Below are 60,948 nucleotides of genomic sequence, written 5' to 3' on the forward strand. Positions count from 1 at the left end.
GGGAGCATAAGAAGGCCAAAGGCCAGGCTTCGGCAATCAGGGAGTCCTGGCCGCGCGCCTCAGCAACAACCCACCACAGATCTCTGACTCCACCCTCCAGAGCGCATTCAGCTGCAGAAACTCGGCAACGGCCCTCCAGTATACCAAGATCACACATCGTCTCAGTAGCTCCGACTGCCTCAGTGTCCCAGAATCCTCTGCTTCCTGCAGCCTGTCCTCATCGGTCAGTTCCTGCTAGAGCTGCGCCCAATGGGCGAGGTTCCGATTTAACCATGATGTCACTACTGCTGTTTTACCACAGGTAACCGTGGGGATCAAATGGTGAAGGTAACAGCAAATTTACAAGGGGTTGAACATTTTTAGACTAAAGTGCATATGCATATTCATTATTTATCGATGTTAAATTGATTACCATTATTGGGAAAGACTATGTAATTCAACATCTTTGTTTTGTTGCTGACTTTTGGGGCACAAGAAGCCATCTGCCATATGACTTCATGAAAATCCACAATAAGTTTTAATTTTATTCAAATTGTGTTATTTGAAAAGCTGACGATGCATCTTGTATGATCACTTTACCTCAGAGGAGAACAACTCACATGCATAATGAAAATCTCAAATTTATACGACATCTATCTCCATATTAAGTAACTTCTGATCAGTACTTTAGGCCTGGTCGGGTCCTATCCATCTATTACTTTGTCACTCCTGTTCACCTTGCCTGTACCTGTTTCACCTGTGCATCTACTGTATTTGCAGTTCTTCCAGTCTTTTGGGCATAGATGGTAAAATTGAGCAGGCAATGGTAAGTCTTCCTGTTTTTGATTCGACCCGTTTGCCACCGGTTTGAATTTTACCTCAAAAGCTACACTTAACTGATTTGCTTTGCTGAATCCGGTACTACGTCTGTAGTCATAAACTATTACACTAACTGTGTGATGTTCAAGCAGCACCCTCTGTTGGTAGATGCAGATTGACACTTCATGTAACATTTGGGAAACAAAATGCTAACTTTTTTTATTGTTTACCTCTCTTTCAGTCTTCACTTGCCAATCCCCCTTTTTTTAATTATATATGTGTATATTTTTTACTTCTTTTCACCTTTCCCTAAATTTGCACATTTGTTTCTGCGTGTCTCCTCAGGATCTGGTAAAGAGTCATCTGATGCTGGTGGTGAGTGAAGAGGTGGAGCTTTTACGAGAACAGCTGAGAGAACTGCAGGAGAGGAACCAGCAGCTGGAGAGAGAAAACCACATCCTGAGAACGCTGACCCACAACATCTACTCGCCAACAGGACACAGAATCTCTCAGTAATATTCTCATGGACAATCTCAGTGTTCTCCTCTCGGACACACACAGTCTGAAATTAATTGGGCAGTAACAGTTTCCTTGTCTGAAGCAGAAAATGTCATGCAGTAAAAAACTGAAAACGTATTCAGGCGATGGAAGGCTAACAGGCTAGTCCACGTTTCAGCTGATATTAAACTGGTATGCTAGTGTAATGCAATGCTACAATATCAAATTTGAACGTTCTGCACTTTCACTGATACATTCATTGCTTAATGTGAAGATCAGCTGGAATTTGTAAATGAGGAAAGAACAGTAATCTCTAAAGGGCCTTAGCGTTGCCTGGACATACTATGTCTTATGTCATTGCGCAGCTTGTCCTCAAATCTAAATCCAAAAGTTCACTTTACTTTTGTCAGAATTAGATTAACACAATGTTCTGATAATTCATGGCACACATAATTTTTGTGTGTTGACACAAATACAGTGCAAAACTGCAACAAACTTTACAACAGGGTAATGCAATACAGGGTTAATAACCACTAATATTATGCTTCTTCCTACATTTACAACCATTTTAATTTTCAGCATGATTGTTATAACTGGCTCAAATTGATATGACTTCCTCTAATCTGACGTTCTCTTGGTCGTTCTGCAAACTCAGAGCAATGCAACATCTGTCCAGAGCAGATAAACGTCACAGAACCTGACTTAAAAAAGTCTGAACCGTCTCTTGACAAAAACGTATCCATTTCAAGGTGAATCGAAGACCAACCTACAGCTACCAAGTAACAAACTTTTTCTGCATTCTTTAGATTTGCTTTCCAATCGACTTGTTTATGAAATTCTGATTACTCACTGAAATCAAACAAACCTAAAATTGACAGAGAAACCAGAAACTCTGAAACGTAATATACTGTTTTTAATAATTGCATGTCAACTTTTTCGCTTACAACGCCCATGTAGTAACGCAGGGGGAAAGTTCACACACCTGAGTGAGTGCTTGCTGCTAAACCGACTGTGTTGTCATGGTAACATGTTTGACAGACTCACATTTTGACATCAGGACTTGTTGCTGCTGCTAGAATGACAATGATTATGATGAACAATAATATATAAATAAATTAATGAGGTATAATTATCCAGCTGGGTTGTGTTTGGGTTTTTTTTCTGTTGTTTTTTTCTTTTTTTGATAATCTTCTGTGATTTTGTAATTATCAGTAATTCAAGTAACAAGTTTTGCCTCTCTGTGACTTACCAAACACTAATTGGTGATCCCAAAATATTATCAAATGGCCTGGAGTTTACATAATGAAAACTATAGAGGATGTCATGCTTTTATATCAAGTTATTACACAAATTTAACTCAGAAAATGTTTCTTGAGCTTTGATTTTTGAATGATTCTGAGCTCCAGTGAAAACAAGCAAGAAGAGATTTGTCAGTGAAAGATCAAACTCAAAGTAATTAAAGTAGTGTGGGATTATCCAGATTGAATCTCATTCATCAACATTTGTGTCACGAACACTACTCAGTGTATTTAGAAATTGTCGCTTTTTAAAACTCATACACTTCTGATATTTAAATGAGATATTTTGATATTCTAACTCATTAAACAACACAGATATCTAGTTCTGCAGTTTTATTTTGAAGAAAAAAAAAACACACCTTCACATTTACCAGCCAATTTTTCACAGATTATTTCACATGGTAGCGGTCTTCAAAAAGTAGTTTTGACCTGTGGTGCTTTATGACATCACTAACAGCTGTGACATAACCACTGTCATTGCATGCTGGGATATGGCACTCATCATAATCATCAGGACAGAGCACAGAGAAAAGAGTCACTGTAATCTGTAATCCAGAAAGCGCCACCCCCGATCACAATGCAGAAACTCAAACAAAGCGAATCTGGAAAACGCAGATTAAGATTCAATCTGTGTGTGTCTCCTACTGGGGAAGGACATGTAGCCATGGCAACAGGAGTGATGTGGCAGTGAATATCTGACCAAACTTGCTCAGCTTTAAAAAGAAAAAAAAGAGAGAGTGCCTGTACATCTAGTTAAAGTTTGGTTCAGTGAAATATATATGTCTTCACTTTCTCCAGAACTCCTCAGAAGAACTTTAGGAACCACAAGACGAGTTCTTTATTTGTTTTTGTTTTTATTTTTTTCTATTGGTTACCATGTCACTCATTGTCTACATGAATGGTTATCAATATTTAGTTGTACCTATAACCGTGAAACAAGCTGCTCCTTTCATAAAGAATGAAGTATTTATAGGAACTTAAGGATTTGAACCAGAACAGAGAGGAAGATGTGGCATGTTCAGTCAACGGTGATTTGATGCATCATCAGTGGAACAATAAAACAGCTGTGCGTGGCTGGCTATTAATGGATTTAAGTTGGATGGAGTTAATTAAAAAAAATCTTGATGGCTCCATCAGTGTTTAGTTTTTGTGTGTTTTGTTTTATGTATAATCTGATCAAACTTAAAATTTTATGTTTAACAATGAATGGACATGTGATTATTAAAAAACACACTTTGTGATTTATTTAGGGACAAAACATGAAAATATTTTAATCAGGAACATGTCCGATTGACTAATCGGTCGACAGATTAAACCTTCTCTGAATTATTTCTCAATGAATACAAATTGGAACGCTGGTCTGATTTGGAAATTGTATTTCTTAATTCTTTATTATTATTAATTATTATTATTATTACTATTTTTTAAGACATCAACCTCTAGTTGTAAGCCACCGCTCCTCCTAATCTAAACACTGCTAGCGCTCTTCTATCTTTGTGAGGTTGCTGGCCCTTTAAGATAGGGAGAGGACAGGATGAGCCCATACCTCACACCCCCCAACCCTTCACCCACCCTCCTCCTCAAACACATTGTTCTGCGGCTGCCGGCGAGAAACCGGTTCCCTCCCGCTGCTGCTGGTCAACCAGCGGAGCCGCTGACAGACAGACAGATACACCGTTTGACGGACTGGTTGGCAGGTGAAGCGACGGGCTAACAGAAACGCGCCCACCCGCCGTGTCTCACCGGCGGCGCATCTCTTTGTGCGGGTCCAACAGTTCACGGAGGTGGAGACAAAGACAGAGGGCAGGCTGGCGAACCGACACGCGGACACGGAGACGCTATGAGCGAAGGCACGCGCCATGGGAGCGGAGGACGCGCGCTCAGGTGAATGATAGGCTTTCGCTCGAGCAGAACAAAGACAGCCCGGCTGTCATTTCTCCGCCGTCCGTGAGTCCGTCTCCATCCTCGCGGATGCTGCGCTGCTGTTGTCATGGTAACCATCTCACAGTCTGAGGTCACGATGAAGAAGTGGTAGGGGGAGATAGGGACGTGTGTTTTTTTTTGTATTCATTTATTTATTTAGCGGTTTATTCTCTCCGTCTGTGTTTCCTGTTTGATATTTACCTGTAAGCAAACACGTGACATCACCAAACTGTCAATCAATCATGTGGGATCAAATTCCGCAGGTAGGCTAATAGTCACGTCGCGTTTCTTCTTACGTCAGTAGGTTAGCTTTATTGTTGAATTATGGAGCTTTATCTAAAGAAAAAAAAGCGACGTTTGGTCTACAATTAATGTCAGTTGTCCAACCTTATTTATTTATATAATATAAAAACTTTTTGCATAGAATTTTTTAAAGTTACAACCTTATTCTAGCTGGTATTCTGGTTAATGTTTGACATTTGTTTCAAAAAGTGTCATTTTATATGAAACTTTAGTTTTATTTACCACCTTTCCATCAAAACATAAGGTTAGGAATAAGTTTCATTTTAATGTATTTTTTTTTATTATTTCATGGTGTTTTCTGCCATTCATGCTTTGCTTTAAGTAATTTTAGGAAAGACAATAAACACAGAGAGCTCAGATTTTATTTGCGTTATTGATGACATCTTGCTTGTTGGTTTTAAATATCAAATTGTAAACAAGGTTTCTATGCGAGAACCTGTTCTCTTTTAAATCAGCTGGTCAACAGGAAGAGCGTGTAGGAAGGAAGCAGACTTCCTCTCACATAGACACACACACACACACACCCACCCACCCACACCCCCACACACACACAGCTGCTTTTGTTTCGCCGTGTGTGTGTTTGAGTGTGTATTAGTCTCTAAGTGGGCGTGTGTGTGCATGTGTGTCCTACTTCCTTCCTTTGTTTGACGGCTTCATCCTAAAAAAACACAAAGAGTTGAGACAATAAGGCATGCTGATATGTTTTGAGAGGGTTGCATGTCGAGGACAAGCACAGAATAAAAGAGAAATTAAAAAAAAATACAAACATGAGGAATAAACAAAACTAAAACACCAGAAAGGGCCAACAAAAACAATCAGTAAAAATAAATTTACTGTTTGTTTCAGAAAACAGGACCTAAACATGCGCCTAAAGATGAAAAAAAAAATATTTATACTTTATGGTATAGTGTTTTATTTTTTTCCTTTATTTTAATTTTTCTTTCCATTGCAGATTGAAAGGTCCACTTTTTAATGGCCATTGAAACCTTCCATCATTTGTCCCCTTTGATTCTACAGATTATGCGAGAAATCTTTGACAGTCACATTTGAAATGTTCCAAACTCAGAGCAAATAGCAAAGGGAAGTTGAGTAATAAACTTGTGCGATGTTGAGCGGTTTCTCATAAACCAAGCAGGAAGTCTGACCTGGGTCTGACGGTTTACTAATGATCCTCTTTATCAGCTGTGGGTAATGACCCGCAGTGTTCATGATTCAAATAGAGCAGTCAAATTTACCCAAATCAGTGAAATTCTGTTTGTCAAAGAAAGATCTGAACTGCAGGCAGGTGAAAAAGAGTCTAGTTTTCTTAAAGTCATACAGATTAAGTGAGATCATGTGTTTATTTTTATTTAAAAAAAAAATGTTTGACCTCTATTAATGGTTGCATATCTTGTAGAACTTTTTTACATGTTCACTTTCTGTCAGTAAACTGGGTTTCTATTGTTAATTTATGCTTTATTGTGAAATTTGCACTTTTCTTCTCTGGATGGAGAATCCTGAGTGGGTGGAAGGATTACTCATTTTCCTGAGTGGAAACAGAGCCTTAGAAACACATTTTTCTTCTTCCTTTTACACACTTTGTCATGTTGGAAACACAAGCTTCAGCATATTTCACTGAGATTTTGCGTCACCGAGAGCATAATGCATAGTTTCAAATTGGAAAGAAAATAATGCAGGGATTTTCCTTTTTGTCTTTTTTGTTTTAACAAACGGAAATGTCGGTTGAAACACATTTTGCTGTTTCTGAATGAGCTTTTATCTAAATCTGTTTAACGTTACACCATAAAACTCTGAAGTAAAACCACTGTATGTCTGTCTGTGCCCTCTGTCCAGGTAGCCCAGTGCTGAGGTGTGGCAGCTGGTGATTGGTGGTTACCATGGTGCCCAGGCCATCGTCCGGGGAGCTATGGGGGCTCCATCTGATGCCCCCGCGGATTCTGGTGGACTGCTGCCTCCCCAATGGTGATATTCTGTTTACCTTTATGTTTTTATTACTTTTCCAGTGTGTGACATGTCTCTGTGCCTCAAACATAAAAATAAACTTGAATCATCTAATTATATATTTGTATCTGATCTGTAGTATTGTGTTTATTCAGCATCTGTTTCCTGCATGCGTCACTGATGTGTTACTGCACTATTTGCAGTGTGTTCCTCTTTTTTTTTTGTTTTATGCATTTTTGCTTTTATTCTTTTGGTTTTGCTTTGTTTACTTGTGGTTAATCTTTGTATTTGTTTATCAGGGATGATGGTGAGCCTGGAGTGTCTCAGAGAAACTCCTCTCATCAGCATAAAGCAGCAGCTCTTCATCGAGGCCAGGAAGTATCCTCTCTACCACCTGCTGCAGGTACGCCATCTTCTTCTCTCTCTGCACGCCCTCCGCTCTACCCGTGACGGACTAACGCTCTCGCTTCTGCTCTCTAATTGGTTAGGAGGAGTCGTGCTACATCTTTGTGGGCGTGACCCAGGAGGCTGAGCGGGAGGAGTTTTACGACGAGACGCGGAGGTTGTGTGACCTGCGACTGTTTCACCCCATCCTGAAGGTCATCGAGCCACTGGGGAACCGAGAGGAGAAGATCCTAAACCGAGAGATCGGTAGGACCGGCCGCTCCTTTTTCTGCGACATCATCACTCATCCTCCAAACTGACACCTTATGTGCCGTTCAGGCTTCGCCATTGGGATGCCGGTGTGTGAATTTGAGATGATGAAAGACCCAGAGGTTCAGGACTTCCGCCGCTCCATACTGAGCGTGTGCAGAGAGGCCATGGAGGAGAGAGAGGGGGGCGGGGCACACACCCAGGCGCTCTATGTTTACCCCCCCAACGTGGAGTCCAGTCCTCATCTGCCGCAACACATCTATAGCAAGCTGGACAAAGGTGCTGAACCGCTTCTTCTGCTGGGTTTGGGATCCAACTGGAACTTTGGCCTGGGTTCTGTAACGGTCTCACTTCCCTCTGAACTGATTTCTGCACCCATGTTTGTTTCTGCTCAACTGTCTGCTATCGTTTCTCTGACCTGAGCTGAGTGACGTATTTATGTCATTTTGCAGGGCGGCTCATTGTGACCATCTGGGTGATTATGTCTCCATCAAACTCCAAGCAGAAATACACTTTAAAGGTACATCCGGTGAATTATTTATTCATTTCTTGTGTGAAACTGTTTTTTTGTTGTTTAATTTTTTTTTTTTTACTAGAAATGCACCAAAAAAAAATCAGTTGCTAAAAATAATTGTCGATTATGGCAAGCTGAAAAAATTTGATATTTTTTCTGTTCAGTGAACGCACCGTAAGAGAGAACTAAAACTTTGCACCTACAGTCTGGAGTTCAACTGTTTCCAAGTGAAGAATAGTCAAATTTAATAGTTTTTTTAAATGGAAAGTGCATCACATGTCTCAACATGTCTTTGTTTCACAGATAGAGCCAGACTGACAAGAGATAATAGGAAGGTTAAATGTATTAAGGCAAAAAATTTCTTTTTTTTTAACATTTTTGAGCTTCAAACTGTACATTATGGAAATGTTGACAGCTTATTGTAAATTACATAGTTAAATATCTATATTCTCCTGGAATGCCACCTCAGTTTTAGTAATAATCTCTTGCTAATCTCTGACCATGCTAGATGCTATAACTAGCATTTAAATCTGAGATTTTAATAACATTGTGGTTTACAATTATTACTCTCACAGATGCAGAGTGATGTCTGCTTCTAATATAAAGACATTGTGATTACTCATGGCATAAAATAAAATGATGTTCTGAATGCTGATGTACCTTCTACAGTTATTTTAAAGAAATATTTATCAGCTAAAATTGCTATCATTTTAAAGATTTACCAAAAAACAAAGATTGTAAATCTACTGCAAAAATTCTCATAGTCAAGTTTTTTTTTTTATCAGTTTCTGAAATTATGCACCGGTTTCCTGAAATTTAAGTGATATATAATTCAGTTAAGACAGCTAAAAGGTTTACTTTAAATAAAAAAATAAATGCTTGATGTCTCAGAGGGTAATTTGATGCCATCTCACTTCCTTCTAGACGCCTCCTTGGTGGGGAAGTGGTGAAGCAGGGAAGTAATGTGGTCCGAACAATTGTCAATTCAAATTCTGGGCTAACCGGTGCAAGAAATGTTCACAGTAATAAACATTTGTTTGGTAGGATTGGATGCTCTGATATCATGTGTTATGGTCTGGCTCTAGAACCATAAAGCAAAGGGAAGCAACGCATGGGATAACTTAAAATGGGATTTATTTAACAAAAAATCATAACTGGTTGGAGAGGAGAGGGTGGCAGAGAGACAGAAAAGAATGGGCTAGTGAGTGAGAAAACACGGTGCATCTTAAGCTGGATGTGATGTAATTCTGGAGACACTGGCCAGCTGCCTCCACTTCCAATCAGCACCAATCAGAAGCTCTAGAATAGGGATGTTAAAGACCCAAAGGAAAGGCCTTGGGCCGTAACACATGGGATTCAAAGAAAACAATTTTATGATGTAGAAGCTGATGCAGTGTTTGATATACAACATTAATGGGAATGTATGTGTGACTGAAGTGAGATTACTACTCAGACGACATTTGTTGTGCGCTATATTTATGTCTGCAGATTTGAGTTGATTGAAGTTAAACAGAAAAAAATCTTTAAAGGTGTCAGAAAGGCTAAAGGCAGACTTTTCATTCAGTTACATTATTGTTATTCATGATTCTGTATCTTAAAACCAGCTAGGAGTCACAGAAAAATCATATCACATAATAATTGACCATGTACATGTAGTTATAATGGAGGGGGTAGGAAAGAGGTCAAAGGTCTCCAATAGAACTTGAACAAGTGTTATTCATTTATCTCTGGAGGACTCTTAATACTTTCTACAATACTTTCTACTTCATTTCATCTAGATTTTGTTGGACTTTGCGTGAATTTTAAACCTTAATGTTTGTTGCTCTGTAACATCTGAGCATCTTGACTTCATCACAGATTGTTTTAGAGCACCTTTAACCAAAAGTTTAGAAAGAAGAGAGTTAAACCGGATCGTTTTAGGACCTTCCATGTTACGTTTGTGTCCAGGTTAGCCACGACAGTTTACCCGAGCAGCTAATCGCCGAGTCCATCAGGAAGAAGAGCCGATCGATGCACCTGTCCCCTCAGCAGCTCCGCCTCTGCGTGCAGGAGTACCAGGGCCAGTACATCCTTAAGGTACACTGGACTGTCCCGCCTGTCTCTTGTCAGCTGTCTGTCAATCTACCAGCACACCTGTCTGACTCTCCATCCACCTGTCAGTCAGGGTCCAAGAGAACCAGGACCAGTACATTCTCAAGTCTGACCCGCCCATTTATTAACCTCTAGACATTTCTGTCTCACATCTCCAACTGTCTCACCTGTTTTGCGTCTCTTCTTCCAACTTGTCCCGCTGTCGACCGAGTCCGTGCTACTCACAGGTGTCTGTGTGTCCCTCAGGTGTGCGGCTGTGACGAGTACCTGTTGGAAAATTTCCCCCTCAGTCAGTATAAGGTAATCAGTTTAACATTTTCAGACTGTTTTTCTCTGGTTGTCCCGGTTTTCACCTGTCCTCCCTCGATGTCTGCAGTACATCCGTTCTTGCATCATCGTTGGACGTCTTCCTCACCTAATGCTCGTGTCCAAAGACAGCCTCTACTCTCAGCTTCCAGCCTCGGGTTTCGTCACTCCTTCCTACAGGTAGAAGTTATTTGTAATATATAACGGGAACAGATAGAGGTGTGCTGCAGGTGTGAGGTTGACGAGGTGTGCGTGTTCTAGTCGGAGGACGCCCCAGCCGTCTCCCTGTCCAGGAGGAGGTGACGGATCTCCTCCTCGCTCCCTCTGGGCCTTTAACACTCTGCTCAGGGTGCGACTGCTCTGCGCCACTTACGTCAACGTCAACATCCGGGATATTGACAAGGTGCCCATTCTCTGACGAGTGTCCGTTAACCTATCCTCTTTATCCGTCTTCTGTCTTTTTCTATCCTTCTACGCTCAAAGTCTATTTTTAGAAATCAAAATCAACATTTAGAACATGAACAAAGTTTGAGTCAGCGCCATTTCCTTGTTCTCTGTCTGTTGTTATCCTCCTTTCTCTCTGTGTCAAAATGTGGGGCATTAGTAAGATTTGTTTCAGTTGTGTTTTTCTGTCTAAAACTATTCTTTGCCTGTCTGCCCTCAGCTTCCTTTCAACCTATTCTCATCTCATCACTATATGTTCTCCTCAGTGTAAACCCACTGCTAGAAAATCATAGATCAATGCCGCTGAATATGCCTGATTTATGTCTGCAGATCTGCAGTGAAGCAGATCACACTAAACACAAGCTAGCACAAATTCGTGAAACAGATGCAAGTAATGAACTCACAGTTGTCCTCAATCCAAAGGCAGCAGGTGATCAAAGAGAGAGAGAAAAATGTCCTCTCTGCCACTTTCAGCTTCTAGCAGGATCAAGGCCTCAAAACTGGAAGAAAAAAGCTCACTGTAGCAAGGAAGGATCATATTTTAGATAGTATTTATACATCTCTAAGGGATGTGGAGGTTCTTAATGCACAGCGACAGAAAAGCACTGTTAAAAGACAGTGAAACAAATCCCAGTAATAAAGTAAAACCAACTAGTATTTTGGTTTCAGTTTCGGGATGAATTGTTGAGTCTGCGCGATGCTGGAAATACAGTCAAGTTCCTTCTCAGTAGCTAGCGCAAAGCACGCAGGAAATTATTTTCAGTTACCCTCAGTACATAAAATACTTATCTGTGCTCAAATCAAAAAGTGAGTTATATTAATTTAAATGATCTTATTTTCAGAGAAATTAGATGCATAAATATCAAACAGACATCCCTGGATGTCTGGATGAATAAGGGTTTTGCGCCACAAGCACACATTGGTATTTTCTCTGGTTTATTTCTTTCAAATTAATAAAAGTTAAATTTTTTTTTTCTAAATGCTTGAATAGTCCATGATTAAAAAGTAAACAACGTATTCTGGAACAAGGAGACACAATTTGCTCAGTGGTGCAGTTAAAGTAACAGATCTTCCTTTTGTTTGCGGTTTGAAACTAAATGAATTCACAGACTCTGGGTGGCACTCATTCATTCATTCATTCAGGATTATCTTTGCCATTTAGACCATTAACACACAGATGTCCTGTAAACCTTTGTGAATCACCTTGAACCTTTCCTTTCTGTGCCCACACTCTCTAAAAAAAAATAATCCTGTCCTCAGTTTTAAATCTGTCCTCCACTGTGTGTCCTTCCTCTGTCTCCTCAGGTTGTCTTTGTGTCTTTCCTCTCATGTTCTCGTCACATGTGATCACTCACAGTCAAGGTACTTTGAACATGTGAAGCTCAGTGTTGTGATTCTGCGCCTTCTTGTCTCCTAGCAGTAGTTGTGAGTCTATGTGTTACAGTAAGCAGTGTCTCTTTGGAGGTTAAACTTCTACGTGGAAACCTGTGAAGACACTGCCATTATTACACTGAACATAGGGGTGTATATATAACCCCACTATGATTAAAGAGTTCTTGAAACTGGTGTTGGAGGTTTGTTCTCACCTGACCTGTGTGTTTGTGCGTAGATCTATGTGAGGACGGGTATCTATCACGGAGGAGAGCCGCTGTGTGAAAACGTAAACACCCAGAGGGTTCCCTGTTCCAACCCCAGGTAACACACAACATCATGCTCCACCAAACCTGAAAAACACTCTGACCCTGCTACTAGCCATCTGACTCTGCATACCTGTGTCCAGGTGGAACGAGTGGCTGACCTACGACATTTACTTGGCGGATCTTCCTCGCTCGGCAAGACTTTGCCTGTCCATCTGCTCTGTGAAGGGAAGGAAAGGAGCCAAGGAGGTAGGAAAGGATAGAGGTGTGCACATGGTCAGAGGGTAATTATTTAGTCATTGATCTGACTGACCTTCCTCTATCCGTCTCCTCTTGTAGGAGCATTGCCCTCTGGCCTGGGGGAACGTCAGCCTGTTTGACTACATGGACATCCTGGTCTCTGGAAAGGTGGCTCTGAGTCTCTGGCCCGTCCCTCACGGCCTTGAGGACCTGCTGAACCCCATCGGAGTGGCCGGCTCAAACCCCAACAAGGTGACCGTGTTGGTCGGCCTTCAGGCCATTGAGCTGACTGATCAGTTAATAATCAGTGATTAAACAGTGACTGATGGCTGACCTGGTCAACGGTTCGGGCGCTGTGATCTGCAGGAGACGCCCTGTGTGGAGCTGGAGTTCTCACGATTCAACCAGACAGTCGTGTTTCCTGATGAGCAGCAGATTGAAGAACATGCTAACTGGACCATCAGCAGAGAGCTGGGCTACAACTACTGCCATGGACTGGTAACTCACAGACCGAGCTGTGTGGACAGAACTAAAATTGGATCTGTGTTTTACTAGATCACCAAAAGTCCGGTGCCATCTGTGTTTTTCTCCTTCATGTAAACCTGATTTTTTCCATCCCCTCATCTCTGTCTTAGAGTAGCCGCCTGGCCTGCGACAGCAGCGTTTCAGCCACTGATGCAGAGCAGCTTCGCTCTCTTTGCTCCAGAGATCCTCTATATGAGCTTTCAGAGCAGGAGAAAGACTTCCTCTGGAGACACAGGTGGGCGTTTTATGCCTAGATACAGACATTTATGTCTAGATACTGAGATAATAGAAATGCACTTTAGGAACTGTCACCATCATCACTAATTGTGTCCCTTCTTTTAAGCTCCGTTCTGATTATTAAAGCTTATTGTTGAGAAATTCATGAACGCCCGTAGGAAAGATTTGTGATCTTTAAGGCAACATATGTTGCAATAGACACAATTCTGCTTTGATGCTGAAATGGTTCAACTGAGGTTTGCCAAGACCATTAATAACATCTCATACCATCACCAAGCGTTGCTGCTGGGTTTGAACAGTCTGGATGTGACTTTTCATTGTTGGTCCAGGGTTAAGCAACCTTTCATTTCTTTTTAAACCAAAAAAAATAATAAATAAATCTGCAACTAATGCAAGAATAATCTGTTTCTAAATTGTGAAAAGCTTTGCACTGTAATGCCAAACAAAGAGTTTACAGTAATAAAGTGTCTATGTTGTTGTATCAGCTAATGTCTTGGCACCAAGGGAGAAATTGAGATAATAGATGTCCAGCGTTTTTTTCAAGGTGTTGAAATTTCTCCAGAATGGGAGATAACTAGACGGATTGGGGTCAAGCTCACAAAAGTGCAGGCTAGCTCTTCTGTGACCCGAGTGACGTTTCCCTCCCAAACCGTCTTCAAATCAAACAAATTTGGTGTCAAATGTTTGTCCAGCAGGAATTTTGTTTGTGCTGCTATCATTTTAAAGATATCAACAAATGTTTGCAGAGGTTATAAAATTATCTATTCATTATAGATTTATTATAGTTGTCAGATAACATCACTTGTTCTAGTAATTTACATAAATTAAAAGTGAAACAAAGTATCAGAAATTCATCTGTTTTTCCTTTTTTCATTGCAGCTTTTTTTTCTGATTTACTGCTTTATGTATATGTACGTGTGATATACCTGTTGCTGCTTCCGGGTCTGATTACTTTATTGTCTGTCTCTACCTGCCCATGTCTCCCTGTCTCTGTCTGTCTCTCTGCAGACATTATTGTTTAAACATCCCAGAGTCTCTGCCTAAGCTGCTTCTGTCAGTCAAATGGAACTCCAGAGACGAAGTGTCGCAGGTATAAACTCATTGTCACGATCCGGGAGGTTCCTCCACAACCGGACTGCGATGTATTCAATTATTTAATGAAGCGAGCGCAATTTGAGAGAGGAATCAGGAGTCGGGCTGCAGCTGCTCAGCCAAACGCAGCTCTGACTCGAGGCACATGGCCAGGTTCCTCTCAGTCACAGCAGCCAAGGGAAACGAAGCCATCAATGCCCTTCCTGTGACTGAATAACTCAGTGGTTTGAGAAAAGAACAGACATAAATAACAAGTTTCATACTGAGTGTTGGGCTTTTGTGTTCATTTGAAATCTGAGTCAGCGTAAATTATTTTTCTATTCAGTGAAGCAGCTCAAGGGGGGTAGAGTAGCCAGAAACTGAAAAGTGCAGTAAAAGTAATCCAAAAAGTACAAGTTTTACTACTGGCGCACTTGTTACGCAAGTAAATGTAACTGAGTAAATGTAGCTAGTTAATACCCTCACATCTTCTTAGCAGTACTTGGGGATTTCAATTAGGTAGCAACGGGGCAATATTATGTTAAATCAACCTTTTGAGCTTTACATCATGCTATAATATTATTCCTTCATCAAAAACATACCTGGAATGTTGCCCTTATTATTTCATGCACGTTTAAGAAATCCTTTAATCTCCCTTGGCAACCACTCAGTTGTGTTAAATGCCTGGGTGGACTGAGCACCGCCTTCGAAACGAAGCTCCTCCTCAGAGCTGCAGTGTCCTCACAGATCAGCCCTCCCCGACTCAGCTCCTTCAGACTAGCCAGCAGCAATTAGCAAACACCCGGTGGTACTGTGCATTAACTGAGCTCATTATTCAAGCTGCTTCATGCTGGTAAAAAAGTTGTCAAAGCATTGATAGGGAAGCGCTGTTGTAATGACTTCCTGAAGGCAGAGTTTCAGAAAGAGCAGGACTTTCTTAAAGAGACGGAGACCCACTTTTAAGGTGTTAAATTGCAAAGTCAAATTTCTTTTGACTTTGCAAAAGAAATTTGACATAGACAGCAGTTTTATAACAGATGAAGGTAACAGTTATTTGATTGTGCTATAAAATGGTACTACGATGTTGATACTGCCCCTTCAAATGAAGTTTAAGGCTTTACATTGCGTGCCAAAATGGTGCACATCCTTTTAAATTGCATCATTTGTCATGTTACAACCACAACTTGGTATTTAATTGGAGTTTTATGTGATGGTTTTATGCCCATGCTAACTCTGGAAGAGCTGCAGATAGAACAACAATTAGTTGTGTGGTACAAAACACAAGTTTGGAAGAGTGGCAAGAAGAGAGCCATGACTGAATGAGACCAAAACTGAAACTTTTGGCCTAAATGTGTGTCAGAAGTTACTCATCTGCACAACGTGAACAAGTTTCCAAGATGAAACATGGTGGCGGCATCAGCATGCAATGATGATACGTTTCTTCAGCAGAGACAGAGAAGCTGGTCAATGTTGATGGGAAAATGAAAGGAGATGATCATAAATATTCATGTCTCCTTTCTCAAACTGTTAACATGAAAAAAGGTCCAACATATCTCCTCTTCCTCCTCAGATGTACTGTTTACTGAAGGAATGGCCACTGATGGAGCCAGAGTCCGCTCTGGAGCTGCTGGACTGTAACTTTCCCGATCCGATAGTCAGAGAGTTTGCGCTGCGCTGTCTGGTGCAGGGCCTGACGGATGACAAGTTGTCACAGTATCTGCTGCAGCTTGTACAGGTGAGCTGAAACTCTCACTTTGGCTGCTTTCTTTGTTCAAAATGCGAATGCAAACCTGATCCCTGGGTCTGCAGGTGTTAAAATATGAGATGTACTTGGACAATCCTCTGGCCCGATTCCTCATCAAGAAAGCTCTGACCAATCAGAGGATAGGACACTTCTTCTTCTGGCATCTGAAGTCAGTGTAAATCTCCTCTTGTTAACCTGAGCTGAAGTGTAATAAACAGATGAGCTAGCTGCCTTTGCATTCAGTTTGACAAGCATTTGATTTGACAAGAAGTCTTTTCACAGGTCAGAAATGCACAATAAGACCATTTCCAGAAGGTTTGGCCTTTTGCTAGAGGCTTTCTGCAGAGCCTGCGGCATGTACCTGAAACACTTGAACAGACAGGTGAGCATTCAGACACAAGTTAGCTCTCAAACATCTTGACTGGCCGTGTGTGAACTGGCTTTCATTTACTAGAGTAATATCTGATTACCAGAGTTGGGTTCAGTGGTATTTTGGGAATTAAAAGGGACACATTCAGAAAGTCTCTAAAGTTGTAGCCAGACGGGAGATACTGATAATCTTTGAGTGGTTCAGCAAAATAGCAGGTCATGGTAGAATTTCAGGAGACACTTTTGTCTAAAGTCTCAAAAGAAACTCCTTCTTTAAACAACCTCTTGTTCATAAATAATGAATCAAGGCTCCCATTTCCCCCACACGTTAGCTTTCATAAATTAAGCTGCAATCTCTGAAACACAGGAAGCATGAAGCAGAGCTCAGTGGAGACCATTGTGTGTTAAAGGCAAAAATTTATGAGCTTGAAATGTTCAAGATTTTTCCTGTCCAGAAGTTGTAATGATAAAAATGTGTGTAATTCTGTCCAGTGGGGAAGGGAGGGGTCCAGCAAATTTATAGGGATGATAATTTCCCCCTTTGGAGACGACATTGAAATCAATGATGGATTTCAGTTTAAAGGGTACAATGAACTTAAGATATGGGCAGAGAGAGTTTTAAAGTTCCTCGTCCTCTTGTACTGGGTCTGGTTAAATGTACTGCACTGATACAGGGTTTACAAATAGAGTTTGGTGATTTAGAAAGAAACATGTTCGCAGGTGGAGGCCATGGATAAACTGGTGAATCTGACCGACACCCTGAAGCAGGAGAAGAAGGACGAGACTCAGAAGGTATGAAAACAAAAACTAGCATGTTCTTTTGTTTAATCCCTGTGCCTGGTTGTTGACGTGTCACTGTGCTTTTATTGCTGGGAAGACTCAGATGAAGTTCTTGGTTGAACACATGTCACGTCCAGACTACATGGAGTCTCTGCAAGGATTTGTCTCTCCACTAAACCCAGTTCACCAGCTGGGAAACCTCAGGTAACAAACTAATCAAGCCACCAACTAACTAAGCCACAAAGTGCAAAGATAACCCCAAACTCTTCCACTGACCTATCAAGCTAACCAATAACAAAATGTTAAACAAATTGTTACACTTGCAGGCTGGAGGAGTGCAGGATCATGTCCTCGGCGAAGCGCCCCCTGTGGCTAAACTGGGAGAATCCCGACATAATGTCCGAGCTACTTTTCACCAACAATGAAATCATCTTCAAGAACGGAGACGGTAACTACCTCATTGCTACTCTCAGCATCGGTTGAGCTGAAAGTGGAGCTGCTGGGACATTTCTGGTTACGCAGCCTGTTCTGTTTGCATTGCAGATCTGCGTCAAGACATGCTGACGCTGCAGATCATTAAGATCATGGAGAACATCTGGCAGAACCAAGGCCTGGACCTGCGGTGAGAGCCGGTGACGTCATCGGAGGAAGTGACATCAGTGACGCGTGACGAACCTGGAGTGTTTGTGTGTTGCAGAATGCTGCCGTATGGCTGCCTGTCCATCGGTGACCGTGTGGGTCTCATTGAGGTGGTGAAGAACAGCTATACTATCATGCAGATTCAGTGCAAAGGAGGCCTGAAGGGGGCGCTGCAGTTCAACTCCAACACTCTTCACCACTGGATCAAAGACAAGAACCACGGAGAGGCGTCAGTACTCCTCCATCTGATTGTAGAACTGTCTTTGACCTGTGTGTGTCTGTAGACCTGCTCCATCTGACTGCTCTGGATGAACTTTTTCCAACTGTTGTTAGTTCTCCATATGTGTATCGAGCCTTTTGACTCGCTTGTCTAACCCGTCCCGTAGGTATGATCGGGCCATCGACTTGTTCACCAGATCCTGTGCAGGTTATTGCGTTGCCACATTCATCCTGGGAATTGGAGACCGACACAACTCCAACATCATGGTGAAGGAGAACGGACAGGTGAACCTCTTAATCCTCCTCTTCACTTCGTCTTCCCTTAGCTCACCACACTGACTATTATTCCTATCTCTTCAGCTGTTCCACATCGACTTCGGCCACTTCCTAGATCACAAGAAGAAGAAATTTGGCTACAAAAGGGAGCGTGTGCCTTTCGTCTTGACTCAGGACTTTCTCATCGTCATCAGTAAAGGCATTCAGGAGTCGACAAAGACAAAGGAGTTTGAGAGGTCTCGTCTGGTCCTCGTCTGTCTGCAGCTGCTTCTGCTGTCTAGCCCGTCTCACCGGTGTTTACCTGTCTGTGGTGCAGGTTCCAGGAGATGTGCTACAAAGCTTACCTGGCCATCCGGCAGCACGCCAGCCTCTTCATCAACCTCTTCTCCCTCATGCTGGGCTGCGGCATGCCTGAACTGCAGAGCTTTGATGACATCGCCTATCTTAGGAAGACCCTTGCATTAGGTAAAATTGGAGGATAGATTTGTGAAAAGAGAAGGCAGGAAGAATGACGAGAAAAACAGAGGTTAAAAGTGAGCATATCAGTAGAGGAAAGTAGAAAAAATGAAGGTTGATCAAAAGTGTTACAAAATATGCAAATGTGGCATTTGGAAAAATTTTGAATGGTTCAGTTCAGGACAACTCAGCTACTGACCAAAGCAACCTGAATAATCTGGCATGTATGGGGACAACTTGGACCGAGAACCAGGCCACCTTAAATTTCCTGAGATTGACAGATCAGGGACAGACTATTGGAGCCGATCCAGGTGGTGGGTTGATGATGAATTTGTGTAAAGTAGATTTTTAGACCAATCGGGATGACGTCCCACTCTAGTTTATCTAGAGTTTTGTTGATGTTGGTACTGGAAGAAATATCTTCCAGGACTCAGACTGATGAAGGGATCCTAAGGTGAGGTTGGGCTAAGTTTTGGGTAACTTTGACAAGGACCTTATTGAAAAGTCTTTTGAAAATCTAGTTTGAACAAAATTGAAGTTCATAGCATAGACCACAGAACTGAAGGTGTGTTGTACACACAACTCACTGGTCTTGAATGTTGTTGTATTTTTATGAGATTACCTGGAGAAATTAAGTCTAGAGTAATCCTTAGGGGGTGACAACTAGCTTTAAGGTTACAATGTTTTTGATGGCTCTTTTCAGGCTTTTCAGAATAGAGATGATCATTTTTAATACACGTGAAAGTGGTTAGTTTTACCTTTTACTCAACCACCTTGTATTTGTTGTGAGAAATCTGTCAAATCAAAGCGTGTAAGGTTCATTATTGGTCAGATTTTCTGTACTAACGATTAATGATATAAACAGAGAACTCAACAGATAAGTGTAAAAACAAAACAACTATGACTAAAAAACAAAAGGTTCTTCTAGTGCAGAAATCCAAAAAATCAGAAAACTAGAAGAAACTAGACCACACACACACACCACTGTAAAACTGTAAATTCTGCTGTCTCACCGTGTTTTCTTTCCCCCAGAAAAGAGCCAGCAGGAGGCGCTGGAGTACTTCACAAAACAGATGAACGACGCTCATCACGGAGGATGGAGCACCAAGATGGACTGGATCTTCCACACCATCAGACACATGCCCAACGAACACTGACACACAGAAAACACTGCACACACTGGCACAACACAACGCCAGACACACACCATAACACACCAGCACATAGCATAGAGTTCTTCAGACACATACACATCAAACAGTGATATAAAACATATGAATCCAAATATGCAACCCATCAGACACTGGTAGCAAGCACACCCACACACCCCCCCACACACACACACAGATTTATACAAACGCAAACATCTAAAGCACACGTGTGCTTGTTTTCTGCACTAATCTGGTGATGATGATGATGATGATGGATTTACTGAATGCAAGGTGTTTGCATCACCTCATAATGTTGTTGGGAGAGTTGCCATAGAAACGCTAATCTCTCAGGTGCAGAGGTCAGAGAGGGTTGTGAAGGTGCCAAAGGCATGCGGAGGTAGAGGAAGTAACGGTGATGATGTCAGCCAGTCTTCAACGTGATGCAACAGCCGGCTCTACTACTGTAGCTGCAAACTGAGTGAGACTCTTTTAGCGTAGCAAACATTTAAACTGAATTTTATGAACCAACTGCAGCTTTATTGATACGTGGGAGGCAAACACTGTGGTCACTGTGAAAGCAATAAAAAAAAAAAAAAAACCCTCTGATAACAAATCAGTACTTTGATGATGACAATCAAGGAGTTCTGACAGAGAAGAAGGCGGAGCTGAGTCCTGTGCCGTGAAGAAGCTTCCATAAAGAAACTTTAACACGTCTGGCTGAACCAAATGCAAACATCATAATGTCCGACAGATTACAGGCCATTAGGAAGCCGGCTTTTATTTTGTCCAGGCTTTCTGGTTGTGAAAACCGATGGAGCTGGTAGTGAACCAATCACAACCATGAGGAAATATTTTATTCTGTTTCATAATTTCCAGATGTCAAACATTTTACCTGTAAACATAAGTCAGGTCAAAAATAGTTGTTAGAAATAACTTGGCTAACAAGTTATTTAGCCAAGTTAAATAACTTGGCTAAATAAGTTATTTAGCCAAGTAACTTGGCTAAATAACTTTAGCCAAGTTATTTGGCTAAAGTTATTTAGCCAAATAAAGTGTTTTAGCTGACATGATTTTACTGTCCTGAAGAAGCTTTTTGTAAATGTATACAATTTTAAAAATCATTAACAGTATGACACCACTATGGTGCATTCTGTCCCCATGCACTCATTTGTTCAAAAATATTTTGAGAATTTATTAAAGAACCTTAAACTAAAGCTAAGTCCTGACACTTGAGAAGTTGTCAGGAACTGGCAAAAATCATCACTTTAAGATGTGTTGATCTCTAATCTAGTAACCCAATCTAGCATTTCTAGAATTAGTCACCATGGTGATAAACCCAGATAAGAAGAACCGGCTTCCTGATACCAAAAACGCCGAGCTTACTTTGCAAAGCCACTAATCCTGCTTCATGGTGCAGGCCTCAGATCGGCTGTGGATGGAGTCAACGTGGAGTTTGTAAACATTTCATATATCGTATTTATGTTTATTTATCTGCTGCTTAAACAAGTATTATCCATCATTTCTTGTTGACATCTCTTCAATCTCTTGGCATGTGGATTTACTTTGATAAATTATAAGACGTAAGTTGACATGCGTTTAACATACACTCATACCTTATTACAAAAACAGCTACATTTGGAATCATGTACATCTTTTATTGTACAATTCCAGCTAAAATTGTGAACGTTAAAAGTTCCTCTCATAAAAGTTTACTTCTCACATCTCATATTTGGTGACACACACTGCCTAGCCAAATAATTTGCTCACATTGTAATCGTGGTTCATGGAGCACCAAATATAATCTGAGCATAAAGTTAGAAATTTATCCCCAGACAAGATGATGAATTGTGAGGGTTTTTTTTTTTCCCCATCAATACAAGATTACAGATTAATGCGACCTTTTGATAAAGCCTTTTCAAACTCTCTCGTGATGCCATGACGACCAAAGCTAAACATGGTCAGATGTACAAATTTGATTGTGACATTTTTGGGCCAGTAGTTGTATATTTGATAAAAGTGAAGCCCAGTTTTTTTTTTTTCTTTTGTTTTGTTTAACAAATTACCACTCATCTCCGTCAACCTTTAAAATCTATAACCTGACCAATTTTTTTATTTGAAGAAAAAGGTAAATAACTTCACTTAACAACCAAAACCATCGAGTTTTTTATTCAGATTATTGACAATTTTACCTTCATCATACAGTTTTATTTATTAACTTTTGGTGTTCAACGTTTTATAAACGTCATTCACATCTTGCTTACTTCAGTGTTCAAACGTAATAGGTTATCACATCACTGTGTTAGAGTGAAAATGACCAACAGATCCAGCAGGATTTGAATTGCACTTGTTTGCTTTGTTTTTTTGTACAGTGCCCTGAGATGACTTTTGTTGTGAATAAGCACTGTCTAAATAAAGTTAATTGAACTGATTCAGTGTTGTGTAGTTTTATAAAAAAATCAGTAAAGTATTAGACCATTTGATTGACTTAAGTACTTTAACTTCCTATCTGAATGTACTGCCTGATGATCGCTCATGATTTTACTCATTGCCTCTGCTCAGTGTTTCAGTATTTGAATTATTTCCAGAAGTTGACTTGATTCTGGAATAATGACACAAAATTAAATTGACCATTCTTGAAAAAAATGTTTATTTTTGTAGATTTTTTTTGTGTCAAATATATGCCAAACAAATATTTAATGTATGTATTTTAGCAACCAATCACATGCTTTTAGCAGTCGATAATGAACTACTGGCTGCTCTTTTTTTTTTTTTGCTTTTGCAGATTGGGAGGAACTAATTTAAATTAGTTGGTTTCCTAGAAGTAAAACAGCTGTGAAATGTTATTAAATAAAATCTATTGCACTTTATTATAAAATAAAGTTATAAATAAAGTCTGGTGAGATTAAACCCACAATCAGATGACTGACAACATAAAACCGTTCAGAAAAATCCAACTATATCACTTCAGGTGTTCAAACTTAATTATACGGGTTTTGACAGATCTTACTTCACGATACGGTTGATTTAATGGCTCAGAAAAACTATAAAGTTCACATTTTAAAATCACATTTTAAATGCAAAGCTGACTGTGCAGTTGGATAATTGTTGTATGTTTGTATATAAACTGCTATGCTACCAATGTGATGAGGTAGCAAATGAAAACACGGCTCAGACCATAAAAAGACAAACTATGAAAATATGAAAACACCAATTCTACCAAAATTTGAAAAAGAAACAGAGAGCTTATAGTAACAACTGATACATTTAAAAACATTGTAAATCAAAAACGCTACAAAAAATGTACGTTTCACATTTTCTTTCTTTGCTGCATTTTGCGACAGAACGCATTTACATCCAAACCTTCAAAGCATTAAAGAAAAACTATCAGCTTAAAGAGAGGTTGCTGTGCTTCAAATTTTACACCAGCAAATATAAATCAAAATCAAAGAATTTAAGAAAATGCATTTCAGCTCTTACAATAATTTCATAAAATAGCTTCCTTAATGGATTCCCAACATTAACATGTGGAATAAGTGGGATTTTGAAGGATGTGATGAGTTTTAACTCGTAATAACTTTTAGAAGAGCCGTCACATCATGCATCTTACGAGGCAGTGTTGTTATCCTGAGCTGATTTCTGAATAAACTACTGACTCTGCTGCTGCAGGACTCCTCTGGTCTGGAAATGAAAAGAAGATCTGTGTCAAACTTTTAGCTTCAGAATGAAAATGGTGAATCAAGAATCTGAAATCTTTCAACAGATTCGTCACTGTACAATTTTAAAGATAAAAAATTTATTGACGAATAAAGATGAATGCACACATATTCTTAACCTTTCATTTTTCTCTTGGATTTATTCTATTTACTGAGCTCACCTAAGCAAGCGGCCAGAATGAGACTCTCATGAACTACATGACCGAATCTTGGTAACTGTAACCAACTCAACTAAACTCATCATGTATTGAAATCTGAAACAGGAAACATCTCAGCAAGGATTTGTTCAGCTCAAACCCAATTTTCCCTTTTATATTAAATGGGGCCCGGACCGATATGTTGACAGTAAACCTTAATTTACTGGTTTGATTTTGTCTTTCCTACATCACGGCATTGCATATTTGCATATTTGTAAAGTCAAATATTACCTTTCAGTTTATTCTCATCCTACTCCTGCAACTTCACTTCAGAGTAAACGGTGCTCTCCTCTGCTTTACGAGGCCTCCCTGTGAGGATGGTCACAACAACAACAACAACCAGGTTAAAACCACTCAGTTATTCTCTCCTGTTGCACATTAAATGCGCCTGGAACTCACTCGTCCTGTCAATGTCTTTCAGTTCAATGTGAGAGTACGTGACATCTCTGGCTTCATCTGCAGCTGAAACATTTCACGATTTTAGAAGAGCTACAGTGGCTCAGACTTTAACTTTTGCATCTGCTGTGTTTCAAAGATGTACTTCACCATTTCCTGTCGTTTCAGAGGACTTGACTGGCGCGTAGAGGTTGGTGTTATCTGCAGCAAAAGAGGGGAAACGTTTGTTGTGCTTTCTTCTTTTTCATGTGGATAACAATCCTTAAAGAACACATTTCTGTAACACATTTTAGAGGAAAATTGGTAGAAGACGTGGAATTTAGTGGCTAAATGTCATTCAGCAACTTATGTTAACGCTTTTGCAGCCATCACCAAGTCTAGTAGTAATACTGGCACTCCAACATCATCAGTCAAATCCACTACTACTGTTTCTGGAGGAAAAACATGATGAATTAGTACCGGTAGAAGTAGTTGAGTAATAAAAAAACCCAACAAACCCAACAGTCACGTCATGCAAGCTACTGAGGATACCTACTGTATGTTTATGGAGGAAACAGCAAATGTTGTGCAATGTTGGTTAAAATAGGTCATTCCAAATATGGTTAAAATGTTGATGGGAGGGATAAAAATGTACATAAGTTAGATAAAAGTTACTTCAGCAATAACTGGTAGAGACAAACATGCCGTTTCTGAGGGGGAAAAAATAGAAGAGTTGTGGAAACAATAGTTTTAAATTTAAATATTACTACACATTCAAAGAAAACTAGCCTGATGTTTTAATCACTTATTACAGTAAATGTTTGACTTTGTAAGGAGAAATGCACACCACTGTTTTTTTTTAGCAGTGTAACATTTCCTTTTCCTCAAGAAAAAGAGTAGCAGCAAATCTGAGTTAGAACATCTACTATCTACTCACTCTTTAAAGCACTTTTTCTTAAAATATGGCTCTTCTTCCAGGAAACCAACCAATTAGATGAACTTCGGCATTTTTCTTTCTACCATTTTAAAAACGGTCAGATACCCAGCCATCGTAATGATTGCTGATGGCTGCAAACTTCAACCACTGAGCTTCTCTCCGACTTACTGGAGGAGATTTATTCAAATTTTAGTTGGCATGCATACATTACAAACTAGTAATGTTTGTAAAAATGTTTGTAAAAAAAAAAAAAAAAAGACAATAAATGCTATCTATCTATCTAGTCATCAAATTGTGTGAATCAATTAAAAGATCCACAATCAATTTAAGATCAATTTTTATGGTGTATCACCAAAAGCAGAGTGAAAATGCAGCATCAAAAACGCAAAATTAATGACATTCATGCAGATCGTGATTGTATGGAAATTTCTGACCGGCGGCGGCGTCATATTTTGTTGACTTTTGATAAACTTGAATAAATGAGACGCTTAAAAACCGTCATTAGTGATGACATAATTAGACGTAAAATAATCCCAATGACTGAAATACATTGAAGCTCTGACCATGAGGAGGAGAGCTGTTCTCATGACCGTCAGTGTTGTTGACTCCATGGTCGGTGTGTGAGGTTTGACCTCTGCCCTCTGACTGCTTCGATCTGAAACATCATACATGCAATTAAATTGATGACAGTTTGAAAATGTTAGTGTAAAGGAAATAAACTGTTGCACTGACCTGATACACCACAAACCTGTGAAAATATATTTTACATCATATTATCCCATTGTTTTTTATTTTATTTATAAGCAACAATGTATATTAAGCAACACAGTTGTTTAAGTTCATTATTTAAATGCCTGACTTTTCTTAAAAAAAAATTTGGATCAACAATATAATTAATTCTGAAAACGAAATCGTCTCACCTTTGGACCGTCTGCGGCGCCACAACAAGATCAGGAGAATAATGAGAATAATGAGAACGATTCCAACAACTGGTCCAACGATCAACATGACAGGACTGGATACAGTTGCTGGAAATAAGAAACATTAATAAGGAATAAGTGTTAATTACATGTCATAACTGTGACTTTAGAAATGAACATGGGCAAAAATCTGCATCACATCCTCAAAGATCCAAAGTGTTCTTCTCAAACAGCTAAATGGTTTCACCAAAGAAGACGTCTGAAGTTTTTAAAATCCTCCTCACCTCTAACAGACATCCAGCTCCTTGGTGACTCTTTTCCTGAATGTTGACATTTGTAGAAACCTTCATCTGACTTTGACACTGCAGAGATCTTCAGCTCCTCTCTGCTGCCATTCTGGAGGAGTTTATCATTGTGATAGAAAAACACTTTGGAGAGAAATTGTTGTGTTTTGTGTTTGCAGCTCAGAGTAACAGGATCTCCTTCAGTCACAGGATGAACAGGGCTCACCAGGATTGTATTAAAAAAAAAACTGTCTGTAAAACAGATCAAATTAAATTTCAGGCATTAGTATCAAAGATGGAGCTTTGATGTTTTAATCACTTATTACAGTAAATGTTTGAGTTTGTGTCAATGGAGTCATTGAGGAAAAATTTTACATTCACTTCCATATGTTGGAGGTAAATGTCTACTTTCTGCTCGAGAGTTAACAGAAACATAGCTAGCATGGAATCATAAAAATCCTGATTTTATTTATGTTATGATTCGTATTCTTCTAAAATATAAATTGTGTTTTGGTTGGAGTGAAAAACGAGTATTAGTTGTTAAGCACCTCTTAAACTTATAATGTTTTATAATAATTAGATTCTTATGAAAACAGACTGGACAGTACAGGGAAATCGTGTAAGAAAAAGCTTATTAATTACAGCCTACCATGTATAGTGACGTTCACTGCATTGCTGAACTCTCCTGATCCAGACTCACACCAGAACACTCCACTAACAGACAAGTTTATCTTGATGGTACATATAGATCCAGTCATTGTCCCCCAGATGGAGCAGTCTGACAGGTGGCCTCTTTCTGTTAACCTCATCACTCTCCAGTCAGCAGAGTTTCCCTCACAGCTCAGAGACACAAAGTCAGAGATGAAGTGTTGAACTCTGTCAGGATTCACTGAGAGAGAAGCTGCTGGACGAGGATCTGGAAACAAATATACAATAATGTTTAATCTAGAATGAAGCTCAAAACAGATTCTACCAAATCAATGTTAAAATCACAGCAAATTAATCAAATAAATACATTCAACAAAAACGTCAAGAGAAAAAAAAATGTATTGGTGATCCACCATCTTTCAAATATAACGTAACCTGTAGCTGTCACTTTCTCATTGTCCTTTTTAATTTCTGCTTTGCATTTTGAAATGAATATATAAAAAAAATACAAGCAGAGATAAAACATTGCTTCTTCATTATATTGATCATGAATTCACCAGCTCCACATACTTTCAAATTACTTTTAAGATAAAGTTAATGACTGAGTAGAAACAAAGCAAAAATATATTCAGTTCACTAAGATGAGACTCACTGAGAAAAACTGACCTGCTGACCAGACAAAACTTGGATCTCTGTATTTTGGTTTTCCATTTCCTGCTTTACACACATAACCTGCTGTGCTAGTGAGTCCATGAACAATGTAGAAATTCTCATCAGTCCCATCAGAGCTGCCAGGCAGCAGCTCATAGCTGTAGGATCTGCTTGATGGATCAGGAACAGCTTTGTACCAGAAGAACCTGGTTCCTGCAGGTGGATGTTCAACCTCACAGATCAGAGTCACTGAGGCTCCAGGACTCAGCCATGATGGAGACACAGAGAGTTGATCTGTTGGAGAGTCACATTGATTTGTTCAACACTGCCACTCTTCAGTCAAGAATAAAATATTTCTACATTACAGTCTTCAGTATAAAGAAAAATATTTTGACACATTGTCAGAAACTCAGTAGAACTGGTGGACTCACATTTACATTCAGAAACGGCTCATTGAGAAAGTTTGGTTTTTATTTGTATTAAAAGCGGCAGTATGTAACTTTTACATTTTTTTTTAAATCTATTTTTTAATTCTAACGCTGTTGTGACAGTACAATATCACACAGATAACATGTGAAGAGATCAATCCACACCACATCCTCCCTGAGCTACTACTGCCATCTGAAGAAATGCTCCACTCCCAGTGAAAAACAACCAATCAGAGCCAGGAGGCGGGTCTTAATGCTGTCGGTCAATGCTGCTCAATGTGCCAAAACAACTTACCGTTCCAGGAAAACCATTTTTCTGCCGTCATCAGATGTTATGCTAACCGAAAAACGCAGAGTCCTGACACTTTTAACTAAAGTTTCATACTTTTTAAAACTAAGGCAACCTTAGATGAAACAAACTTTTGTCCTGAACCCAGAACCTTTTTTTTTTTTTAAATTTCAGCTTATGTATCGGTAAGAACTTGGAAATCCAAAGAATCAAAGTAAAAAGTTTATTAATAATGAAAAAACATTGACCTTTTAACTACTTATCACTTATTTGTATCAAAAATGTGCAACCAGGTTTTTATATGAAGGATTTATGATCAACTTACACACAGTTAACACGACAACATCGCTCCAGTCTGTTGAGCCATCTCCACTTGTTCCTCTGCAGCTGTATCCTCCACTGTGAGACTCTTTAGCTGAATGTATGGTCAACCTACGGTCCTGGGATGTTTGAGTTTCATTTAACCTGGTTCTTCTCCATTCATACGTCCACTTTGTTCCTTCTCCTCCTGGGATCTGACACTGGAGAGTAACTCCCTCACCTTTATATATCAGAGGCCAGTTTGGTGTCAGGGTCACATTGGCTCGATTGGGAACTGTTGACATAAACAACATAATGTATTAGTTTAAGAGAAACATTAAATCAACAAAAATATATATTTATTTTTTGTTGATTTTAAGAGAAACATTAAATCAACAAAAAATATATGTATATTTTTGTTGATTTAATGTTTCTCTTAAAATTTCTCTTAAACTTATACATTTAGTTTAAGAGAAACTAAATGTATTAGTATGTATTTTGGCCTAAAGTTGAATGATGACTAAATCAGAACTTTCTGCTCCAGTCTATTTCCACTTAGTTCTCCACCAACCTCAGCAACTAACCTCCATTTAGTTGAGTTTAGCTTGACAATCACATTTGTTGCATAATGTATTAAATAAATAAATATCCATAAGCATATTATGTTAAAAACAGTAAATTGTGACTGTAATGATGTCTAAGATTTTAAAATGTACTGCTATGTTATTTTATGTACCGTCATTACCTTATTTTATATACTATTTCTTTATTTTATAATGTGTTTAGTGGTTTTAAGTGTGAATGTAACATGATAGTTGTGATTTTTGGATTTTGCAGCAGCCAGCGTCTGTACAAAAGACAAGTTTATTTTGGGACAATAAAGTTTCTCTCATCTTATGTTCATTTTACATTTTATTAAATTTCTAACACCATTTTTTATTTTTTATTGTTTACTTCCATAAAAAAACCATCAAATAATTCTGCGTGAAATGATCTGCTGGAATAATTCTTCATCTTCTTCAGGCATGTGGAGCATAAATCAGTTTTTAATTCTGGCATCTTTTTATTTTTTCAGCTGTTGACAGACTTACGTAGTTTGTTTTTAATTTCTATTGTTACGTTGAAGTGAAATGTAACATAAAGGTAAAAATGTGATGAAATGGAAGTTTTCAACCAATACGACAGACCTCGTCTACTTTTAAAGGAAGACTTAAAACAAAGTTGATCAAACTTATAATTAGACTTATTAGATTATTCTGAACTATGTCTATAATTAAGAGCTAATGATTCGGGCAGCTGGAGGACATACTGACCAACCTACCACTCTGATACTGTCTCATTCACTCTGGCAATATCTTAAGGTTTCGTAATGACACTGGTCTCGTCATAGTGGCTGCTTGCATCTGGACTTTGAGCTTTGTGGGTTAAAAGGTGAAGCTGTTGTGAAGACAGTTCAGGTCTTTCCACATAAACACCTTCTTGTTTCTGCTACTTAACTTTCCACCAACAGTTTGAGAGATACTACTATCAATAAAATATTAGACATGAAAAGTCAAGACGATATAATTAGGAAATGTGTCTCACCTTTGGCGTATCCACTGATGAATAAACTGAACACTAAGTAAACCAGACACATTTAGGATAAAGACAGAAAAACAGATCAATCAGGAAGACAGACAATTGCAATAACAGAAAAAACCTGGCATTTAAAAACATTTCTGAAATAATTTCATACAACAATGTAGCCGATACGTGTATTCTATCTTTATTTAGAGACAAGCAGCCATTTAAAGAAAACGTTAGTTTAATCATGTATTTTTATCGTTAATAAATTTACTTACAGAATAGCACGTAAAGCCAAGTGTTTCCCATCCCCGCATCTCAACCTGCTGAACAACTATAACCAGGAAATCTTCTATCTTGTGAAAAAAGTGAAATTTCAAGAATACTTCTTCTTTATAGCTGCCTACGTGTTTCCTTCCCATTACGCAGAGTTTTAAAAACTGCAGCAGCTTTGACAGCAGCAGTTGCTCAATATATTTATACGTCCTATCTAGTTGTACCTCTGTTAGGTCCCATGTACCTAGCAGAGGTACAAAGCTCTCAATTTGATGGGTTTGTTGAATGAATTTAGAGTTTTTAAAGCTCAATCACACACATTCACATTTTAACTAAACTTGTTTTTCGCCTGCAAAAAGATGAAGTTGCACAAGTATCTTGTGCAAACTACTTCCTTTATTGTCACCCTCCTAAAATAATGGCCTTAGTTGTTTTTTTTTGGTTTGTTTTTTTTTTTACCAAAAGTGAAAAATCTCTTCTGGCAAGAAAAATAGACATAGGCCATTACTTTAGGAAGGCGATGATATACAAATGCAACTCAAAAAATTCAAATGTCATGGAAAACTTACCTCAGAAAGTAAAAATCATACATTAAATAGATTCATTGCACAGAGTGAGATATTACAAGATTTTATTGCTTGTAATTCTGGGGATTGTGGCTCAAATTTAATGACAAATAAAAGTTTATCTATGCTATGTGCGAAATTAACATCGTTTAAAATTTAGTCAGGCAAAAAAGCTCCTAAGTTACAGAAGTTCATATATCTCACTTTTCCCTCTCGCTACTTTCTCAAAAAGCCTAAATGCAATGTTGCAAATTCTCAAACATGAATTAAATAAAAAGCTGATAGATTATGCTCAAAAACAATATTGATCCTTCATAAGCATGTATATCAAAACTACAAACATCTGGCTATATTTCATTTTATTGTTGAAATGCTTTGTGTTTATAAACGCAGCTTTCTTTACATCCTTATAGCAAAGTTTGTCTCGTATTTAGCAGCTTGAACCAGCTTCGCTTGCGGTATCCATGGCGATTTCTGAATAAACGGCCTCATCTGTTGCTGCAGGACTCCATGTTCCTGCAAACGGAGAGATGGTTTATATTTGTCAAAGTAGTCATTAATAACGACGCCGACATAAGTTTAACATTAAACTAAAAACGGATGAAAGACAAACGTCTCTCTGCATTTCCTTATTATCTGCAGCCGGGAAACTTAGGACTTTAAGTATAAAAATGGATATTAAAATCAACAGTTTATTGGAAAATTTCTGAGGAAGAAATATAACAGATGACAGACAGATGTATGAAACAGACAAACTGTCACGATTCTCCGCCGTGTGTCTGATGTAAAGTTTAGAGGCTAACTCATGCAGATTATGATCGTATGAAGCTGCGCCATGATGTCATGACGATAGATTTCAGTAAGAAGATCAACTATTGTCGCTGATTGTACCTGAATCTCCTGTTCTCAGTACAGAGTAAGAAGTGCGCTCATGAGGCTTCCCTAAAAAAAAACAAGACAAGGTCAAAAGTGTCGAGTCTTATCGTCTCATGCTGTGTTCTGTGTTGATTGGGACTCACTCTTGTGTCCTACGTTCACCACTTCAACGAGACAATATGCAGCACCTTCCGATTCTTCTGCAAATAAAATACAGACGATATGTCAATTACTGAATATCAGGCTCATTACATCATCAATTCTTGGAAAATTAATACCTTCTCCTGCAGTTTCAGGGTATTTAACCGACTCATAGAAATGAGCATCACCTAAAGCATAGAAAGAAAATAAATATAAAAAAATATATATATGTATATATTAAAAGGGTTAAGGAAGGTTTATACACTGTGCTCATCATTCATGAGGTTTCCCTGACAACATAATCCAAAAAAAAAACAATAAATCAAAGTAAATGACGTTCAGTGGTATTTTTTCTACGCTGTGTGTTGTTTGGAAATCACCATCTCTTCTTAAGTTGAATCATATAATACATAACTTACTGATCATTAGGTTCACATTATCATTCAATTTAAAAAAAAAAATACACTACCGTCTCCTGCAGCTTCAGGGGTTTTGACCGACTCATAGAGACCAACATTATCTAAAGAGCAGAAAAAGAAAAGAACTTAAAGGTTCTACTGAACAAACGTAATCAGCAAAGCTAGAAAGATGCATTGTACGTAAACAATTTAATAGGACGACCTTTTTTACCACTTAGTTTTCGTTGTCTGGCATATCAAATTATTGTCTGTCAGTAAAGAGAAATTGATAATACATGTAAATAACTAATATCAAATTCTGACCGTGAACAAGAGCGTTGTAATCATGGCTTCCAGTCTGGTTGACGATGTCGTTTCTGTTGGAGCTCTGATTGCTGCTCTCTGACTGATTGGAGCTGAAACAGAGAAAACTGTGAATTTGAGTCAACAAACTGTTGTTGGTGAATCTCTGGGATGAAATATGGCAAAGTGTGGTACCAACCTGATACACCGTGAATCTGTAAAAGACAATAATTATATTATTTTATTGTTCAAACCGTCATGTAGCTACAACATCAAAATGTGGTTTGATGTTTGATTTAAGAGTTTTTCTGATCAGGTTTGTGAAGAAAACTGTCTGACCTTTGGACCGTCTGCAGCGCCACAACAAGAGCAGGAGAATAATGAGAACGATTCCAACAACTGATCCAACGACCAACATGACAGGAAATGAAGAACTGACAGGACTGGATACAGTTACTGGAAATAAGAAACACATTGAAAAAGAAAGAAATTTGCTGATTTTTATGAGCCTGTTCTCTGTTTGCATAAAAACATGACGTTTCCCCAATAGTATCTTATAAAAATAAAATTCATCAAATATTTTAATCCTCCTCACCTCTAACAGACATCCAGCTCCTTGGTGACTCTTTTCCTGAATGTTGACATTTGTAGAAACCTTCATCTGACTTTGACACTGCAGAGATATTCAGCTCCTCTCTGCTGTCATTATTGATGAGTTTATTATTGTGATAGAAAAATACATTGGAGAGAAGTTTTTGTTTTTTATCTCTGCAGATCAGAGTAACAGGATCTCCTTCAGTCACAGGATGAACAGGGCTCACCAGGATAACACCATAACGATAATCATCTGTAAAACATATAATATCACATTTCAGAAGTGATTTTTAGAAATGGAGGTTACAGAGGAACATCAGTTAAAAATAATCAAGTACAAAGCAGTTTTTTCTTTTGCCAAGATTTAACACTCAATTTCAAGTCAAATGAAAAAATACCTAAATGTGAATTGTGTCACTTTCTGCACATATAAAGTAGAGAAAAGTTGTAACTATACAAGACTTTTGAAAATGAAAATGATATTTTTATTTTCAAGTTTTGACAGTCATTATTATGGATTCCTAACTAAAAGTAAACAAATTAATGTCAATAATAATAAATTGGTTTCAGTGAACAGTGTACTGGGATGAAGAGAGAGTAAAGATTTAGATTTTTTTTGATATACAAAGAGTGTAAGAACAGTACTAGAAATCATAACCTACCCTGTACAGTGATGTTCACTGCATTGCTGAACTCTCCTGATCCAGACTCACACCAGTACACTCTACTATCAGACCAGTACATGTCGATGGTACATGTAGATCCAGTCATTCTCCCCCAGTTTGAGCAGGTAACGTCTGACAGTCCGTCTGTTTCTGTAAACATCTTCACTCTCCAGTCAGTAGAGTTTCCTTTACAGGTCAGTGTGACAGATTCAGACATAAAGTGTTGAACTCTGTCAGGACTCACAGTGAGAGAAGCTGCTGCTGAACCTGAAAAACAAAATAAATTTTTAAAGATTTTACTTCAACACAAAATTATGTATACAATGTTTTACTTCACATGATTAAGGTATTACTTTTATACAGAAAACCAGAACATTTAAACAACTAAATGAAGTTAACGCATAAATCATACTTAAATTATTTTAATAATTGCAATATCACTTAAACTATTTAGACAGGCATCTATCCAAGCATTCAGAAATATATCATTAAGGAAGGTATTGATATATTTCTGATTTCTATACATCATAAATCAGAGGTATAACTTCATACAGAACTCAAAACCTTCACTGGTTCCTTCTAGTTGCAAGGAACCAAAGCTGTGCAGTTTGTCATCCTGTCCAATATTTTACCAATCAAGCAAACAATCTAGAAATCTATCCAGAGTCTTAAGCTCATGAACTATAGTTGTGCATATCGGATACTGAATATCAGAATTATATTACTAAGGGAAGACGCTGCAATTTTTACATAACATTTGATGAAAGTTAGACCATTGAGAGAGAAAGAAAGAAAGAAACAAACAAACTGACCTGCAGACCAGACAAACTTTAGTTCACTGTAATCAGTGTAAAACTTTGGTTCTCCTCTTCCTGCTCTGCACACAAATCCTGCTGTGTGAGTCGGTCCATTAATGATGAAGGAGTTCTGCTCAGTCCCATTGGTGCTGCCAGGCAGCAGCTCATAGCTGTAGAATGGTCGATAGTTTTGCTGGGATATATCAGGAACAGTTTTAAACCAGAAGAACCTCCATCCTGCTGATTGATGCTTCAAACCCTCACAGCTCAGAGTCACTGAGGCTCCAGGATTCGGCCATGATGGAGACACAGAGAGGACAGGCTGAGGTTTGGATGCTGGAGAGAGAGAGAGAGATTTGGTCACAAAAATGCTATTTTGAATTAAATTTCTAGTGTTGGAGTAAAACTTTCCTCTGATGGCTGAGAGATGATGAGCGCTAGCACCATGACTGAATTATGAATACATTTCATGTAACTGTTTACACAAGTCACTGATTTTTAATGACTTGTCATGTGAATGAGCTTAGCATAGCAGAACATGGACAAAGATTTGTTCACATTTGTCATGGAAATGCAGCTACTCATTGTAACCTGCAGTAAAAGTTGATTCTCAGTTTTTGATATGCATGAAAGTATAAACATACTTACACACATATAGAAATATTTCATTAAAAATTGATATTTGCTAGTAAAACCCCTATAAACATAATTCATACATGGTGAACTCACATAACACTGTTAATGTGATGACTCCCCACTCTGTGAAGGTGAAACTGTCTCTTCTTCCTCTGCAGCTATAATATCCTCTGCCATCAGCAGTGATCATGAATTCACTGGATGTTGGAGAGTTTATATTGGTTGGTCTCCATTCATACGTCCACTGAGTTCCTCCATCATCCTGGATCTCACATCTCAGAGTGACTCTCTCTCCTCTGTAGATCTTTGCCCAATTGGGATGTTGGATCACAGTTGGTGTAATGGGAACTGATCACATAAGAAACAGAGAGCAGATATTTCCATTCACCAAATAAAGAGACACATACACATTATTTACCAACGTCTGAAATCAAATCAGACCAAACTTCTCTGGTTTTAATTTAGTTACAATTAATAAAATTATTTCTATTTGCTAAATGCCAGAAAACTTAGCAAAAATATCTTTTGGAGGATTTTTTTTTGTTTTTTGTAGCTTTTGACGCTCCAATCATGTCAATCATGAAAGCAGTGAGGTTCAGGTGTGGCCCTAAAACACACCCACAGGTGTGTCTTCAATTAACTCAAATGTGTCATTTAAACTATCAGAAGTTTGTGGAGGGAAACACAAAAGCTTTGACCCAAACCAGACAGTTTAAGAGACAATTATCCACAATACTGAAAAAAGGTATATACATTCTGGATTCAAAGATAACTACAAAAAACATCTCAAATGTGCTCATTACGTTTTTATTTCTTTTCTCATTTAGCAAATAGAAATAATTTTGGTTGTTCTAATTGACCTAAAATAAGAAAATGTTGATTTAACTTAATTCACTGAGAAAACAATTTTAATGACTTTTGATCCAGTGAATGTGAATATCTGTCTTCAACAGTAGGTGTCTAATATCTCTCATTATAACTGACAAAATAAAATGATCACTGGTAGAGAACGATAAAACAAAACATAGCAGTATTAGACATATAACATGCACTTCCTATAAATTACTGACATACAGTCAGAATGTTGGACTGTATTCATTACATAATCACATTTGTGACAGTTTCTCCATCAAACAGACAAACGTTGCTGCAGTAAATCCTCCTACATTAATATCAACATAGAAATTCATAGTCTGGCTTAAATATCTGACAACATGAACAGGAGCAAATTTTCTGCTTTCAGGCGTCATTAGATGGAGTTACAGATGATGATCATCACACTGGAGTCATAATGTTTTTAACACCACTGATGAACAAAGAAGCATTAAAGATGTTTCATTTCACAATAAAGACAAGTTTACCTGTTTTCTGAATAGTGACCTCTCTGCTGGTTTCAGTATAGAAAACTGGATCTCCTCTTCCTCCTCTGCAGCTGTACTCTCCTCCCTCTGAGATGGAGAGGACTCCATCCGATTCATTGGTTCTGATGGGCTGAGCTGTAGAAGATTTGGACTCCAGTCTGAACCAGTCAAACTTCCAGCCAACACCGATGTTTATAAAGCAGGTCAGTGTTACACTGCCCCCTGCTGGTATGATGTTAGCACTTGCAGTTAGTGAGGCTTTGGGTCGATTTGCTGGTTGAAACAAACAGAAACAAGACAACCTTTAGAAAGTGGCTTGTTTGAGGAAACAAACTGTTCAGATCAATCAAACTTTAACTTCTGAGTCACTTATGCTGTTTGATGTTTAACGCTTCCTGGCCAAGTTATTGTTGAAAATTAGAATTTGTTCCCAATCAATTTAAATGACAAAGAAAAAAGTTTAAGAACTATTCTTTTACTGTTGTCTGGTGTTCTAGGATTGTGTGAATGAGGACGTTTCTGTCAGACTTACAGTTCACTGTCAGTTTAAATTCAGAGCTCCAGTCTGATCTCTGATTGCCTTTACTAGCCTTACACCAGTAGCTCCCACTGTCAGACTCAGAGACGCTGCTGATCTTGTATTCATTGGATGTTGGAGATTTTCTGTTGCTTGGACTCCATTCATACGTCCACTGAGTTCCTTCATCATCCTGCATCTCACATCTCAGAGTGACCGTCTCTCCTCTGAATACGACAGGCCAGCTGGGATGCCGGTTCACAGTCGGCCCAGACACTAAAATGAATAATATTCAATTAGAAGACAGAAATTTATATTGAGCAAAAAAGGGAAAATGCTTAATTCTTATAGATTACAATTAGCACCTTCATTAATTGGTGATATGCAAATAAAACATTTTGTGTTTTGTTTCTGACAAAGCAAGAAAAAACATGTAATATTTTAAGGTGAACCACAAACGGAGCACAATGAACAGTAATAAAACTTGACTAATAAACAGATCAAAGATTTTAAAACTGCTTTTTTTGTTTGTTTTATTACAGAATAGAACTAAACTCACCAATTTTCTGAACGTTACTTTTTTCAGTATAGAAAACTGGATCTCCTCTTCCTCCTCTGCAGCTGTACTCTCCTCCCTCTGAGATGGAGAGGACTCCATCCGATTCATTGGTTCTGATGGGCTGAGCTGTAGAAGACTTGGACTCCAGTCTGAACCAGTCAACCTTCCAGCCAACACCGATGTCCATAAAGCAGGTCAGTCTTACACTGCCCCCTGCTGGTATGATGTTAGCACTTGCTTTTATTGAGGCTTTGGGTCGATTTGCTGGTTGAAACAAACAGAAACAAGACAACCTTTAGAAAGTGGCTTGTTTGAGGAAACAAACTGTTCAGATCAATCAAACTTTAACTTCTGAGTCACTTATGCTGTTTGATGTTTAACGCTTCCTGGCCAAGTTATTGTTGAAAATTAGAATTTGTTCCCAATCAATTTACCTGATTAAAAAAAAAGTTTAAGAACTATTCTTTCAAGAACCAGTATTTGGAAGCGTGACTAGAACCGACTGAACGGCTTCCTTCACTTCCTCTGCTTCCATTGCTAAAACTACAGACAGAGTACATTTTTAAAACAACGCAGAAAATCGACATCATCGTTCAGAACTTCTTCTGTTCGCTGATTGGCCCAGTAGAAATTCTACTGGAGAAAATCCAAGTCAATGGGAGAAAGCCCAGACAGAGCACTGAAGAGAGATTAGAACTGAGCAGAATTGTGTAGGAAGGCAATGGCCAGGCTAACATAAAATAGCCTAAAACTGATACATATTATTTCTGATTTACCATTTCACATGAGAACTAAAGCAGATGTGAGGAGTTTTGCATCCAAAAATGTTGTCTGGTGTTCTAGGATTGTGTGAATGAGGATGTTTCTGTCAGACTTACAGTTCACTGTCAGTTTAAAGGGAAAGCTCCAGCCTGATCTCTGATAGCCTTTCCTAGCCAAACACCTGTAGCTCCCACTGTCAGACTCAGAGACGCTGCTGATCCTGTATTCATTGGATGTTGGAGATTTTCTGTTGCTTGGACTCCATTCATACGTCCACTGAGTTCCTTCATCATCCTGCATCTCACATCTCAGAGTGACCGTCTCTCCTCTGAATACGACAGGCCAGCTGGGATGCTGGTTCACAGTCGGCCCAGACACTAAAATGAATAATATTCAGTCAGAAGACAGAAACTTATATTGAGCAATAAATGGAAAATGCTTAATTCTTATAGATTACAATTAGCACCTTCATTAATTGGTGATATGCAAATAAGACATTTTGTGTTTTGTTTCTGACAAAGCAAGAAAAAACAACATGTAATAATTTAAGGTGAACCACAAACGGAAAACAATGAGCAGTAATAAAACTTGACCAATAAACAGATCAAAGATTTAAAACAGCTTTTTGTTTGTTTTATTACAGAATAGAACTAAACTCACCAATATTCTGAACGTTACTTTTTTCAGTATGAAAAACTGGATCTCCTCTTCCTCCTCTGCAGCTGTACTCTCCTCCCTTTGAGACACTGATGACGCTGTTTTTATGACTGCTTCCTCTGAACTGATCTACAGAATATTGTTGATCATTTCTGAACCAGTCAAACTTCCAGTCATCAGATTCGTCCACAGAGCAGCTCAGTGTTATGCTGCCCCCTGGTGGTATGATTGTTCTGTCTGCTGTCAGTTTGGCTCTGGGTTCATCTGCTGCGGTTTTTAAATAAAAAAAAGAAAACAAAGGAAAATCATATTAGTGACCATTCTTTGCTTGGTTATTTCTCTGTTTAAGGCGGTTTCTCTGTTTTGCCTTTTGTGATCATTTATTATTAACATGTACAATGCTTATTAGGAAAGATTACATTATTGCCAGACAAGGGGAAAATACGTCGTTGCAAAAAGGAAACTCAAAAAAATTGCAAACATATGAAATACAGTCTTAAAACAAGAAAATATGACATAGGAAACAGCAATGCATTTCGATTCACAAGCAAACTAACGGGCCGGTTTCTGGATCACGTGATACGGCCCGATTGCGAGGCTTCAAACTGTAGTGGCCATTGTTTGTCAAACCAAACAAAGTTCCATTCGCCACTATGAGGCACTGGGGTCCAGATTCTTCACGCAGGCAACAGAATGTTCACTGTCCAAACTTGTTTTGTTGTTCTGGATGATTTATTTTGTTTCAGCAAAACACTTACAGAGTTTAAACCTTTTCTTGTTTTCAGGCTACCTCGCTTGCTCTGTTGCTCTGGTAAAAACCATAGGCCCCAAAGCCAAATGCCTGCTTGTCTTTACCAGACCCCTACACTTATAGAAGTGGATTGATCCACCTCGCTTCCTGTCTTTAGAAAACGAATAAATAAGAACAAATAATAAAAACAAAAGATAAATAGAATCGACAATTATTAACCTGCAAATAATACAAAAACTAGAAATGTAAGAATAAACTAACAAAATTCAAATGCATAAAGAAATAAAGAATAAATAGCTCCAACAAACGTCACCGCCCGTTTCTGCACCACAAGCCTCGATACCCGATTCACAAAAATCCTCATTGATTAGTCGATACACAATAAATCACAGAAGATGACTTACTTCAGAAAAAACAAAGCTATTTTTAACACATTTAACCATCTTAAAATGTTGAGTATTGCTTAGTACAACATTAAATTTATGATTAAAGAATTAAAGTTGTGGCTTAAAAGTAAATTGCAGAGTTACTTTGTAATATTTACTTCAGTGACATGTAGTTGTTTTTATTTATCTTCCATGTTTTTCTTTTGCTTGTAGTCAGAAATAACAGAAAATCATGGTTTTATATTAAATCCAAACAATATAAAGCTTCTAAATCAGACTCACGTCTCATTGTCAGTGTGACGGCATCGCTCCATTCTGTTAGCTGATGATCTCCTCTAGCCATACAGCTGTACTGTCCACTGTGAAATTCATCAACTGTAATGGTCCTGTATTCACCAGATCTTCTGTGAACGTTTCCATTGTTTCTTTTCCATTCATACGTCCACTCAGTTCCTCCTTCATGGATCTCACATCTCAGAGTGACTTTCTCTCCACTATATACAACAGTCCGATTGGGTTGTAGGATCACAGTCGGCTTGGAAACTATTCAACAAAAACAAAACAATTTTCAACAGGAAAACAGACAGAAATATTATGTGGGTTGTTTGATTGTGTGATATGAAGGTAAAACAAGGTTTGCTTTGTTTTCTTCTGATATAAACCTAAAATCTAAATCAAATCAAATTTTATTTGTATAGTACATTTCAGCAGCAAGGCATTTCAAAGTGCTTTACATCATATCAAACACAGAAACACAATGCAATATAGAATCAACAATCAAAACATGACATTAAGTCAAGTTCCATCATTAAATTAGTAATTGATTACATTTCAAATACAATCCTAAACAGGTGGGTTTTTAGTAGAGATTTAAAGGAAGTCAGTGTTTCAGCTGTTTTACAGTTTTCTGGAAGTTTGTTCCAAATTTGTGGTGCATAGATGCTGAAAGCTGCTTCTCCTCTTTTGGTTCTGGTTCTGGGGATGCAGAGCAGAACCAGAACCAGAAGACCTGAGAGGTCTGGAAGGTTGATACAATAAGAGCAGATCTTTAATGTATTGTGTTGCTGAGCCGTTCAGTGATTTATAAACTAACAACAGTATTTTAAAGTCTATTCTTTGAGCTACAGGGAGCCAGTGGAGGGACTTTAAAACTGGTGTTATGTGCTCTATCTTCCTGGTTTTAGTGAGAACTTAGTGTAGAAATAAATAAACACAAGAATAACCCAATAGTAGAGTCCTCATCATGGGACTAACAGAATAGCTTAAACAAACACATTTGTAATTAAAATAACCATATTAGTGTATTTTTTTAATTACACTAATACACTAATTCTAAGATGTTACACATCTTAGCTAAAGTACTTCTGGATTAAAATCCAGTAACAAAGACGAGCATATGAACTCTAAATGACTTCAAAATCTAATTGATCAAACCTTCAGTATTATAAATAGAAAGATGCAGCAAAAAGGGTTTAAACTTGAAACTGAAGATACTGAAGATGAAAGAAAACTCAAAATGTATCAATTAAACTTTATAACTTGAACAGAAACATTTCATTTTGCACTCTGCAAATGGAGTTACAATCATATAAATACTGTTTTACTGATGCTTGTTGTTATCATTGGGATTGCACTTTGGCTTCCATAAAAAAGCAACTGATAAACGAATATTAGATTTGAAGAAAGATTGTTATTTTATTACAGAAAAAGAAGAAACTCACTGGTTTTCAGAACTAAGACGTCTTCGCTTTTTTCTGTTTGAAAAACTGGATCTCCTCTTCCTCCTCTGCAGCTGTACACACCTCCCTCTGAGACACTGATGACACTGTATGGTTCACTGCTTCCTCTGAACTGATCTGCAGAATATTGTTGATAATTTCTGAACCAGTCAAACTTCCAGTCATCAGATTCGTCCACAGAGCAGCTCAGTGTTATTCTGCCCCCTGCTGGTATGATTGTTCTGTCTGCTGTCAGTTTGGCTCTGGGTTCATCTGCTGCGGTTTTTAAATTAAAAAAGAAAACAAAGGAAAATCATATTAGTGACCATTCTTTGCTTGGTTATTTATCTGTTTAAGGCGGTTTCTCTGTTTTGCTTTTTGTGATCATTTATTATTAACATGTACAATGCTTATTAGGAAAGATTACATTATTGCCAGACAAGGGGAAAATACGTCGTTGCAAAAAGGAAACTCAAAAAAATTGCAAACATATGAAATACAGTCTTAAAACAAGAAAATATGACATAGGAAACAGCAATGCATTTCGATTCACAAGCAAACTAACGGGCCGGTTTCTGGATCACGTGATACGGCCCGATTGCGAGGCTTCAAACTGTAGTGGCCATTGTTTGTCAAACCAAACAAAGTTCCATTCGCCACTATGAGGCACTGGGGTCCAGATTCTTCACGCAGGCAACAGAATGTTCACTGTCCAAACTTGTTTTGTTGTTCTGGATGATTTATTTTGTTTCAGCAAAACACTTACAGAGTTTAAACCTTTTCTTGTTTTCAGGCTACCTCGCTTGCTCTGTTGCTCTGGTAAAAACCATAAGCCCCAAACCCAAATGCCTGCTTGTCTTTACCAGACCCCTACACTTATAGAAGTGGATTGATCCACCTCACTTCCTGTCTTTAGAAAACGAATAAATAAGAACAAATAATAAAAACAAAAGATAAATAGAATCAACAATTATTAACCTGCAAATAATACAAAAACTAGAAATGTAAGAATAAACTAACAAAATTCAAATGCATAAAGAAATAAAGAATAAATAGCTCCAACAAACGTCACCGCCCGTTTCTGCACCACAAGCCTCGATACCCGATTCACAAAAATCCTCATTGATTATTCGATACATGATAAATCACAGAAGATGATTTACTTCAGGAAAAACAAAAGCTATTTTTAACACATTTAACCATCTTAAAATGTTGAGTATTGCTTAGTACAACATTAAATTTATGATTAAAGAATTAAAGTTGTGGCTTAACAGTAAATTGCAGATTACTTTGTAATATTTACTTCAGTGACATGTAGCTGTTTTTATTTATCTCCCATGTTTTTCTTTTGCTTGTAGTCAGAAATAACAGAAAATCATGGTTTTATATTAAATCCAAACAATATAAAGCTTCTAAATCAGACTCACGTCTCACTGTCAGTGTGACGGCATCGCTCCATTCTGTTAGCTGATGATCTCCTCTAGCCATACAGCTGTACTGTCCACTGTGAAATTCATCAACTGTAATGGTCCTGTATTCACCAGATCTTCTGTGAACGTTTCCATTGTTTCTTTTCCATTCATACGTCCACTCAGTTCCTCCTTCATGGATCTCACATCTCAGAGTGACTTTCTCTCCACTATATACAACAGTCCGATTGGGTTGTAGGATCACAGTCGGCTTGGAAACTATTCAACAAAAACAAAACAATTTTCAACAGGAAAACAGACAGAAATATTATGTGGGTTGTTTGATTGTGTGATATGAAGGTAAAACAAGGTTTGCTTTGTTTTCTTTTGATATAAACCTAAAATCTAAATCAAATCAAATTTTATTTGTATAGTACATTTCAGCAGCAAGGCATTTCAAAGTGCTTTACATCATATCAAACACAGAAACACAATGCAATATAGAATCAACAATCAAAACATGACATTAAGTCAAGTTCCATCATTAAATTAGTAATTGATCACATTTCAAATACAATCCTAAACAGGTGGGTTTTTAGTAGAGATTTAAAGGAAGTCAGTGTTTCAGCTGTTTTACAGTTTTCTGGAAGTTTGTTCCAAATTTGTGGTGCATAGATGCTGAAAGCTGCTTCTCCTCGTTTGGTTCTGGTTCTGGGGATGCAGAGCAGAACCAGAACCAGAAGACCTGAGAGGTCTGGAAGGTTGATACAATAAGAGCAGATCTTTAATGTATTGTGGTGCTGAGCCGTTCAGTGATTTATAAACTAACAACAGTATTTTAAAGTCTATTCTTTGAGCTACAGGGAGCCAGTGGAGGGACTTTAGAACTGGTGTTATGTGCTCTATCTTCCTGGTTTTAGTGAGAACTTAGTGTAGAAATAAATAAACACTAAGAATAACCCAATAGTAGAGTCCTCATCATGGGACAAACAGAATAGCTTAAACAAACACATTTGTAATTAAAATAACCATATTAGTGTATTTTTTTAATTACACTAATACAGTAATTCTAAGATGTTACACATCTTAGCTAAAGTACATCTGGATTAAAATCCAGTAACAAAGACGAGCATATGAACTCTAAATGACTTCAAAATCTAATTGATCAAACCTTCAGTATTATAAATAGAAAGATGCAGCAAAAAGGGTTTAAACTTGAAACTGAAGATACTGAAGGTGAAAGAAAACTCAAAATGTATCAATTAAACTTTATAACTTGAACAGAAACATTTCATTTTGCACTCTGCAAATGGAGTCACAATCATATAAATACTGTTTTACTGATGCTTGTTGTTATCATTGGGATTGCACTTTGGCTTCCATAAAAAAGCAACTGATAAACGAATATTAGATTTGAAGAAAGATTGTTATTTTATTACAGAAAAAGAAGAAACTCACTGGTTTTCAGAACTAAGACGTCTTCGCTTTTTTCTGTTTGAAAAACTGGATCTCCTCTTCCTCCTCTGCAGCTGTAAACACCTTCATCTGAGACACTGATGACTCTGTTTGGATCACTGGTTCCTCTGAACTGATCTGCAGAATATTGTTGATAATTTCTGAACCAGTCAAACTTCCAGTTATCAGATTCGTCCACAGAGCAGCTCAGTGTTATTCTGCCCCCTGCTGGTATGATTGCTCTGACTGCTGTCAGTTTGGCTCTGGGTTTATCTGCTGCGGTTTTTAAATTAAAAAAGAAAACAAAGGAAAATCATATTAGTGACCATTCTTTGCTTGGTTATTTATCTGTTTAAGGCGGTTTCTCTGTTTTGCTTTTTGTGATCATTTATTATTAACATGTACAATGCTTATTAGGAAAGATTACATTATTGCCAGACAAGGGGAAAATACGTCGTTGCAAAAAGGAAACTCAAAAAAATTGCAAACATATGAAATACAGTCTTAAAACAAGAAAATATGACAGAGGAAACAGCAATGCATTTCGATTCACAAGCAAACTAACGGGCCGGTTTCTGGATCACGTGATACGGCCCGATTGCGAGGCTTCAAACTGTAGTGGCCATTGTTTGTCAAACCAAACAAAGTTCCATTCGCCACTATGAGGCACTGGGGTCCAGATTCTTCATGCAGGCAACAGAATGTTCACTGTCCAAACTTGTTTTGTTGTTCTGGATGATTTATTTTGTTTCAGCAAAACACTTACAGAGTTTAAACCTTTTCTTGTTTTCAGGCTACCTCGCTTGCTCTGTTGCTCTGGTAAAAACCATAAGCCCCAAACCCAAATGCCTGCTTGTCTTTACCAGACCCCTACACTTATAGAAGTGGATTGATCCACCTCACTTCCTGTCTTTAGAAAACAAATAATTAAGAACAAATAAGAAAAACAAAAGTTAAATAGAATCGACAATTATTAACCTGCAAATCATACAAAAACTAGAAATGTAAGAATAAACTAGCAAAATTCAAATGCATAAAGAAATAAAGAATAAATAGCTCCAACAAACGTCACCGCCCGTTTCTGCACCACAAGCCTCGATACCCGATTCACAAAAATCCTCATTGATTAGTCGATACACGATAAATCACAGAAGATGACTTACTTCAGAAAAAACAAAAGCTATTTTTAACACATTTAACCATCTTAAAATGTTGAGTATTGCTTAGTACAACATTAAATTTATGATTAAAGAATTAAAGTTGTGGCTTAACAGTAAATTACAGAGTTACTTTGTAATATTTACTTCAGTGACATGTAGCTGGTTTTATTTATCTCCCATGTTTTCTTTTGCTTGTAGTCAGAAATAACCGAAAATCATGGTTTTATATTAAATCCAAACAATATAAAACTTCTAAATCAGACTCACGTCTCACTGTCAGTGTGACGGCATCGCTCCATTCTGTTAGCTGATGACCTCCTCTAGCTATACAGCTGTACTGTCCACTGTTGGTGTCAGAGACTCTGTTGATTCTGTATTCCTTGGATCTTTTTTCAGTGTTTCCATTGTTTCTTTTCCATTCATACGTCCACTGAGTTCTTCCTCCTGCTCTCCAGATCTCACATCTCAGAGTGACTTTCTCTCCACTATATACAAAAGGTCCACTGGGTTGTAGGATCACAGTCGGCTTGGAAACTATTCAACAAAAACAAAACAATTTTCATCTAAAAAACTGACAAATACAGTATATCCTTTGGATTAACACTATTGTTCCTATGCATGATACGTACAGTATGTCAATAATGTTTGCTTTGTTACTTAAGCAAACATTTTCTGGCTGAATATTTAATAAATCAAAAGTACAATTTTATAGAAACTATTTCAATTTCTGAGCTCATAAACTCCATGGAATATTTTTTTATTTTACAAACATGTTAATTGTATTCTCTAACTCAAAGACAGCAATAGTAATTTTAAAAATAAAGTTAGGAAACAATAAAACAGGAATGTTGTCATGACTGTTAGACCTAAATCACAATCATTCATAATTATCAGGTGAAATAGTTTTGGATTTTGAAGTGTCAGGAAAAGACATCTGACATTGACCATCTGTCTGTGCATCAGAGAAAGTCCTGAGTGATCTCAGAAACTATGATAATGATAATAATAATTTTATAACACTAAATATCTGTGCCACATCATAGATTTTTGTGTTAGGTCAAAAGTAAAAGTGGACCAATCCTTTTTTTTTCTCTGGGGTCACTAGGGAGAGTTGGTTTATTTCAGGTTGTTCTGCTTTCCTCTCAAAAACCTTCATTTGTGAACAGAACAGTTGCATCGATTCTGACTAACACTTTGATCAACATGATGAAGTTTGCATCATCAACCCGGGGTATTTTTGCAGAACAAACAGAGTAATTTAGACGAGGGAGCTGTTGGAGCTCTTTCTCTAAATGGACATTCTACTGAAATATCAACAGGAGTATTTTTTTCATTTTCAACTTCAGCAAATTACAAGAGATGTGTGTTTAAAAATAAAAAAACAACTGTGGAATAAATGCTGCTCTTCAGGCCTGGATTTGTCATTTTCCGATTAGCAGCTGGAGCTTAATTAACTTATTTGGACCAAACAGTATAACATATGAGGATGCCTTAATGCTTAAGCTAACAATCACAATTGCAAATTGTGGAACAGATGGATGAAATTGTGACAAATTTGTGCAATGCATGATAAGATTCAATAAGCATCAATTGAGCATCAATAGTGAGTAAAACAGATTTTTGTTCAATTTTGTGTGTTTGTGCCGTACTGGCTGCAGTATTTTGACAAGAATGTGAAGTTTGGATCGTTGAGCTCAGTTTCTATTCCTACAGGTTGTTTTGATACGGTTGCCATGTTGACTTTTCAGTAATGGACGGACAGATCTCCTACAAACTGGTTAGTTTAGAAATGTAAAGTTAGCTTTGTTCTTTTAGTCACAGCGTGAAACTTAAGTGGTAAAAAAAAAAAAACACTTTGTTTTAGGCGCTGGTGAGTTTCTGTGGTGGTTATGGTCGGTACATTGGGTTTTAGTTGACAACCAGAAGGGGAAAGCCGAACTATAAAATAACATCTAGTCACTGGTTTTTAGTTTACTTTCACTTGCTTATAAATTTGTACTTATACTTAAAAGGGCTGCAACGCTACACAAAACATTATACTAACTGTATTAAAATGAAAAATAAGATAAAATAATTAACATCAATAAATTACATAAGCTGAATGAGGAAAGATAATAAAATGTATTTCTCACCTTGAGTGTTTCCATAAAAGACCACACAGAGCACTGAAACAAAGATAAACTTCTTCAGAAGATACATTTCTATCAAACTGACGCAGTTAGTGATATTACATTTAAACATTCGTATTTTTACATGTGAAGAGCTTTTTCATTAACTCAAATTACCTAACTGGGTGATTTAAAATGTTGTTTTAAGTGCCAGAGGAACATGTTCAACCAGTTTTACACTTTTGTACAAAATGCCAACAGAAACTCAGTAATTTACTTACCGAAGAAGCTCAGGCTCAGTAGCAGCTCCTTCCCCATCTTCACATACAGACCAAATGCGAGGTCTGCCTGACTACCAGGGTGTCGACTGTCGGTTTCCTCCCCGCTTTGATGTCAGCAGTTATCAGAAGCCGTTACGTTTCCTGTCCGCTGCATGTTCGCATGTTTCATGTGCAAAGATCCTTTAAAAAAAACATTCAACCAAAGTTGCAAAGGTGGAAGTTGAAATAGGTGATGTGGATTTCTGCACATGCATGGATTTGTGGTGCAAAAATGATTAAAGAGAGCTTATTCTCTTTAAAATGTGTTTATAAATAAATTATCCTCTGCTTGTGCTGCATTGTTTAAGCATCAGTCATCCCCTCTAAGGTGAAGCTATTTTACAAACAATGCTTTAAACACCAAGCTTGTGAAGCTCATGGAGACTTGTTGTAAAAGATTTGCAGGTGTAACTACAACTAAAAATGATGCTGCAAAGTAGTTAGACACGTTGAAACACATGCCAACTACACTAACCAGAGTAATACCACTATTGTGTGCTACTTTCCAGTTTCACACAAGTATTGTTTGTTCTTCATTTAGAGCTGAGAACATTTACTGACCACAAAGACGGGGTGTTGCTGTTAGCTCTGATAGGGAGCTCTGCAAAGTCACACACTATTTATTTGTTCTGTACGCGTCTGACATTGTTCCTCTACGCATCATAATGCAAAGTTTTGCGGCCTTCACAACTGGCCTAAAAATGTGACTCGTGAAATTAAACCGTGTTAATGATAGCATTGTGCTGTTAGCCTGATGTGTTTGTGATGCTAGAAAAACATCAGCAGAGACGGCGTTGCTAATGGCCACCATGTTGTGGTATGGCTGTGTGCTGAAAGGTTTCTGAAGCAAATAACTGATGATTCACAACGGATTTCATTGCCAAAGATGAATAAATAAATAGATCAGTCTTATCAATGTTCATTTGAATCAGTTAGGAAACATGCTAGTACCAGGACTTTAATATGTTTGTGTTTATTATTTAACCAACTGTGTTCCTTTTAGAGTCTGTACAATTGGATATCACCTGCTGTAATTTCAGAGGTTTAGTCCAAATCTTGATACTGAAAGATAATATGTCTAGTTTTCACAAAATAGCTTTTTTTCAGATGACTAGTTTCAAAATTTCAGACATACCACATGATAAATGTGCTATAAATGTGTCTTCGGTGGACACTGTTGGTGGAATAAAGTCAAAGATCCGCAATCATAACTGTGTTGCCTAGATCACATGAGAGCTGTCCAGTTCTAAAATTGGTGCTTGTAGTTCATAAGACGCCCCGACGCTAAAAATGACCAAATTAGTCTAAATTGGAACATTTTGTGGACTGATGAAGCAAGGGTGGGACATTTTTAAAGGGGCAGTATTATGTGTTTTCCAGGCAGATAGTGCCACTTTATAGCATAATAAAATAACTCAAATTATAAAAATGCTGTATATAAAGTATGATTTAAAATACCTTGAAATTAGGTGTCTGTTTCTTTAAAAACTCTTCTTCTTTGTGAAACTCCACCTTTGGGAAGTTATTACATCAGCTATCTTAACCCTTTAGCAACGTTTTTTTACCAGCGTTTCACTGAAAAGCAGCTATAAATAATGAGCTCAGCTGATGTGCAGTTCCACCAGGTGTTTGCTGATTGCTGCTGGCTAGTCTGAAGGAGCTGATGGGGGAGTAGTAAGTGAGGGCTGCTCTGTGAGACCGAAGCTTGGAAACTGTATCTCTGAGGAGATGTTTTACACAACTGAATGGTTGCCACGGCGATTAAAGTATTTCTCATGAGAATAAAGGCAACACTGCAGTTATGATTTTGATGATGGAATAACAGGAAGTACAGTTTAAAAAAGATGACTTTACATGATACTGCCCCTTTAATTCAGTGATCTACAATCTTCAGGATCCACTTTAAAGTTAAGCAGTGGGTTTCATGTAAAATTAAAGTTGACCTTTATGTCAACTTATGTTTTTCTCACATTGAAAACAATTGCAGAGTTCCATGTGACAGCGAATTTGTGGAGGAAGAAAAAGATTATGGTGATGGCAGGGAGGCCTTCCAACATTAAAAACTTGTAGCTCATCACCAAAGATAAAAACTCAAATTACCTGCAGAAACACCCAAAAAGTCAATCAGCGATTATAAAAAGGCTTTTTTAATAGCTGTTGGTATCACTTTACAAAAAACTTTTTGTTTGAAGGAAAATATCTAAATCTACCAAACGTGGAAATAGTTTGAAACCTGACTGTATAAGAAAAGTTAAATTTTTCTTTTTAAAGGAAGAATACACTCAGCATAGAATTAGGGTAAATAATTAAACATTATCAGTAAACATGTATACATACTTTTATTTAGCATGATGACTCCTTACATGTATGCCAGGTGTAATAAAATGGAAAATATCAAAGTGTCATGGCTTTCTTAAGTTGTTGTTTGTGTATGTTTTTGCATTTCACATTTCAAAATCATGCATCCAGTGAGTTTGTAATTAATAATAATTGTAAGTATGGAGTTAAAAATGGTCAAAAATAAAAATAAAAATACACACAAATATGTTTATATCTAAGTAATATGTGTTTTTCTGCATACAAATAGAATAAACAGAGCTAATAATATATCTTTACACCAAACATAGAAATGAATTTTCTTGAACAATAAACATGAGAAGTGCTGCATTTTTAAAGGACATACTGTTATGTTAAAATAAAACCTGAGCTAAGTGATTTCAGTCCAGACAAAACTTTAAATTGTTTCTGTTCCCATTTCTGTATGTTTGTGTTTGTATTCCAGAGCTACTTGCATCAGTTTCATAAAATGTTGACTAGCTCATCTTCATCCACAGACTTTTGTTAGAAACATTTGAGGATGTGGCATTTTTTTCTTATGTTGCAATAATAAAAAACTCAGTTCAGTTCAATCTGAACCAATAGAAAGTTAAAATGCATTTTTGTAAACTTTCTTGATCTGATTTCAGAATAAACTGCAGCAGGACTCCACTTTCCTGTAGAGAAAAAGTGTGAGAATGTAACACATGTTCTTGTTTTGTCATCATTTGCAAAAACAATTTCAACCATGAAAACTTTACAGCAAATTTTCAAAGATTGACAATATATATATTTTTATTTTACTCTATATTATAAAGTAGCAGCAAATTTTACCATGAATATGAAAATCAAATACAAAAAATACATATATATATATACACTGCTCAAAAAAATAAAGGGAACACTCAAATAACACATCCTAGATCTGAATGAAAGAAATATTCTCATTGAATACTTTGTTCTGTACAAAGTTGAATGTGCTGACAACAAAATCACACAAAAATCATCAATGGAAATCAAATTTATTAACCAATGGAGGCCTGGATTTGGAGCCACACACAAAATTAAAGTGAAATAACACTACACGCTGATCCAACTTTAATGTAATGTCCTTAAAACAAGTCAAAATGAGGCTCAGTATTGTGTGTGGCCTCCACGTGCCTGTATGACCTCCCTACCACGCCTGGGCATGCTCCTGATGAGGTGGCAGATGGTCTCCTGAGGGATCTCCTCCCAGACCTGGACTAAAGCATCCGCCAACTCCTGGACAGTCTGTGGTGCAACGTGACTTTGGTGGATGGAGCGAGACATGATGTCCCAGATGTGTTCAATCGGATTCAGGTCTGGGGAACGGGCTGGCCAGTCCATAGCTTCAATGCCTTCATCTTGCAGGAACTGCTGACACACTCCAGCCACATGAGGTCTAGCATTGTCCTGCATTAGGAGGAACCCAGGGCCAACCGCACCAGCATATGGTCTCACAAGGGGTCTGAGGATCTCATCTCGGTACCTAATGGCAGTCAGGCTACCTCTGGTGAGCACATGGAGGGCTGTGCGGCCCTCCAAAGAAATGCCACCCCACACCATTACTGACCCACTGCCAAACCGGTCATGCTGAAGGATGTTGCAGGCAGCAGACCGCTCTCCACGGCGTCTCCAGACTCTGTCACGTCTGTCACATGTGCTCAGTGTGAACCTGCTTTCATCTGTGAAAAGCACAAGGCGCCAGTGGCGAATTTGCCAATCCTGGTGTTCTCTGGCAAATGCCAAGCGTCCTGCACGGTGTTGGGCTGTGAGCACAACCCCCATCTGTGGACGTCGGGCCCTCATACCATCCTCATGGAGTTGGTTTCTAACCGTTTGTGCAGACACATGCACATTTGTGACCTGCTGGAGGTCATTTTGCAGGGCTCTAGCAGTGCTCCTCCTGTTCCTTCTTGCACAAAGGCGGAGGTAGCGGTCCTGCTGCTGGGTTGTTGCCCTCCTACGGCCTCCTCCACGTCTCCTGGTGGCGCCTCCAGCCTCTGGACACTACGCTGACAGACACAGCAAACCTTCTTGCCACAGCTCGCATTGATGTGCCATCCTGGATGAGCTGCTCTACCTGAGCCACTTGTGTGGGTTGTGGAGTCCGTCTCATGCTACCACGAGTGTGAAAGCACCACCAACATTCAAAACTGACCAAAACATCAGCCAGACAGCATAGGTACTGAGAAGTGGTCTGTGGTCCCAACTGCAGAACCACTCCTTTATTGAGTGTGTCTTGCTAATTGCCAATAATTTCCACCTGTTGTCTATTCCATCTGCACAACAGCAGGTGAAATTGATTGTCAATCAGTGTTGCTTCCTAAGTGGACAGTTTGATTTCACAGAAGTTTGATTTACTTGGAGTTATATTGTGTTGTTTAAGTGTTCCCTTTATTTTTTGAGCAGTGTATATTTATTCAATTAACAAATTACTCACTATAAATTACATGAAATCATGATGAATATTTACAAATTCATCTCAATGCAGAGTTCACATACCTTTTTGTTTTCTTTTCACTACAGTGATTCTTTTAGCTTTCAATGGATTCTAAAACAAAAACCAGATCTCAGTATTTTTAGAGCACACAGATCATCTGTAGCAGATATTATTTGGTTTGAATATGCCAATGCTGTGATGAACTGAAATCAGCAGAGTAGTTCTACGTTATGTTGAAAACAAATCACCAACATTTCTCATGCAATCAACAAACAAATGTTTCCACAGAGAAACCAAACTATTGATGCAGATGAGAGTCAGTTATCTAGAACTCTGGTTTTCTGATCTGACTGGTTCTGCTGATTTCTACTTGTAGCATGTAGATGCTCAAAGGGCAGATTGTCTGAACTGCATGTTGAGTTTTAATAGCATGTAGTAGAGCTGCTATGAAGTCACATTTCAGTGAAAACATTAACTGGAGCCGCAGCTGAACGCACCTACCTGTGTTTTCTGTTGTTCATATTTATGTAAACATGATCGTCCTCTGGATTACCAGGCCTCCCTGTCAATCATCAGAAATAACAAAAAAGAATATTTAAGGTGAAGAAGGGATCAAATTAATACAATAAAATGTATAGATGGATCTAATCTGCATAACAAAAAGGTATCTTTAAAGAAACAGGCGGAAGCAAAAACAACAATGTTCCCCAAAGCAGAGCCCTGAAGAACACCAAACTAGACAGGAATGGTATCTGTAAGTAGATGGAGCCATTGATTGAACTTTTAACTACTGCACTTCAGTCAACAGTATTTAAAGCTCAGGTCTGAAATCAGATCTAACATAAGGAGCAGAACGTTGACCTTCATCACTCTACATCAAACTATCATTTGAAACTCCAGGAAAAGCTGGAATATGATTGGTATTTATAAAACTCTGACTGAAAATAGTCCAGAATAAGATGTTGATCAAGAGGTTCTGTCTGCTTGACTACAATTGTTCCTAAAATCCTGGCCAGAAAAAAAAAAGCTTTTTTCTACTGAAAATCCAAATCATGTGTAGAGCATGATTTGGATTACAGCATTTTATTTTATTTTTTTCAGATAAAACAGTATGCGACCCAAAGCTAGTGAAGCATTAACTATTATGGTTAGTACAGTACAACCAATACTGAATAGAAATAAAACTTACTATTGTTAGAGGCTGGCTGGATTGTCTCATACTCAGAAGTATCACCTGCAAAATAATAAAAAGGTCAAGTTTAAAATTACAGCATGAATTTAAGCAGATTAGTATTAAGTCTGTCACAAATATAACCAAATAAAAGCTTTACGGTACATTACAAGTTTATGATAAAGTTATACTTTGAAAATTGAGTTTTTTCCTATAGTTTATGTTTAAATCTTTGAAAAATCCCCACTGAGTAGCAGGAGAATACACTTTGTAAATGAACAACAGAGTTACTAACCGTGTAGCAGAGAGTTGTAAACTTGACTCTCTCTCTGGTTGAGTCCTTGATTTGTGGAGGAGCTCTGACTGCTGCCCTCTGACCTAAAATATGTAAAAGTTAAACTGAAATTAAATTCAATGAAGGATTGTTGAGAAAAGTAAATTCCAGCGTACTGACCTGATGCACCATGAATCTGTGGACGAGGAGAAAAAAGTACATTTGTTGCATTATAGTGAAAAGTTTTTTATCCTTAGTTTTGTTTAACAGCTAAATAAATTCAAAGCACTTAATTTTTACGTATCACTGTATTTCCCACAACAGCATGAGAAGAAAAAAGTCTCACTTCTGGACTGACTGTATCGCCACCATGACAGCAGGAGAATAATGAGAATAAAGAGAACGACTCCAACAACTGGTCCAACGATCAACATCACAGGAAATGAAGAACTGGCAGGACTGGGCACAGTAACTGGAAAAATGAAACATTGGAAATAAGAAAACATCTGTATAAAATCAAAATGGAAAAAAAATACCATTGGCTCCGTTTACCATTCTCTTTAGAAAATTGTTTAAAAAGAAAATTCATCACATATTTTAATCCTCCTCACCTCTAACAGACATCCAGCTCTGTAGTGACTCCTCTCTTGAATGTTGACATTTGTAGAAACCTTCATCTGACTTTGACACTGCAGAAATATTCAGCTCCTCTCTGCTGCCATTGTTGATGGGTTTATTATTATGATAGAAAAACACATTGGAGAGAAGATTTTGTTTTTTATCTCTGCAGCTCAGAGTAACAGGATCTCCCTCAGTCACAGGATGAACAGGGCTCACCAGGATTGTATTATTCAAAAAACTGTCTGTAAAACAGTCAGATAAAATTACATTTCAGGCATTAGTTTCAAAGTCAGAGCTGTCATTGAAGAAAAGATTTTACATTTACATAAATCAGAACATATTTCGATTTCAGACAAATTATCTGTATTAGATGTTTAAAAAAATAATCATTTATACACAAATGATCTTGTATTTAAAAACAACTGAATTTGATCGTCATGAAGTAAAACATAGAAGCTCCAGTTTTGTAAAGAATCCATATGTTGGAAGTAAATGTTTACATGCAATCATCATTTGATTTTATGTTATGATTCTTACTTTTCTAAAAGTTAAATTGTATTTTTTTTGGAGTGAAAAATGAGTAATTCATATATATTGAGTTTTGCAATGATGAAGAACCTGTAAAAAAACATTCTGCACTGTTTATATATATTTGAAATGTATACAATGGATAAGAATATGAAAGAATAGGTTTATAAATCATAACCTACCCTGTACAGTGATGTTCACTGCATTGCTGAACTCTCCTGATCCAGACTCACACCAGTAAACTCTACTATCAGACAAGATTATCTTGAAGGTACATGTAGATCCAGTCATTGTCCCCCAGTAGGAGCAGGTAAAGGATGGCAGTCCTTCTCTTTCTGTAAACCTCCTCGCTCTCCACTCAGCAGAGTTTCCCTCACAGCTCAGAGACACAGAGTCAGATCTGAAGTGTTGAACTCTGTCAGGATTCACTGAGAGAGAAGCTGCTGGACGAGGATCTGGGAAATAAACATAGAAAGACATTTAATCTAGAATAAAGCTGAAAAAAGATCATCCAAATCATCTATGGCTTTATTTATTGTTTTTAGTGTTAAATATCAATATTGTCATGGCAATAAATCAAACAAAATATTTTCAATCAAACTTTGTCTCAAGTGAGAAAAAACTGCAGTATTTATAAGTGATCCACTATTTTTCAGATCCTTCAACCTTTACTTTTCACCTTTTCATTTTGTTATGTTTTATTGCTATTTTGGATTTAAAATTCAACAATGTATGAAAACCCAGATAAAACTTTGACATTTCTTGTTTACTTTGATAATGAATACAACAACTTTAAATTACTGCTACGGATAAAGTACATGGCTAAGTAGAAATAATGTAAAAAGATCATTACTTGCTCATTGAAAGGAGACGCACAGATAAACTGACCTGCTGACCAGACAAAACTTGGATCTCTGTATTTTGGTTTTCCATTTCCTGCTTCACACACATAACCTGCTGTGCTAGTGAGTCCATGAACAATGTAGAAATTCTCTTCAGTCCCATCAGAGCTGCCAGGCAGCAGCTCATAGCTGTAGAATCTGCTTGATGGATCAGGAACAGCTTTGTACCAGAAGAACCTGGTTCCTGCAGGTGGATGTTCAACCTCACAGCTCAGAGTCACTGAGGCTCCAGGACTCAGCCATGATGGAGACACAGAGAGTTGATCTGTTGGAGAGTCACATTGATTTGTTCAACACTGTCACTCTTCAAATAGTCAAGTGTTATAATATTTCTATATAACCTAAAGGCTTCAATTTAAAGAGAAATAGTCTGACACACTAGAATATTTTTTAGAGTTGTAGCATATTAAAAAAGATTTGTAATGCATCCTAAATCCATTTTTTAAAAAACATTTTAAAATGTTTATTTTATTTTCTCGCCTTAAAATGAACCCAGAGAGAAAATGTTATTGTTTGTATCTTAGTCTTACATCCTATTTTATTATCTATTCTTTATATACCTTTAAAACTAAGACAGACTTGAGTTAAAACAAACTTCTGTGCTGAATTTAAGGCATTTATTAAATTGTAATTTCAGCCATTTGTACCAGTAAGGAAGAACAAGGTTGGAAAAAGGATGAAACCAATTAGTGGCTGAAATATCTAAAATATTAACACTGATAACAATTGCTATGTAAATATAGGTTTAGAAAAACATACTCAACTTATTCATACCAAACGCATTAAAAGATTTGTAATATTTATTTTAAATATATGAAAGATTTATAACCAACTTACACACAGTTAATACGACAACATCGCTCCAGGCTGTTGAGCCGTCTCCACTTGTTCCTCTGCAGCTGTATCCTCCACTATCAGACTCTTTAGCAGAACCTATGGTCATGTATTCCTGGGATGTTTGAGGTTCATTTAACCTGGTTGTTCTCCATTCATATGTCCACTTTCTTCCTTCTCCTCCTAGGATCTCACAGTGGAGAACAACTCTCTCACCCTTATATATCAGAGGCCATTTTGTTGTCAGGATCACATTGGCTCGTTTGGGAACTGTTGACATAATAACATAATGTATTAGTTTAAGAGAAACAAATTAAAAGGGTAACACTGTATTTGGCTGGTTGTGAATAAGACTGTAATGACACTATCATGAACATAAGTAAGTCTTAAACTTTAAAAATCATGTAACTTTATGTTATTAAAGCTAAAGATTAATCAGTAATACTTTTATAACAAATTTATGTCAGATTATGATTTCTTGGTTAATGTAAAGTTGTCATAACAAAAACATTTTTAATAATGTCAACTTTGTATTAAAAGTGTCACAATTTACTGAATGACACTTTATGACATCAGTCATAAATAAAAATAAAAGACTTACTCATGTTCATGACAGGTGTTATGTCATGTTTATGACGGTGTCACATCAACATTATTACCAGAGCTTGATTTATCTCCTTATTCTAACCATAAAACAACTCACTTTAAAGCCAACTTGAAGATTCACAATAAATTAAAATAACATCATAAAGGGTTGTGTTTGACTTGCCACTCACATTTTTCTCCAAATAAATAGTTCGTTACCATCCACTTTTTTCACTTACACTTTTAAAAACACAGAGTAAAATAATTTTCCATAACAATGACTCTCTTCATTTTCTTTAGATAAATAGCGACTAAAGCACTGATTTCATCTGGAATGTCTTTTTTCAGCTGTGGACAGAATTTTTGTACTTTTCTGTGCATTTTTACAGTCACGTTGAAGTGAAAAGTCAAAATGTGATAAAATGGAAGTTAAAAGAGCATGTTAAACACAATGATGCTTTCCTGTCAGTCCATGTGGTTTTGTTACTATAAGTAGAGGTGTTAATCTCTTAAATGTTCGCCTATATTCTCAGAGTTTCCTATGTTGTCACCCAGTCTGCAAAACAACAAGAATCTTATCTGTCAAACATTTGACGTCAATCTTCACAAATATAGACAGGGACATATAAACATAAAAAAAAGACTCATACATCTGCAGTACAAAAATAGAAAACAGAAAACAAGAGCAACAGTTCACCACACATAAAATGAAAAGATTTCAGATTAAAAAGCCAAAAGATAGTAAAATATATTGCTGCTACCGAATCACTGGACCAGTTGATGAAGATTTTGTAGTGACACTCGTCTCATAATGCCCACTTAATCTTTTTGTGTTACTAGGTAAAGTTGTTATTAAGATAATGAAAGTTTTCCTACACCTTGTTTCTGTTGTGAACAAATGACTTAGTAATGCAGCTTTACAGAACTAGAAGCTTTTCAATTTGCACCAACAGAGAAGCTACAATTACATTCATGTTACATTCAAGAAATGTGTCTCACCTTGGGCGAATCCTCTGATGACTGAACTGAACACTGTACATAAACAGACACATTTATGAAAAAGTCAGAACAAAGGAAAAGTTAACATATCAAAGAAAAAACTGATAAGTTAAGGCATTTCAAAAATCTTTTTTTTCCAATTATATATGTTACTTGTTTTACCTCTTATTTAGAAATATTTAGTTCATTAGTCATCCACTATCAGGCGGGGTAAACCCCGAGCAAGTCTCCAGTCCATCGCAGGGAAAATAGTAAAGGGCTTTGAACTTGCTTTATCAACTTCAGAGGCCCTCAAAGCTCTTCACACTACTCATTCACACACACACACACACACACCCCCACCCACACACGCTGATGGTGACTAGATAGTAGCCCCAGCTGCCCTGGGGCAGTCTGACAGGGGCAAGGCTGCCATGCAGCGGCGCCACCGGGCCCTCTGACACTTCACCAAGGCAGCAAGGCGGGTGAAGTGTTTGGCCCAAGGACACAACAACAGAGGCGAGTGGAGCGGGAACCGAACCATCAACCTGGACATGTGGACAGAATAGGACCCGGAGGGAAACCACGCATGCACTGGGAGAACATGTAAACTCCATGCAGAAAGACCTGAGCCGTGTTGTAAGGCAACAGTGCTGCCACTGTGCAACCCCGTTTATCAGTCATGTATTTTTAAAGTTGATAAATTTACTTACAGAGTAGCACGTAAAGCCAAGCGTGTCCCATCCTCATCTCGACCTACTGAACAACTATAACCAGGAAGCCTTCTAGCTTGTGAAAAAAGAGAAGTTTCGGGTATTCTTCTTCAGAACAGCTTACGTGTTTCCTTCCCATAACTCAGAGTTTTAAACTGCAGCAGCTTTGACCGCAACAGATATTTAATATATTTATACTTCCTGTCCGCCGCCCTCGTAGCTTGGTGATGTTACGTGTGAGGTCTGAAAAATAGATGCAATTTATGACAGCTTTCATGGTGCTGTGGTCTATGTGTCATGGTGACAAACAGAGCAAATGAAGGAGTTAAATTTACAAGCGTGGCTTTTTAGGCACAACAGCAGACATTATTGAAGTCAATTCTTTTAAGTTGTGAACAATTTAGAGTGTCACACTGGAGGAAGAATAAGGGAGAAGATTAAAAAGATACAACATCTTTGACAGAAACCAATTAGATTATATTATATCTGATAATACTGCTACCTTGCGGTGTTTCTTCCACCTTTACTCTAGAAAGCTTTGAGTTAAGCGCGCGTGAGCCGAACGAGCAGCGTGACGTTTAGGGTTGACGCTTACGTTGGTTCCCGTACCTCCATATTCTCTGAAAGTAAGGCTTTATCATGTGAATACCAGAGCAGGGGAGAGCTGCTGCTTAGGATACGCCATCACTGTTGTTCTAACTATGGTGGAAGACTCATTTAAATCAGAG

At 37.8% G+C, this 60,948-nt stretch overlaps 5 protein-coding genes across 8 annotated transcripts in view; 2 read left to right on the forward strand and 3 right to left on the reverse strand.

Moving 5' to 3' along the window:
- LOC116732508 (TSC22 domain family protein 4-like) overlaps window positions 1–2,771 on the forward strand; it is a 3,709-nt gene extending 938 nt beyond the window's left edge. Inside the window, exons 1-3 of one of the 2 annotated variants that reach the window (XM_032582741.1) lie at window positions 1–223; window positions 760–805; window positions 1,144–2,771. The exon at window positions 1–223 is cut by the window's left edge and continues 938 nt beyond it. In XM_032582741.1, the coding sequence (XP_032438632.1) occupies window positions 1–223; window positions 760–805; window positions 1,144–1,314 (440 nt within the window). In that variant the 3' untranslated portion in view covers window positions 1,315–2,771. Of the gene's footprint in view, window positions 302–759; window positions 806–1,143 lie in introns of both variants that reach the window. The other variant, XM_032582740.1, reaches the window with a different exon arrangement.
- A 1,382-nt stretch (window positions 2,772–4,153) lies between these two features.
- Window positions 4,154–20,916, forward strand: LOC116732481 (phosphatidylinositol 4,5-bisphosphate 3-kinase catalytic subunit alpha isoform). Of its 3 annotated transcripts, none has more exons than XM_032582696.1 (28): window positions 4,156–4,478; window positions 6,654–6,782; window positions 7,061–7,164; window positions 7,250–7,412; window positions 7,485–7,694; window positions 7,868–7,935; window positions 9,877–10,005; window positions 10,267–10,320; window positions 10,397–10,506; window positions 10,588–10,729; window positions 12,380–12,465; window positions 12,551–12,656; window positions 12,747–12,899; window positions 13,014–13,145; window positions 13,283–13,407; window positions 14,418–14,499; window positions 16,051–16,215; window positions 16,290–16,393; window positions 16,507–16,606; window positions 17,314–17,385; window positions 17,471–17,577; window positions 17,700–17,821; window positions 17,917–17,995; window positions 18,071–18,241; window positions 18,399–18,516; window positions 18,592–18,743; window positions 18,824–18,972; window positions 19,996–20,916. In XM_032582696.1, the coding sequence occupies exons 2-28, from the start codon at window positions 6,698–6,700 to the stop codon at window positions 20,118–20,120; spliced, it is 3,213 nt and encodes a 1,070-aa protein (XP_032438587.1). In that variant the 5' UTR covers window positions 4,156–4,478; window positions 6,654–6,697; the 3' UTR covers window positions 20,121–20,916. The 3 variants fall into 3 exon arrangements, with proteins under 3 accessions (XP_032438589.1, XP_032438587.1, XP_032438588.1); XM_032582697.1 differs by lacking the exon at window positions 4,156–4,478 and adding an exon at window positions 4,493–4,587; XM_032582698.1 differs by having other exon boundaries at window positions 4,154–4,478; window positions 18,592–18,972; window positions 19,996–20,122.
- Window positions 20,917–22,264: 1,348 nt separating this feature from the next.
- Window positions 22,265–31,207, reverse strand: LOC116732493 (B-cell receptor CD22-like). Its single transcript, XM_032582713.1, has 13 exons — window positions 30,698–31,207; window positions 30,441–30,473; window positions 28,882–29,151; window positions 27,855–28,133; window positions 27,190–27,456; window positions 26,541–26,792; window positions 26,257–26,364; window positions 26,069–26,084; window positions 25,900–25,991; window positions 24,571–24,621; window positions 24,424–24,486; window positions 24,256–24,333; window positions 22,265–23,792 (listed from the first exon to the last, which is right to left on the reverse strand). The coding sequence occupies exons 1-12, from the start codon at window positions 30,726–30,728 to the stop codon at window positions 24,275–24,277; spliced, it is 1,521 nt and encodes a 506-aa protein (XP_032438604.1). The 5' UTR covers window positions 30,729–31,207; the 3' UTR covers window positions 22,265–23,792; window positions 24,256–24,274.
- Window positions 31,208–31,309: 102 nt separating this feature from the next.
- LOC116733196 (basement membrane-specific heparan sulfate proteoglycan core protein-like) lies at window positions 31,310–48,889 on the reverse strand. The gene is made up of 24 exons (XM_032583978.1): window positions 48,796–48,889; window positions 48,539–48,571; window positions 46,674–46,940; window positions 45,250–45,522; window positions 43,810–44,070; window positions 42,386–42,658; window positions 40,947–41,207; window positions 39,549–39,794; window positions 38,987–39,247; window positions 38,109–38,372; window positions 37,565–37,825; window positions 37,033–37,305; window positions 35,765–36,019; window positions 35,051–35,371; window positions 34,236–34,505; window positions 33,575–33,826; window positions 33,319–33,435; window positions 33,179–33,194; window positions 33,001–33,107; window positions 32,748–32,798; window positions 32,416–32,466; window positions 32,281–32,337; window positions 32,153–32,203; window positions 31,310–31,777 (listed from the first exon to the last, which is right to left on the reverse strand). Exons 1-24 carry the CDS (start codon window positions 48,830–48,832, stop codon window positions 31,692–31,694), a joined length of 4,344 nt encoding a protein of 1,447 aa, XP_032439869.1. The 5' UTR covers window positions 48,833–48,889; the 3' UTR covers window positions 31,310–31,691.
- Window positions 48,890–50,960: 2,071 nt separating this feature from the next.
- LOC116732496 (uncharacterized) lies at window positions 50,961–59,618 on the reverse strand. The gene is made up of 12 exons (XM_032582717.1): window positions 59,529–59,618; window positions 57,948–58,214; window positions 57,097–57,375; window positions 56,391–56,663; window positions 55,671–55,922; window positions 55,406–55,531; window positions 55,240–55,255; window positions 55,081–55,163; window positions 54,804–54,848; window positions 54,116–54,176; window positions 53,677–53,725; window positions 50,961–51,827 (listed from the first exon to the last, which is right to left on the reverse strand). The coding sequence occupies exons 2-11, from the start codon at window positions 58,051–58,053 to the stop codon at window positions 53,716–53,718; spliced, it is 1,251 nt and encodes a 416-aa protein (XP_032438608.1). The 5' UTR covers window positions 58,054–58,214; window positions 59,529–59,618; the 3' UTR covers window positions 50,961–51,827; window positions 53,677–53,715.
- Between the last annotated feature and the right edge of the window lie 1,330 nt (window positions 59,619–60,948).

The sequence above is a fragment of the Xiphophorus hellerii genome, chromosome 14 (genome assembly GCF_003331165.1).
Source record: "Xiphophorus hellerii strain 12219 chromosome 14, Xiphophorus_hellerii-4.1, whole genome shotgun sequence".
In the NCBI taxonomy this organism is placed as follows: Eukaryota; Metazoa; Chordata; class Actinopteri; order Cyprinodontiformes; family Poeciliidae; genus Xiphophorus; species Xiphophorus hellerii.

What these genes read in the sequence shown, in the direction of transcription:
- LOC116732496 (XM_032582717.1), bottom strand. Translation starts at nt 58,053, where the DNA reads ATGACCATAGGTTCTGCTAAAGAGTCTGATAGTGGAGGATACAGCTGC. An exon ending in TGTTGTCGTATTAACTGTGT is followed by an intron (nt 57,376 to 57,947) that starts GTAAGTTGGTTA and finishes ACTCTCCAACAG; the next exon opens with ATCAACTCTCTGTGTCTCCA. An exon ending in AAGTTTTGTCTGGTCAGCAG is followed by an intron (nt 56,664 to 57,096) that starts GTCAGTTTATCT and finishes TTTATTTCCCAG; the next exon opens with ATCCTCGTCCAGCAGCTTCT.
- LOC116732481 (XM_032582696.1), top strand. Translation starts at nt 6,698, where the DNA reads ATGGTGCCCAGGCCATCGTCCGGGGAGCTATGGGGGCTCCATCTGATG. An exon ending in GAAGGAAAGGAGCCAAGGAG is followed by an intron (nt 12,657 to 12,746) that starts GTAGGAAAGGAT and finishes CTCCTCTTGTAG; the next exon opens with GAGCATTGCCCTCTGGCCTG. An exon ending in TGAAACACTTGAACAGACAG is followed by an intron (nt 16,607 to 17,313) that starts GTGAGCATTCAG and finishes ACATGTTCGCAG; the next exon opens with GTGGAGGCCATGGATAAACT.
- LOC116733196 (XM_032583978.1), bottom strand. Translation starts at nt 48,832, where the DNA reads ATGGGGAAGGAGCTGCTACTGAGCCTGAGCTTCTTCG. An exon ending in CTTTTATGGAAACACTCAAG is followed by an intron (nt 46,941 to 48,538) that starts GTGAGAAATACA and finishes TTTGTTGAATAG; the next exon opens with TTTCCAAGCCGACTGTGATC. An exon ending in ACTGAGAACAGGAGATTCAG is followed by an intron (nt 31,778 to 32,152) that starts GTACAATCAGCG and finishes CTCCGTTTGCAG; the next exon opens with GAACATGGAGTCCTGCAGCA.
- LOC116732493 (XM_032582713.1), bottom strand. Translation starts at nt 30,728, where the DNA reads ATGGGAAACACTTGGCTTTACGTGCTATTCT. An exon ending in AGTGAACGTCACTATACATG is followed by an intron (nt 26,793 to 27,189) that starts GTAGGCTGTAAT and finishes TCTGTTTTACAG; the next exon opens with ACAGTTTTTTTTTTAATACA. An exon ending in GAAAGACATTGACAGGACGA is followed by an intron (nt 24,334 to 24,423) that starts GTGAGTTCCAGG and finishes CCATCCTCACAG; the next exon opens with GGAGGCCTCGTAAAGCAGAG.